Raw genomic sequence first — 71845 nt, forward strand, 5'->3', positions numbered from 1 at the left:
TTGACTGAAACACAGAATAAAAGGTGCGCTGCAAATGAAAAAAATGTTGCAAAATCATTGCTGCTAAAAATCTGTTGCAGAGATAAGATCAATGTTCTTCTTTTTCAGGTGCCAATGATTTTTGCAATTAATCATATCTTTGTTTTTGCTCTATTTTATTTTTTATTTTGCTGTTTTTAAGTTTTGTTTGCAAAAAATATTATTTTTCTCCCTCTATACTTTTTATTCTCTTTTGCAGTAAATTATATGTTTGTTTGCAAAACGTATTTTTTTTCTCAATCCTTTATTTTTATTTTGCAATTCAATTCAATTTATTTATTTTGCTCAATACCTTATTTTTATTTTGCAAACCTTGACTTTCTTTTGCAATACTTTTACTGTGTTGCAAATATGTGTGGCAGGAATGTGACTCCACATTGCACCAGCAGTTACGGGGTTAATACGGGGAGAACAGGAAGTGTCGTATGAGAAAATATACATGCTGCGTAGGCTGTCGTGCCTGTTGATATTGTTCTGCGTTCGGCATTAACGCTTCAACAAAGAGCTCATTTGTTTGCCTATCTTAAGACATTACAGTGTGTATACCTTGGTGTCGTTTGATTTATTTATTAATATATATATATAAAAAAAAAACCTGTAGCTTAATAGACATAACACATCACATTGACCTAAATTATTGTCCCTGATTTTTTCTATGAAATAGTGTCGTTGTTTTGCATGTTTTTTTCTTTATTTAAAGTGTCTAAATATACTGCATCACAGGCACAGCTTCACATGAGTGTCAGGTTGCCCCTCCTCTGAGTTGCTGTAGTATAAAATCAAACTGCTGTCAGTGCGCCACTGAGACTGACTCACTCATACCACATTGCAGGTACGCAGTGAGAGGACAAGTGTTCATCAAACTATTTTCCCGGCGAAAAATAAAACCCCAAATCTAAAGCAAAATGGTGAGTACAACTACAACATTATTTTTAATTGTTAGATCTACTGTGAAAGTCTCTTTGCCTGTAAACACATAGGCTACTGCATTTAACTTATATGCTCAAAATCGGAATATCGCTTTTAACACGTGCACGATGAAAACATAAAGCACTGTTTTCATCCAGCGAGTCGAAGATAATTAAATCGCCACTTCCCGATGAACTGGCGATAAATATTACTTTGAGAAATGCAAGCTGACGCAGTTGGATAAGCCACTGTGTATAGGATAACGTTAGGCCTATAATATTGAGCGCGCAAACGAAACGCGGCCATGTTATATATGTTTCTGATGCGGATGCTGCTGTTTGGGAACGCAGTAAGACCGTTTTAAGAGGGAATTATACCGAAACACTTTGACGACAGACTATGCTCAGACATTTCAGAACAACCTAAGCTGCATTTTAGATGCTGTGCAACGAGGTCGGTCCAGTTAATGCCGTCTCATCGCACACACACGCTCAGTCACGTGACTTTATTTAATGCGTATGGAGGAATTGTTTCCATCGTAGTTAATGCGCACGGTTTCTTATCGCATAAAATATTCATCCGAGTCAGTTGAGGCCACTTTTTTTTAATTTTTAAAAAATATATATTTTAATGCGCATTTTTTGAATTTGTGTGAATCTGGGCGTTTCCATTCAGCGTTTTTTTTTTATGATATTCCAAAATGCGCATGAAAACAGGTGGATGGAAACCTAGCGCGCTAAGGATATGCAGTTTATTAACTGCGTATTTTGAATTTTAATAACACATTAGCAAAAAATACCAATAAAAGACTATAAAAAATAAGTCGAATGCACTATATATGACTAACCGTCTCTTTAAAAGCGTCTGCTAGCCTAAAATAGAGGCTTAATCATGGTTAATTTGACTGTTTTATATGCCATATTATGTTTATAGCTAGATTTGACCATATTTTACCAGCACTTCATATGTCCAGTACTTTGGAAACGAAGAACTTTATGCCTTAAGCTCTTATGGGTGTGGTTATGGGTGTGTTTGTGATTTTACTGAACACTGTTGTGGCTCCCTGCCTCAGTATGTCCCATGATCCAGAACAAAATAGACACAAAGATGTTCATGCTGGTTGAAAATATGCATAATAATAAGCGAAAGGGACATCTTAATCGGACAGAAAACTGCGTAATAATGGTTGATGGTGAAATAATAGTTTTTCTTGATATGACTAAGACGGCATCATTCAGTAAGGTGATTCATAGTTTGTGAATCTTCTAGAATCTCAAGCTTTGGGTAATTGTGTGAAATATTGTGTGCCAACCGTAGTTTGAAATAAACACACATGCATTGCAAAATGGACTAGTGCCAACAAAGCCCCCTGTTAAGAACTAAATAAGTGTTGTAAGTCTCCAAGCCTGTTTTTACATGGAAAATATATTACAACCAAGTGTGTAGGAGTTTGTTTATGCTGAATTCCAAGGACAAATGGTTCTCGAAAACAAAAAGTCCCAGTCACACTCAGGAGGACATTCTGTTTGTCTTTTGGATGCCAGCTGAACCTTTAGAAACATGTCACACGATTTATTAGTGATCGTTCTCTGAAACCTTAATATTTTGCAAGCTGGCTCCCTAAAGCATGGAAATGAGGTTTGCGACGTGAAATTGCTCATTTATTAAAAAAAAAAAAAAAAAAAAAAGGATTCTCATGATTCTTTACAAATCATGAGATGAGGACGGTTGCCACCCGGTAAAGTTAAAAATTAACTAACTTTAGTCTCTGTCATATCTCACCTTTGTAACCATAAGTCAATTATTTGCTCTTTTTGCAATCATTAGGCTACACAGAATAAGGTTGAAGGTAAAGACAAATATCAAATTCAAGTGAATTTGTGCTTATTACATATACTTTAGGGTAGTCAATTCCTTATCGTCAACATGCAATTGACAATAGTATTTAGAAAGTAAATACTAAAACTAAATCGGGTCAATTTTGATCACATTATTCTACAGAAAAATAATTTTTTTCTATGTAATCTTTCGTCAAAAATGAAATTACCTGCTCCACCCTTTTTCTTCTGACAATACCTTGGTCATGTCGGCCATTATGTTAACAAATAGCCAAACAGCTATTAGGGCGTTGTTTAGAAAACTCATATTAATATATGGCTCTGTTATGGTCAATATAATCAATCTCCAATGGTGAAAGTCAAGGAATTGGGGAAAAAATAATGATTTCTCCAAACTGGAGAAACACCCAAACACATTTATGGCATATTTCTGTTGCAACTATTTTGAAAGATGTTAAAAAAAAAGTATATATTAAGAGAACAAGAAATGTATGAGACAGCAGAATTTGCAGAAGTTGTAAAAAAAAAAAAAAAAAACAATGCAGGAAGACAACTCATTGTGGGGTGCATGGGTTGGTGGTGGAGGGTTTGGTTGGGGAAAAAGAGCTAGTGGAGAAAGATGACCTGTAACAACCCATAAATAACTTCTAACCTGGCTGCCATGCCCAAACTAGGCAGTCCCATGTGCCTGTGTAATGTACCATCCCACTCCCCACTGACTCACCAATAGGCAGACAGGGGCAGAGGGGTAAAAATAGAGCCCCAACCCCAGGAGAATGAATTCAGAGGAAGAGTCATGCCGATAGAGGAGAATCAGAGTCTGGATATTTCTTCTCAGGCTGATGTAGGCCATCTCTCTGGAGCGCAGGCACAGATTTAGGTGCTGAATCATTACAGAGCACTTTTACTGCAACCATGCACCACTGCACCGGTGTCCTAACATTTTAATGTTTAATGGCAACACTGACATATATGCCTTTGGCAGACATTACTAAGTTTGAAATGCCTGGTACTTTTTTTTTTTTTTTCTTGATGAATAGAAAGTTCAAAATACATTTATTTTTATTTAATATTTATGTTTAATATTTAAAAAAAAAAAAAATTTGTAACAAATGTATTTACTGCCACTAAAAAAAATACTGACCCCCCATTTGAACAGTAGTAGTTCAGCACATTTCGCTGTCTCGTACATTTATTGTAACATGGCCACAGAAAACCAGAACACAACTTTCTATTTTCAGTTGTCAATTGTCAATTTTTTTTAATATACATTTTCTTTCAACCTCCCTTTATAGCACACGTACTAAAATTCCACATTAGGGTGCAGCTTGCTCTGTTGTCAGATATAAACCTGTTGGGGCTGATGTCGACACCTCAAGCCTTTTCATGCTTCTTCAGACTTGCTAGGGTGTGTGAGAGGAGCGAGGAAATGTTTGTGGAAGGTGTTTTGTGTGTATGTGCGAAGAGAAAATAACGGCTATGAGGGTTAGTAGCAGCCTGTCTGCCATCAGTGCCATAAATGTCACATCGAAACTGGTTCCCAGGTCGAGTCTTTCCGAAAACTCCCTTTCCAAACAAACAGAAGTGTTTAACATGCCATGATACGAATTCAAGGCTGGCTTAGACTTTATCTCAGGATTGTCATCTAGATAAGCACAAACCCATGGCTGACGACAAACGTGTTTTGGGGCTTTGAGTGATCCAGCCAGTACTTTTGTCCTGTCCTGTCCTGTCAGCTGCACATGTCAGTCATCTGTGACTGACATTGTGTAATAAGCCTACCTCCCACCATTAAGAGCCTTTTTTGTTTGCTTCTGCCCCCTGGTGGGCAAAACAAAAGTCTGAAAGGTGGCGACATGTAATTTTTTATTTATTTATGATTTGTGCTATTGTTAAATGCAATCAGTATATTTTTACATGCATCTTTATTGGATAGACATTGACCAGAATAGTCAGAAAAGAGTATTTTGTATAGTCTAACTGATTTTCATATTGGGTTTGGAATTCTTTATTGATTTCATATTGACTGCCAAATGTCCCATGAATGTTGTTCGTTGAACTTTAAGAGGAACACTACAGAGAGTACTGTCACCTAATATGTGATGTTTGCAATGCCATACAGCACTACTTGGTTACTAATAATCTGTTTCCTCTCCACAGCGTGAGTGTATCTCTGTCCACGTTGGCCAAGCTGGCGTCCAGATGGGTAACACCTGCTGGGAGCTGTACTGTCTGGAACACGGTATCCAGCCCGATGGCCAGATGCCCGACCACAAACCAGTGGGCTGCCATGATGACTCGTTCACCACCTTTTTCAGTGATACTGGGTCTGGCAAATACGTACCTCGTGCCATCTTTGTAGACCTTGAGCCGACGGTCATTGGTAAATATCATCATGGTGTTACATTTAAGGCAACAAGCCATTAGAGGTCATGCATTTGTAAATGCATTAAAATCATTGCAGCACTTTGCATTTATAATAGAAAGAAAAAGGGACGGCACACTGTTAAAATACAGTGTTTCAACCATTTTAGTCTTCATCGGGCAGTGAAAAACGTTGCATTTATAAGCAACTGGACGAAAGACAGTGTTCAATCAGTAATTACATTTATTATCACAAATAATTATTTTGCAAACTGATTGCGTATTAATAAACCCGATAATTGTTTTCAGAGGCATAAGGGTCAAGATCCTTATTTTAATATACTTTGTATACGGTTATATTATTAATATTTTGAAATAAAAAAAATATTTACAATTTTCATTTTAATGTTAGTTTAAGTTGTAGTAATTTGATAACCGAGCAGAACGGTCTATTGAAAATATATAGATTATTATAAAACATAATTTGTATTAAATCATTTAAATTAAATGTAACATTAATAAATAATAGTTCATAATATATTATTATAATCTAAATTATTATAATAATATAACCATGAGCAAATCTGGTATGCATCACTGATAATTAAATGTTATTTTGGGTCCAGAGGTGTAGGGGTCAGGATTAGTGCTATTTTAGTATGTATATGCTATTATTGTCACTTTCAGGTTGTGTATATAAACACATTACGAAGATGAATCACAAATCAAGTCTTGACTAGATAATCCATAAGGCAAACACAGAACTAATATACAGGGAACAAGAAAGGGAACAAATAGCTGAACAGAATAACTACATCAAATGAGTAGCCATAGAAACTGAAAACGAAACTGACAGGCAGGGAGAAAGCAAAGCCAGAAAACAAAGTCAAACTGAACATAACTGTGACAGTACGCCCCCTCCCTGAAAGGCGCGACCTCGCGCTGACAGTCCCAACGAGGACAGGAGAGGTGAAACCAGGGTGGTGCAGATGGTGGGACGAACCAGGGAGAAGCTCGGAGCAGGAGCTAGGTGGCACCCCAGCATCCAGCCAGGGTGAAACCCCACGGCGGTGTCGAAGGAGGGAGGAGCCATGGCTGGGATTTCCTTGACGTGGCCATGGGGGACGACAGATGGTGGTAGAGCCTTAGGTGCAGACGGAGAGCAGTGGGACACAAGCGACCCCTAAGGCTTAAGCAGAGGAGCTGACGAAAGGCGCTGGTCAGAGGAATCAGGTGATTCCAGAAGAGAGGCGGGAGTGGGAGGCCGGGTGGGACCAGCGCAGATGAAGGTAGGCATTCAAAGTCGGGTAGTATCAGTGGGGGCATGGAATCATCCTCTTCCCAAACCCATTGTCCAGAAACCCATGACTCGCCCTCGGTGGCTGTGTAGGCGCCAATTCATCCCCTCGAACTGCACTATAACCTCCCATGGAGGCGCACGATGAAGCCGGCTCACACACCTGGTCAGACGTGTACTCGGGCTCAGTCGCTCCTTGCGCTGGCTCTCCGTCTACGGTGGGCTCAGGCGTCGTGTCCATCTCACGGGGTAGTGTCAGGCTGGGCTCTGAGTTGGGAGTGGGGCTGGTGGTGTCCTCCTCGGGACCGATCGTGAACTCCGATTCATTGTTCACCAGCACCCACTCCCCATAGGCGGAGAAGTCCTCACAGGGACCGTTCGCTGGCAGGCGTGCCTTCGCCTGCTCGCTCAGGCTGGTGTGGAAGAAAACACAGAGCGAGTCGTCCGAATAGTGCACAAGGCATGCCAGATCTAAAAAAGTCCTGGGTATAATCCTCCAGCGACCGGTCCATCTGCTCCAGGCATAACAGTCTTACTGCCGGCAGATCCATGGGGAAAAAATAACACACACAAAAACGGCACAACAAAATATTGCCTTGGTCCGGTCTTCTGTCACTTTTGGGTTGTGTATATAAACGCACGACGGAGAAGGTGAATCACAAATCAAGTCTTTTCTAGATAATCCATAAGACAAACACAGAGGAAGGCAGGAACATAGCACAGCATGTATACACTGACGAGACCGGACAACTCACAAATTAATCAAGGGAACTTGTATACAGGGAACAACAAAGGGAACTAATTAGACAACAGCTGAACAGAATAACTACCATAGAAACTAATAACCAAATTGACAGGCAGGGAGAAAGCAAAGACAGAAAAACACTCAAAACTGTGACAATTCTAGTATTAATTAATATTAATTATCTTTTGGTTTTTATTTTCATTTTAATGTTAAAGTACTTTGTAATAGTTTTAGGTAACAACACTGTCCAGGATTTGGTGATTTGTTTGCACTAACTTTGTACGGCACTGGTATGTTATTCTTCCAGATGAGGTCCGCACAGGCACCTATCGCCAGCTGTTTCATCCTGAGCAGCTCATCTCAGGCAAAGAGGATGCAGCGAATAACTATGCCCGTGGCCACTACACCATTGGCAAGGAGATCATTGACTCTGTGCTGGACCGCATACGCAAACTGGTAATGTGAAAAAATTTGTGTTGCATGTACTTACCAACGAGATCAAAATAACAGAGACTAAAATGCAAGTTCTGTCCCCTCTTCCACACAGGCCGACCAATGCACGGGGTTGCAAGGTTTCCTGGTCTTCCACAGTTTTGGTGGAGGCACAGGCTCGGGTTTCACCTCCCTTCTGATGGAGCGTCTCTCAGTTGACTTTGGAAAGAAGTCCAAGCTAGAGTTTGCCATTTACCCAGCTCCCCAGGTGTCTACGGCTGTGGTGGAGCCATACAACTCCATCCTGACCACCCACACCACCCTCGAGCACTCCGATTGTGCATTCATGGTGGACAACGAGGCCATCTATGATATCTGCAGGAGGAACCTGGATATCGAGCGCCCGTCCTACACCAACCTCAACCGGCTCATCAGTCAGATTGTTTCCTCCATCACCGCCTCGCTCCGCTTCGACGGCGCCTTGAACGTCGATTTAACAGAGTTCCAGACCAACTTGGTGCCCTACCCTCGCATCCACTTCCCTCTTGCCACATACGCTCCGGTAATCTCCGCCGAGAAGGCCTACCACGAGCAGCTCTCTGTGGCTGAGATCACCAACTCGTGTTTCGAGCCCTGCAACCAGATGGTGAAGTGCGATCCGCGACATGGAAAATACATGGCCTGCTGCTTGCTGTACAGGGGAGACGTGGTTCCAAAAGACGTCAACGTGGCCATTGCTGCCATCAAGACCAAGAGGAGCATCCAGTTTGTGGACTGGTGTCCCACTGGCTTCAAGGTGGGCATCAACTACCAGCCCCCAACTGTAGTTCCTGGTGGAGATCTAGCCAAAGTGCAAAGAGCGGTGTGCATGCTTAGCAACACCACTGCCATTGCTGAGGCTTGGGCTCGTCTCGACCACAAATTTGACCTGATGTATGCCAAGAGGGCCTTTGTGCACTGGTACGTGGGAGAGGGAATGGAAGAAGGAGAGTTTTCTGAGGCCAGAGAAGACATGGCTGCTCTGGAGAAGGACTACGAAGAAGTGGGCCTTGATTCATTCGAGGAAGATGAGGAGGGTGAAGAGTATTAAAATGGAAAATTGTTGTTATTTTTCTACCAGAAAAATCTAATAAAATGAAGCTGAACTTATGTTGTTGTGGTGGTTCTTTTAATAATTTTGTGACATTGTCAAGTTGTAAAGTACATGCAGTTCCTTCCAATACAGAAACAATTTTAGATTTTGATTAACACTTTAGAGGCTAATAACTATTATGATCTAAATCTTATGTAAGATATTGGGTATTATCAACACTATTTAATCATAAGCTTTTATGCTAATAATTATAGTGTTTAAATTAATTTAATGGTGTAAATGTAATCCATGCAAAATGTTTATCTATGGAAAGAGCATTAATATGGCAAATACTAATAATTAAAAATTATGTTTAGATAAATTCTTTTATATCTAGTCTTAGTCACTTTTTGTTGAGCAACACATTTAAACTTGCATAATAAATGTGTGCATTATAAACAAAATCTTGATTTATAATATTAACACACATTAATTTGATATATTTATTACCCCAATTTAAATGAGGTATATTGGACTACATCATGCTAAACTGTCTTCTGGAAAGTTGTAGTTGTATTTTTTGTATTGCATAACAAAACAACAACATACACAAAGAGGATCATGGTGTATTAACTATTATATATTACATTCATAATATCATCAAAGGAATCAACAGGAAAAAAAATAAAACAAAATGTTATATATTATAAATATATATATATATATATATAGGGGATAATTTACAATAAATTCCACACAAAAATAAGGATACAACAATTCTGTTTTGCTTTCTAATTTCTTGCATCTTTTAGGGTTCAATTTTAAATAATATAATGTTAGGTTTATTATTAGCCCATTTCTGTTTGTGTATATGGTATTTTCCATACATAATTAAGTCAATCACCAAATTTTGCTCCAAACTCTTATTTTTATATTACAGAAATATATCTTTAATTTTGTGAGTTTAAATATTACATATTCAATATCAATCCAAAACAATAGTGTAACTACACATTCAAAGAATAAATGTTTTATGGATTCTAGTTTATGCCAGCACTGTATGGGTTAACCCGGCAGCCGTAATTTACGTCACGGTTACGTTTTCTTTGTACACGGAAGAAAAGAAACCGGAGAAATCAGCGGAGGAGGAGGACAAGGAGAGCGTCTCTTCAAGGTAAACAGAGTCTCACTTTAATCCTTCGATTAGATCTAGATACTGGATGACTCTAATATAGCTATGATAGCCAATAACCTAATCTAAATGTGAATATTATGGGTTTCGCTCGCTGTGAAACACAAACCAGATATTCTTGAAGAGTCATGCCACGTTTACTGCGGATCTCTATCGATGTGTTGAACATGAATCAGAATTATACATCAGAATGTACTCATGAATAACGAATTCACTGTAAATGCAACGTGTATTTTCCCAGCAACTCTATCAGGTGTCTATCAAGTCGCATGTCAACAGCGCTCGTCATAAAGAAAATATATAAAGAGCCAATCAGAAAGCTCTGTTCTAGTCGTGAATAATTTATTTTAGTGGAAAATTGGACACTGGCAGTGGCTTATGTGACCAGGCAATATTCAATTGACTTTTGATCATTTGGGCTAAATTGTCTTGCTTTTAAAATAAACAATATTTTTATTTATAGGATTTAGTGTCTTTTCTTATGTCGCTTTACAGAAATCAAGAAAAGATGATAATCTTAAAGGCCTATTTCACCTAAAAATGCTATAATAACACTCGTATAATTTATAATTTACTGACCATTTTCATTTTTTTTGTGAACTAACCCTTTAAATAACCCCAGTTACAGATGTGTGGATATTGTAAATGTTCATAGGGTCATACAGCTGTTGAATATACATTTAAATAATGCAGTATTTATTGTAAAATATGCTGTAATTACAACAGATTTTGTTAGCAACACATATTTCATGTATTTGCAGTAGACCAATTTGTACTCTAGATTGACTTTATATAGCCTTCATTGCTCCATTCTGAATATGGAATAGAATACAGAACAGATGAATATGGAATAAAGTAAATTCTGAAAAGAATATGAATGTAAGAAGTAATCAGGTCATGATTTTTTTTCAGTGCCTCTCCTCCATCTATGGTTGGTCTTAAGCAATGCTCCAAAGAACATGGGACAAGCTTTGTGTATCTGCTCACGCAGTGTCATCACAATTGACAACAAGAGATACTTCTTCATCCAGAAACTAGAAGAAGGGTAAGGCTAAAATGCTCGAAAACGTACTTGAATTGTGCGAGTCCAACAATCATCTTTGATAATTATGCATGATAATATTCATCTGCAAGTGTGCTCAGCAAATTCTCCGCTCCTTCTAGAGGTTTCAGCTATGTTGACCTGGTAGAGGGTGCGCAAGATGGACGCTTCTATGCTCTGAAGCGAATCCTTTGCCATGACCGCGAGGCCCGTAAGGAGGCTCAGACCGAGGTGGAGATGCACCGGCTCTTCAACCACCCCAACATCCTCAGCCTGACCTCACACACCTTCATGGATCGCGGCGGGAAGTGTGAGGCCTGGCTGTTGCTCCCGTACATCAGTGTAAGTGGCCAGTCTGTGTTCTGCTTTCCGTTCCAGTGAGTTCTGAGGTGTGCAGTGTTTCACTTGCTGAGTTGTTCCTGTGCAGAAGGGAAGTCTGTGGTCCGTTCTTGAGAAGCTGCGGGATAAGGGGAGCTCTATGACCGAGAGTCGCATCTTGCACATCCTGCATGGCATCTGTGAAGGCCTCAAAGCAATTCATGACAAAGGCTATGCACACAGGTACTGACAATTCATTCATCCTGAACCCAAATTTATTAAATTAACCCCCGGTTTCACAGACAAGGCTTAAAGCTACAATATGTTTAAAAAAAATTCGCCACTAGTGGTCGCTAACCTCTTACAATAACAAAGGCGTATGTTGATGACGCATAAGCGGAATTATGGAACTTGCCGTCATGCCGAAGGATCTAATAATGTTTATGGATGAGTGAATACATTGATGTTTTTAACATGACTGTGGTATGAAGCAGGGCGCGAGTGCTAATGAGATATCAGCGCCACACGCGAGTCCCGCGGATATAAAGGAATAAGGATGTTTCATTCTACCGAACTACCCGCAAATGCTGAATAATACTCACACAGGTCAGGTTATTAGACAAATTAAACTTGTGAGGTAACGCAGCGCTGTTTCACTTGGTCTACACTATCACACTAAACAGCGTTTGAGTGTGTTGAAAGTTATAATGTTATTCTATGTGTTAGTTTATCTGTATGAGACTAGCAGTAAGCTAGATCGACATTAGAATAACATACTGATCATATTCTAACATTTCATCATGTTGAGCTATATAACGTTGATTAGTTTGCTCACCTCTACTGTCAAGTCGAAGTTTGTCACGGACGTGGAGCTCTCGGCATCTCGAAAACGCCACGCTGATATTGATCCTCGTTTTAGTTCTTCTTTTGTCCCAATATGTCCCATAATGTTTGAATGAAACTACAACAGCGCGAGCGTGCCGCTAGACGTAACGCAGTTGTCCACGTCTGTCGCCATGGTTACTATGACAGTACGAGCGGAAACCAGGGATAGCGCGGATATTACGTCATTGACAGGCGACAAGTGGGACTGGGCGACAGGGATGAGCCATTATTTAAAATTGGAATTTCTCTGAAATTAAAAATCTTTGGGAACTTTTGGGATATTGTAAGTACACAACTGCAGGAAATATATCACACTGTGCAAGTGATTTTTGGAGATTTTATTACAAAAATCGTACATATCGTAGTTGTAAGCCTAATCCCAGACTGAATTGCATGTTTGAGCTGTTTTAACTGAAAGCAACTTGCACTGATATATCTTAAAATATGTCACCGCCATTCATGTTTTGTCTTAAGATTCACACCATGAAATTTTTTTTTTTCCTAAGGCACGTTAATAAAAGCTACTTAAATGTCCTAATTGAACTAAGGTCTAACCCTGGAGGATATTTTGAAGAATGTCTGTAACCAAACAGTTGATGGGCCCCATTGACTTCCATAGTATTTTCTTTTTTGTGTGTGCCATACTATGAAAGTCAGTGGGGCTTATCAATTGTTCAACTGTTACCCATATTCTTCAAAGTATCTTCTTTTCATTTTGGGGTGAACTATCCCTTTAACTACATTAATGAACATGGACTAACAATGAGCAATTCTTCTACAGCATTTAATGATGTTTTGTAATATTAATTTCAACATTTACTAATAGATAGTTACTTAATTCACCATGAACAGCATCCATGCTAAAATATGGCTAAAATAAAGAAATGTATTCATAATAATATTAATACATAAATAAACAATTCCACTTAGTAATATTCTCATAATAAGCCACTGTCAGTGTCCAATTTCCCACTAAAACAAATTATTTACAGTATATAATGGAGTTTTCTCTTTAAATGCTGCTTATATTTTTTCTATATTTCTGTACTATTATAGAATTTACTAATATTTTGAATTAGCTTGAGGTTTCACTTTAATTTTTGTTTAAATTTGGGTGGTTTTGTTATGTGCTTTTGTCATTTTTATTCTTTTTTATTATATTTTTAGCTTCAGTCATCTCAGTCATCAAATTTTTATTTCAGTTAGTTACCAAGACAACACATTTTGATCTAATTATTATATCTAATATTTAGATTTTTTGAATATTTTGAACTTAATATTTGATCTAATATTATTTTTTATTTCAGCTGTATTTAAAAAACAAAAAGATTTTTTTGTATTTTTAGTTAACGAGAACACTGCTGATTCAATCTGATTTTATTGCTGAAATGAGACATTTGTTATACTATTCATATTTGATGTAGTATTACTGATGAATCAGTTTTAGACTTAATAACCACACTGTAAAATCAGCTTGAAACGCAATATCCTGCCTGAGTAGGCTATATCCCTGAAGAAAAGATGGAGTATCCATCATCTAACATAGACTGAAGACCTGAAGTCAAATAAAAATAGATGAAGATAAATGAAAATCCCACTTAAATGAATCCAAGGCAGACTTTCAATGACGCCCGTTTCACACATAATCCGTATGCGGTGCGTATTTTTTTCCGTACCCATGTTAGTTACACCAAAAGAGATATTATATATATGTATTATATATATTAGTAAACAACAAAAACTGACCTGATGCTTAACTGCTGACAAACATCCTCTTGAGGAATATACTGTTTTCAGTCTGAAATATTTGGCTGTTTTCTCCTCTTCTTGTTACATCTCTAACATGAGTTTTATTTCTGAAAACAGAGATTTGAAACCCACCAACGTTTTACTGGATGAGAACGATCAGCCTTTTTTAATGGACTTGGGCTCCATGAACAAGGCCAGGATTGAAGTTCGAGGGTCACGTGAAGCCATGACCATCCAGGTTAGAGCTGAAATATCAGGCAGCACTTACTCGAGAGTTGTGGATTTCCTGCAGGGGTTCAGGCTGCAAGACTGCCAAATGACTAAAGAAATGTTATTAGCAAGATGGTAGAAAACTGTACATTTCTTGTTTATTCCACCCACTGCCACTTATACCAACGACGGAAATAAGCGCAGTTACAATAGCTTCATATGTGGGAGAGCGTTGCTATAGAGAGTGACAATATTGTATTGCAATAGGTAGCATTTCAAAGTCAATACCAAATCAAAACTATTTAGCACATTCGTTTTAATTGAAAAGGTTTAATGACAAAATATGGTTATGGTTACACTTAAAATAGATGATGACTATCTTACCCAGCATGTAAAATGTTACGAGAGAGAGAGAGAGAGAGAGAGAGAGAGAGAGAGAGAGAGAGAGAGAGAGCCCCAAGAAAGGGACCCAGAGAATCAGAGAGCCAGAGCACCAAAAGAGACAGAGCAAGAGTTACAATCTTCTTTTATCCTTTCCCTGACCATGTGACTTTAACCCAAATGTGAGACGTTCAAACTGACCAATCAGATAATTCCAACTTCACCCATTGTACTAAAGGTGTGACAATTCATAGACTGCCAAAGTACAAACATCTTGGCCAACAGGCCTTGATCGCTATCAGCCCCAGCATGTAACCCCTCTGTGCCTTTGGGAACTCCAGATGGTCCTTGTGGTAGAAAAAGGGGGTGGCAAACAGTAAAGCAAATGTCTTGGTTCATTTCAAATATCTTGGATTATTTTCAATCCTACACCAGTAGCTATGTTTCCATCCAAACTTGTGCGCAAAATTGGAATATTGCATAAAATATTTGCGAATAAATCGACGTTTCCATCCCATGTGTTCAAGAGATCAAAATTGTCACTTCCTGGGAAATAGGTGCAAAATATATTTTATAAAAATGGACGTTTCTGCAAACGCACAGACGAAACGCAATAAACGCCATCATGTTATCTTGTGTTCTGATTCCTGGTGTTTGAGAACGCAATCATGTGAAACACTTCTGGGAGGAAATTAAGCCAGTGCTGCGTTCCAGTCCACCTTTAGACGCGCACTTGCGAACTTCCCTAAGCACTTCCCCTCGGGGGAATCCCCGCCACCATTTTGACGTGCGTTCCACTTCGTGAAGTGGACGAGGGAAGTTTATATGGACAGACCCTCGTTCCCTCGATTTTGACTGAGGGAGCGAGTCTACTTCATATGTACATTTCAGGCGCCTATATGTCCCACAATGCAGTACGATTGTGACGTCACCATAAATCTCGTCTAATCACCACCACAACAAACAACTCTATGATATATTAATTATATATTTTTTTAATTTAAAACAACCCACACACACCTACATTTGGTTGCTGCATTAAACAAATTCTTAAAGGGAAAAAAAATTTAAATAATAAATCAACTCTTTAGCTGATTCCAAGTGATCATCAAGGGCTTAGGACGTTCCAGTTCAGCCCATTGCAGTTTCCGGCAGTAGTGGGCACTCGTGCATCGTAAGCAATGATGTACATCCGAGTGAACGAGACGGAGGGAAGTTAGCGAGTGAAGGGCATGACAATTTTGGACTGGAACGCAACCCAGATCATTCTGATGACAGACTTTCCCTGCTCCCCAGTGTGCATACTAACCCTCCTAAATAGTATGTGAGATTAATAAGTGTGTCTCAAAGCATAGTATGTTGAAAAGAGTAAGCCAAAAGGGTGGATCCGTGCCAGTGTTTCCAACTATTTTCAAAGGAAAGTAGCTAACGCCTTCCCTAAATGTCGCTAGATGACGTCATACATCAATTAGCATATTCATGACGTCATCGCTCCGTACTTGCGCTCTGTCTGCCTAATGTGTTTTCTCTCTAAATGAATGCTCACATACTGTATGTAATATAATATAATAATTTAATATAATATAGCCGAATGTCAAATAAAGCTTTTCTCATTTCCTATATTTTTGTTTGTCAGACAAAAGAATGAGTAGCTATGATATAGTGAATGACTACATTTTTTTATAGGCCTATGTGGAAAATTATCTGAACTGAGAGAGTTCGGGAACCGTGTGAACTAAAGCTCTGTGATAGTGATTATTACAAGTATCAAGCACAAGAAAAGAAAGGAAATTAAAATGGTCAAACTAAATTCTTTAAATATAAAACAAAAGAAAAGCAGATAAGTGATAAGTCCGTGGAAAAACACTACTCATTCACGTCTGTCAGCTGCCGTGCTGCTGCTCCTCTCAGCCATTCACTAAACAGGGAACGCTGATCCGTGCTCAACGGCTAATATTACCCACAACCCCTTGCGCATTGGAGGAGGATTCGGTTCGGAACTACCAACACCAATAAGAAGTGTTTAAAAAACAATTACAAACATGGCTGATGTGTGCGAGCGACAGTTAAGCAGAGAGGTTTAAATAAAGGGCTTTGAGTGAATAATAATCAACATTTAACCTGATAAAACAAACTATTTAATGTTATCTATGTTATATTTCAGTTGCACTAACAATGTGAACTTTTCTAAACATCCGTTTGGCCATTAACGTTTAAATGCATCTTTATACAAAAATATCCGCATGAAAGACCCACAATTATTTTCTCTTTAATTCGGTAGGAAATTAAATGATTTTGCAAGAAATGAAATTGCAGGATGATTGACAGGCCAGTTTACAGCGACAGGATGCACGTAACTATGCGACAGCGCGTCCATTTAAAAACTCAAATTTATGACGTGATAGTATGTCCAAAGCTTGTTTTTATATTTATATTATATCCTTTTTATATTTATATAGTATAAGTAGGCTCAGGCATTTTACAATGATCACACATTTGAGATGCTGCGAAATTAACTTTTTTTTTTTGTTGCACATCAAGGAATTTATTTGTAAATGTGTTTCCGTTGTAGTTTATGCGCATGTCTTCTTATCGGGTAAATAAATTGTATTCTCAACTGAGTGCATACGTTTTTTGTTTTTTTATGTGCATCTTTGCATTTCCATCCAAAATTTTTCTTTTTTTGCGATATTACGAAATGCGCATTAAAATAGGTGGATTGAAACATGGCTAGAAAAACAAAACAATAAATCAATCCTCTTTTGTTTATGCGTTCCCTTACAGGATTGGGCTGCTCAGAGGTGCACCATCTCATACAGAGCACCAGAGCTCTTTAATGTGGAGAGCCACTGTATCATTGATGAGAGAACAGATATTTGGGTAATTCTCTTTTTTATGTGTTTTGTATGGGTGTAATAGTTACTTTTCAGCTGTTCTTTCACAAAACAACATGACTGTGTCTGCACAGGTCTTATGTTTGTAAACTTCATCCTTCATCTTTTCATCTCTGCTCTTTCTGATCAGCATGATGTTATGTCTATGTCAGTCTGTTATGTCAATGTCATGATGTTATGTCTGTTATGTCTATGTCAGTCTGTTATGTCTATGTCAGTCTGTTATGTCTATGTCAGTCTGTTATGTCTATGTCAGTCTGTTATGTCTGCTGCAGGTATCATTTGTTTTTCTCTGCCTGTAGTCTCTAGGTTGTGTGCTGTACTGTATGATGATGCTGGAGGGACCGTATGACTTGATATTCCAGAAGGGTGACAGCGTGGCTCTCGCCGTCCAGAATCCAGTCTCCATTCCACAGCCTTGCAGGTGAGCTTGAGATTATTCAGTGCTGTTATTCTGTCAAATTCAACCGCTTTGGACTTCATTGGAAGAGCTAGCTCGTTGCAATGCCAGATCAAATATTTTGTAGATGTTCGTCAATCAAATGTAATATATATTGTAATATTATATTTTAAATAATATTATAAAATTACATTTTAAACAAATTTTCCCACATTGTGTAACTTGTGTGGAATATTATTATTTTTTAAATAATATTATAGTTTCAGCTCATTTTCAAAAATATTTTATATTTTAAATATTATTGTTATATTATATTTTAAACTGATTTTGCCTCATTAACAAAATTATACATAAGAAATTGTGTAACTTACTTAATGTCTGCATTATCTTAATTTTAATTTTAAAATTAAAATTTGTTTTATTTCAAATATAAATAATATATATATATATATATATATATATATATATATATATATATATATATATATACTAATCTGCATTTCAGTTACATAATTTGTGTGTAAAATGTGTTAAGCGAAAATGTAATATTATAATATATGTTTTAAACAAATTTTCCCTCATTAAAAAATGTACACAAACTTAAATGCAGAAAATGATATTTAAACAATATTATATTTAAAAAAAAATAGACTCTAATATTATATTTTAAATGAATATTCCCACATTTAAATATTTTAAACTTACTTAAATGTGGAATATTATATTTAAAATAATATTATATTATTTTTTTAAATATAATAAAATACATTATAATATAATTATAACACCAAATTAAATAATTAACAAATTAACAAATTATATTTTAAACAAAGTTTCCCTCCTTCTTTTTTATTTTAAATGTAGAATGTTATATTTTAAATACAATTATAAATATGTCTTTTAAACCAAATTTTCCCCCTTTTTTTTTACATAAGTTTACAAAATTTTGGAACATATGTTTAAAATGATGTACACTCACAAGAGATTATGAAGACTAAGCTGTTTCAGATCATAATTACCAGTCGAATTCATTTCAGAAAACCGTTAAAGTTTTCTAATGGTAACATATTTGAGCATGTAATCGGAGAAAAGAAACCTGCAACTGGTTACCATGTCTCTATCTTTGACACAGTTATTCTCAAGGTCTTCAAACCCTTCTCAGCTCCACTATGGTGACCAATCCTCAGGAAAGGCCCATAATCAGCTGGGTGCTTGACCAGGTCCAGAACCTTCGGGACTCAGACGGTACAGATATAGAGACCAACAGAGTATGATGCTTCTTCCACTGAGATTTCATGCCTGTTTTCTAGTGGACTCTGGACTTTTTGGACTATGCACTCTCTCTTCCGGACAAAAATCACAAGCCTTGCAAACATTTGCTCTCTCTTACCTCAGTGAGCTCAGCATGCCATGGATACACACGCATCTTTGTTGGTGAATCTCATATTTCACCTGAAAATCTATATTGAGCAATGAAATAATCTGCTGATATTGGAGAGTGAAATATGAGCTGGGCATGTTCCTGATTAAGCCACGCAAACCACACAGGAGAGGGCAAAAACTCTGTTCACTATGATGGCAGCGATATCACAGGCACCTGTTACATAGCATCAAACTGGTTGCTTTCGGATTGTAATTTGGCTTCTGTGTCTTTTCTAAGCTTGGAACCAAAAATTATTTATGAGGGTTTTATAGAGTGCTGCGGGGATGACATCAAAACCCGGAAGAATTTGGCCAGTGGTTCCCTCAAGATTTTCCTATGGGATTTTCAACATATGAGTAAAATAAGGACTGTGGTAAACATAACTTGATGATACTTGGACATTTCGCTCTACAACGTAAATTACACACACCCATATCGAAAACGTGAATTTTGAAGCTATGTTTATTTATAAAAAAAAATTAATAAAAAAGTAACTAGATAAGACCATTTGGGGTGTGAGTGAGTGTATGCGGTTTATTTTGTAGAACAAAATGTCCAAGTATAGTTTAAATATATCTCATAAATTGAAAACCCCATTATAAGGAAAATGTCGAAAAATTAATCTTCCGGGTTTTGCCGTCATCCTTGGCACCACTCAATTGATATTTTAGCTGTTCAAAATGTAATTGACATTAGTTATTTAAACAACAGTTCTCCTGGGAAAGCAAGACATGCAAGGTTTTTAAGAGCAGAGATTTAGGTACTTTGTGTTGTGAAGGTTCAAAGATAAAACTGACATTGGTCTTTATTTGTGAGAACGGATTTCTGTCTAAATCATTTGTAAAAGCATTCTTATGTATGTTGTAGCATTTAAAAAAAAAAAAAAAAAAAACTGTTCTGCTCATGTTTAATGAATGAGTATGGAAAAAATGAGTAAGTTTAACTCAGTCGGTTATAGCGCTCGGCTTTTATTCTGTATAAGACTCTGAGAGGATGCATAACAAACGGTCATGCCTGTGAATATTTAATACTAGTTCACATTACATTGCAATAATGATGTGTTCACTTTTCTCTTTTTAAAGGAATAGTTCACCCAAAAATGAAAATTCTGTCATCATTTACTCTCCCTCAAGTTTTTCCAAACATGTATGACTTTCTTTCGTCTGCTGAACACAAAAGAAGATATTTTGAAGAAAGTCGGTAACCAAACGACTGATGGACCCCATTGACTTCCATAGTAAAAAAAAAATACAATGGATGTCAATGGGGACCAGCAACTGTTTAATTACCAACCTTCTTTAAAATATCTTCTTTTGTGTTTAGCAGAAGAAAGGAAATCATACAGGTTTGGAACAACTTGAGGGAGAGTAAATGATGACAGAATTTTCATTTTTGGGTGAACTATCCCTTTAAGTGGTATAAATTACTGCATAAATACGAGTTTGTTTTGATTTAGCAAGAAGTTCCTTTCATTGCTCTTACAGTATTAGGGTGTTCTTTAAAGGAACCGTGTAATAAACAGGTTTTAATGCATTTTAATTCAGCAAGAAATCCACATGGCTATAGATCATTTCTGCATTCAGTCATTTTTTTATGTCTGATGAGGCTTGGCTAGTGTGGATGAATCTCGCGGAATAATTTCCAGGTCATATTTAATCTGCAATATCAACAGAAAGAAATCGGTATATTTTTTGCATGTTAAGGATTAAAATGAAGCCTGTTTTTAGGACTGTTTTTTTTTTTTGCATTATGTTCCAATGACCCGGACATGTTCACATGATGTCACGAATCACATGCTGTTTCATAATTCAGGACTAAATGTATTGAAGCATTCCATTTACTATATATTGTAGTTGGAATTTTATCTGTGAACAAGGACCTAAATATGTTTTTATTTTTATTTTATTATTATTTCAGAAAAAAAATACCTTGATATTCAGATTCACTGCAGATTGCTTTGCGGTGGCTCTCATCATTTTGGCTAGAATGTTGTTGCCTAATGTTTTAAAGGAACATTTTTAACTTGCACTTGCAATTCTGTCCAGGTTCGTTTCTGTTGAGGAATACTTAATTATGCAAGCCTCTTCATTTATAGGATATAAGACTGGAGACATGTCTCTTGGCATTCATTTACGTCATTTGTTCCCTTTGTTTTTTATAAATGGTGAATAAAGTGTGATTTAAACAGCGACGGATGGGATTGTTTTGGTTTTCCTGAAAGTTCCAGTGTCACCACACGAGGGAGATGTTGCTCAAGTTGTGTTGTGATCTCTGACCAGTGGAGCAAACTGAAGACGGGGTTTGGTGAGTGTTTATTGACATTCTGTAATGTTATTGTTAACATAATGTGTCTCTTTGCCTAAAAATGGCAATACCATGGTGTTTTAGAATCTAATACAGTGTAATACTTCGAAGTAGGCTACTTTGGAGTACAATACCGTGGTACTGTATGCAATTGAGCTATGTAGTAACACTTTACAATAAGGTTTTATTTGTTAACATTAGTTAATGTAGTCTATTAACTAACATGAACTGACCACGAGCAATACATTTGTTACTGTGTTTGTTCATCTTTGTTAATGTTAGTTTACTTAGTTAATAAAAATACAGCTGTTCATTGTTTGTTCGTTACATTACAGTGCATTAACTAATGTAAACATATGCAACTTTTGATTTCAATAATGTATTAAATGTTGAAATGAACATTAACAAATATTAGTATATGCTGTAGAAGTGTATTTCATTATTAGCTCATAAACTAATGTGGTTAACTGTAAAGTGTTATGTACCATGCATATGTGAAATAACCATTCCTGCTGGGGAAAAACAAAACAACAAAAAACAAGCTGAAACCAGACCAAGCTGGTTTTAGCTGGTCTCCCAGGCTGGTTTTAGAGGGGGTTTGGACACTTTAAAAAAAAAAATCTGACTGGTCTGAGCTGGTCAAGCTGGGAGACATCTAAAAGCAGCTTAAACCAGCTTGGCCAGGCTGGAAGACCATCATAAACCAGCTATTTCCAGCTTAAACCAGCTAAGACCAGCCTAGGCCTTAGGCCTTTTTTTTAGCCTTTTTTTTTTTTTTTGCAGGGATTGTATTACCATCTGATGCAGTAATTTACCACGGTACTTTACATTGTAATTCTATGCTGGATATTAGTAAAAAATAAAAATAAAAAAAAAAACATTTACATTTTGACTGTATTTTTTTCATACCCTGTATGACATTTTCCTTAAACTGATGTATGATACATTTTTAATATTAAATGGTTGCAACACTTAGGATTAGATCAAATAAAATAAAAAAAGACTATTAATGAATTGAGAATTATTAAAAAACATGAAAAAATATTTATACAAAAAGCATTTTTGGAAAACAAAGCAGTCGTTTAATTTTTTGCTTACTTCTTTTTGTATTATTTATATTAATAAAAAAAAAATGTACCTGTTCTTTTTAACAGAGCTTTTGTTTTCGACAAATTAATTAAAAATGTCTCCGCTACTGAGCTGAGGACAGCATCCAAAAATCTGTGAATGTTGGCCGCTTTGGCTCTGTAAGTGTGACATTTGAATGTTGTTCATTTAGTGGCTGAACTTCACTCGTCAAGGACCACCTACCGAAACCTCAACAAAAAGGTCTGGTCAAACCCCTATGGCTGGTATACGCTGCTACTCAAAGGTATGAAACAATTATTACAGGCTGTTTAGGCTCCTGAATTTATGATTCACGGGGGCTGTGAGGGTCAAAAGTGACGTTCTGACTCAATGTTCATCTTAATAAATCTCATCAATGACCTTACGCCACCGACGGGGGAAAGAGAAGCCATAAACTGCATATGGACACACGTTCACCTAGACATCGCCACTGCCAGACAGCCGACGTATAATGCACAGACATAGATACAGTTCCAGTGGGATGAATTACACTTTAATTAGCTTTTCCGTCCATGCAAACCATCCCACTTTAAGTCCATTCGGCCTTCTCTGGATAATCATTCATTATACAGAAACAATGTTTATGATCTGGGGAGCGCGTGGGACTGTCGGCAGTTTCTGCTTTCATGATCCCACAGGCTATGAGATGATGTCATGTTATAGTCCACATCAAGGTCAAACGAAACCTACCTTTGTTTTGTCTGAGGCTAATCTTTTTTTAGTATGTTAATCAGCATCCCTGCTGGGAAAAAAAGATCTATACCTAATATTTAAAATGGTTACGATTTGAATTTTGCAATGTTGTACCTGGATGAAGAATGAGAGTATTCTCTTGAAAACCAAAATGTATACTGTATATATATACACACATATTTATACACATATTCTGTATATATATATATATATGTGTATATATATATATATATATGTGTATATATATATATATATATATATATATATAGTGATTTAAATCAGCATTAATGAAAACAGACATGTATAAGTGATTTACAATTTAAAAAATATATCTGTATTTTTTGCATTATAATAATATTTTCTCACATTACATTTATGAGAATTGAGGGCAACAATTGCTTAATAGTATATATGTATTTAAGCAATTGAAATTAAGCAATTGTTGGCCTCAATTCTCATTAATTCTCAATTCTCATTAATACACACACACACACACACACACACACAAAATAAGGATTTTGCCCCAGACAAGTTACTGATAAGTTTCGTGACATTTTTTTATAAAAAAATGTCCTAGTCTAATGTGGTCTTATGATGTCAAAACCACATCCACCAGGTGGTAGTGCATTTTATCAACCATCTAATCCAGTTTAGACCAGACCATAAGCGGCCGACTAGAAACCATGTAAAACCAGCCTCAACCTTAGACTGGTTTTATTGGGATTTTCCAGCAGGGATGCCTTGGCCATTTGGGTAATTTGCAAGAAATGACTGTATTTTAAAAACTAGCCTTTTACATTTTCTGTCAAACTAACGAAAGCCTATAGTAATATTCATGCATCCCTTGACAAAACCACTAATAAAAATTCATCTTTCTAGTTGCAACCAATTGGTCACAGAGTGCAATACCAACACCATAAACCATCTCCTGCTTTATTGATTTGGTGATGAATCAATTAGTGAATTATTTAATTAGCCAGGGATTATGGGTCAATGTTGAGTGCCTTTGATCCTCCAGTGTTTCTCTCGTTCGGTAAATCACAGATCTGCCATAAAGGGAAGGGGTTGGGAATACAGTTTAAACGCGTCACATTTAGTAAAATCCTGTGGATGTTGTATTTATTTGCCTACAAATGTTGCATTGATTGGACCTTTTTTTCTGATTGACACTATTTCTTTGTAACATTCACAATCCGTTCTGTTTATTTCTAGGCTTAAATTTGATTTTGAATCTTGCTTTATTTGACACCGGTATAGAGGACTGGGTTGAAGTTTATGTCTTTAAAACAGTCAATCAGCTATAAATACACTGCGCTCGCTTCAAGTTTAGGTAGGCCCGAACACTGAAATTAGCCACTAGCGTATAAAAGTAAACATCGGCCGCTTTCTACGTGTGCATTCAGAAATCACATCTCAAGGATAGGCTGATTATTTATTACAGCAGGGAAAAACAAACACAGCCTTTTGCTGACTCCGAGCCAATCATAATCATCGTGACGGCTAGCTAGTCGCTTATCTTGATTATTAAGCCACATTTCGCATCTGTTTGATAGATTTCCCGCAAGCATAATAAATGCCTGTCCCGAACGCAAGCTTGCATTTAAAGAGAAAAGGCTGAGCCTTTTTCAATAAAGTTTATTACTAAAACTTGGCCTTTTTGTGTGTGTTTGAGCTGCGGTTAAAGTCGGGACAGATGTGAATTTATGGGGCCAGTCTCTCATTCTCTTACCTTCCCATTAGCTTAAGTGACACGACAAGGCCGAGGGAAATCTCGAGCAATAAGGGTGATTACTTTAAAAGATCACACAATCTGTTCATATTCCCGTAATGAGTCTGATTGATTAAACTACAGGGTATAAATGTTTTACGGGGTCATGTCGGTCAAGTTATCGTTGCTGATTTGCCGGCAGACAAATTGGTAGAGTCGCATTTACTTATTTCACTATGAAACTGACATTTTCATGCGGATAAAAGGGCCGTTGCAGAAAGCGGAGCCATGAATAAAGTCGGGATATCATCAAATCTACATGCTCATGACTTTGGGTCAATGCCGTAAAAGCTAGTCAGCATTTGTGTCCATCTTGCAGTGTGTACAAGTGGACGCTAAAACCACCTGAATAATTTCATTTATATGCAAGTGTTAAATCTAAAACATCAAAACACTCAATATAACATATAATACTGGAAATCAGTAGTTCACAAATGCCAGCATGACTGTTTTTAGATTTACTGTGGCGTTTGCTAAGGCAAGATTCACTATTACTATTTGAAATGTTTGAACAAAACCTTAATCCAGTGGTTCTCAACCTTTTTTGACTCCCACTAGAACCCATGACCTTTCCAGCTGTTCATGATTTATTGGATAAGGATTTTTAAAAATACTACAAATATTTTTTTTAAAGAATGTTTATAACTAGATCAAATGTATAAAAAATACCAGTAGGAACTGTGACAAAAAAAAAAAAAAGTTGTTGAGAGAGTGAATTAAAACCAGAAATGTCATGATTTTAGCTTATTTTAATGCTTGTTTTGTCTTATTTTAATTAATCCTAAAGGCTCCCTTTGCTGAGGCCCCCTAGTGGCCCCCGGCCCCTGATCATAAAACCACTGCCTAATTTCAATTAGGTGTGTAAAATTTGTGCCATGCCATTGTTGACTATGTGTAACCCCTCCACCCAGGTCCTTCTCGCCCTGCTCTGTGCAGGACTCGAACCCGGGTCTCCGGCATGAGAGTCAGGCGCGCCAACAAGGAGGCCAAAGACTGCAGCCTCCAGCATCTGTCGCCAGAGCGCCTATTGAGATCAGAGGAGTGAGGTTTACTCGCACAGCAACTACTAGCTGGCCTCCGTTACATTCACCCCCCTAAACCTCACTCCCATCCGGGTCACGGCACCAATGCAACCCCTCTCACCCGGGTCCTTCACACCCCGCTCCGTGCGGGTCTCCGGCGTGAGAGTCAGGCGCGCCAACAAGGAGGCCAAAGACTGCAGCCTCCAGCATCTGTCGCCAGAGCGCCTATTGAGATCAGAGGAGTGAGGTTTACTCGCACAGCAACTACTAGCTGGCCTCCGTTACATATGTACATGAATGACATCTCAAATCGAGTGACTTTAGTCTTGTTTTATTATTTTACTTTTATTTTCAGAACAAGGAGGAACATTCCCATAGGCTTACATTGTAAGGAGAACCCTATCAACCACATAGCAACAACCTGGCTGCAACGTGCAAGACCATCGTTTTGCATAGGCAAGTATCGCTCTCATTTTCTTCAGAACATTTGAATAAAACTAGTGTAAAAATAGTGTAACTCACCCGTTTATGTATAGAACCACCAACATACAGCCTAAAAATGTAGGTAAACATGAAAAGCGCTGCACTTAGCAAAACTAATCTTGGAATTCTCTCTCCTGTCCTATTTCTATGAGTGTAATACATGCAACTCCAAGGTCATGTGTTTGATTCTCAGGCATAAACTGCGTTAGCCGCTTCAGATAAAGGTGTCTTCTAAATGTGATGCAAAAGTTAACGTGCAATTTACCTAATCAGGTAGACGCTACACGGAGTCCTTTTCTTGACTTTAAAACCCATCCAATGTAAAACTTTTGAGGGTTTCATTGACAACTTTCAAGCTGTAAAACCCTATAATCTCCCGTCAGTGAGCGAAAGCTATTCGCCTTACCCAGGAAATAAACCTGTGCAGTCCAATCTCTGAAAATGAGTAAAAAACTCTCTCAGAGACTGTCCTCGATGTCCCGGTCTGGTTCAGTTTTAACAAGGCAGAGGCACCTTTCTGAGGCCAGTTAAAAATGCATTTAATCACTATATAAACACGCTGTCCTGTAGCCTCCGTGACAGAGAAGTTATGCTGTCTGTACTTGTGCGTTTAATCACCGCCCTCATACAAACGCCCTATAAACCGCCTTGTTGTAGTCGGATTGCCATCATTTTTCTTTTTTATTTCTTGCTTTTTTTTGTAAATGAAATTACCCTGATGACATCACTACCAAGGGGCTGATTACTTTACTTCCTCTTCATTAACTTAATTATTTGACTATCAGTAAACCCGCCTGAGTAATTCATATTTGAGAGGCTGGGCTGTAAATAACCTCTTTCTGCTGGTTTATTATGGGCTACAGATTTGCCATTCTCCAGCATGTTAATCAGCCTCGTTGGTTGTGTCTGAATCCGAAGTCTTGCTGCACATTCAGTCAATGACTTAAAAGATAGCGCTTTTGAATAATGGTATCTTCAATACTTCTATCTCAAATAGAATTTCGAGAAAAATCCAAGTGAGTTTTTTTATTCTATTCTATTCTATTCTATTCTATTCTATTCTATTCTATTCTATTCTATTCTATTCTATTCTATTCTATTCTATTCTATTTAGTGCTATCAAACGGATTAATATGGATATATACGTGTATATATACATACTAGGCCTGTGAAAAGATTAATCGTGATTAATCGCATCCAAAATAAAAGTTTGTGTTTACATAATATAATGTGTGTGAACTGTGTATAATTATTTTGTATATACAGTATAAATACACACACATGCATGTATTTATTTAAGAAATATTTGCATGTATATACTGTATATATTTATATATAATTATATTACATGTAAATATAAATGTTTTATATATAAATAACACATTTTTCTTAAATATATACATGCAAGTGTCTGTACTTTTATTTTTATATATATATATATATATATATACAAAATAATTATACACAGTTCACACATATATTATGTAAACACAAACTTTTATTTTGGATGCGATTAATCGCGATTATATGTATATATATGTGTATATATAGTTAAATAGTTAAAACATATATATATATATATATATATATATATATACATACACACGTGTGGGGGTGTGTGTGTGTGTGTAGGCTATGTATACACACACACACACACACACACACACACACACACACACTATGAATGTTACAAAAATAGGCCCATTATCTGAATGTGTTTTCAGGTTTTGAAGAATCATTGTCACGCTTTAGTTTTTCTTTTCGTTTATTTGCAGCAATTTACAGCAACACAGACAAATATAACATCATTATACTTTGTATCAACCTCCCTTGCATCCTTCAATGGAAATAAATTACACAGACTTAAACTTGCTTAAATAACATTGACATGAACAAACACTGAGCCACATATGAATGTAAACATGACGTTTAGAAATAAAAATGCCTCCAGCTCTCTTACATCACACAGGTAAATGCTGCATAGGTGGAGAGAAGTCAGAGAAATGCATATTCATGTATACTGCATAGTTTAATGCAAATAAATATTTCTACAGTATGCATGTTGTACCTTTAAACAAACCAAGCATGTAATTAATCAACTCTAAAACAATGAATTTCAAACTGATTTAATGTTATTTTGTTGTTTTGCTTTGACACCACATGAAACTACATACATTTCAAATATATAAATGACGTTTTGGCACATAATGAGTGTGTCTTTGCAGCCTCAGGAATTGATTGGGTCATGAAAAGTGCCCGTTTCATACCAGGATGAAGTTTGCAGTGGATTGTGAAGGACTACTGGCCGCTTCACACACTTTCTGACCTGGACATGGAAGCTGAAGGTCAAGTTCACCCTCCAGAGCATCTTAATGTTTCCCAATGGTAATGCTTCTTTTTCAAATCTGTCATTATTTGCTATTATTGCTGTTAATATTACTGGTAACCTGAATTAAATCACTGCACTAGCTGTAAGATTTTAGAAAGGCTTCTCAAAACAATATTTCTTTGGAATAATATGCATAGTTGAATCATGCACCAGGTGTTTTTTTTAAAGAAATTAAATAGGAATTCCATATTCACCAGGATTTAAATAAATAATATTTTTTTGCAGAGTTACTGTAGCCTATATTTAGTGGAGGTTTATTCGCAATCGATAATAATGAAGCAAAAGTGTTTTGCTGCAAAAACTGTACACGTGTAAGCATGACACAGAACATCTGATGCTATTTACAATGAACAAAAACAATAAATTAACATGTAAGTCTTGCTGAAACAAGACATAGCTCTCAAAAACTGTAATCAAAAGCTCTGTTCCAAAACCTGAACAACTGATTCTAATAGCCTTTAACATTAAATGCGTGTTGCGAAGCTAACAGCATGATGTTATTAGCTGTTTATTATTATGTTTCCCTATTGAATTAATAATACATTATCGTTCAAAAGATTGGGGTCTGATTTTTTTATTGTTTTTGTAAGAAGTCTCTTATTCTCATGATTTATTTTTATCGGGGGAAAAAAATCTGTAAAAATGCTAATACTGTTACATTTTATCACAATTTAAAATAACTCTGATCTATTTGAAGATATTATAAAATGTAATTTATTCCTGTGATCCAAGCTGAATTTCAGTGAAGTCTTCAGTGTCACATAATCCTTCAGAAATCATTCTAATATGCTGATTTGCTGCTCAACAAACATTTATTATTATTATCATAAATGTTGAAAACAGTTGTGCTGCGTAATATTTTTGTGGATACAATGATACATTTTTTTCAGGAATCTTTGATGAATAGAATAGCATTTATTTGAAATGGAAATCTTTTGTAACATTATAAAAACTTTTGATCAATTTAATGCATTCTTGCTAAATAAAAGTATTATTATTTTTAAATGTTTACCTCTATACTGTGATGCCTTGAAAAATGCTGTTTACAGGTTTTGGAACACAGCTTAAATGCTTGTTATTTGTTATATTAAACGTCTACTTTGTATAAGATTCTCTGACACCTCAAACACCAATGAAGTCCCTCTATACTGTACACTTGGTTGGCTTTTCGTGTGTCTTTAGGTGGCTAAATGGTTTGGCTTTTATAGTCTCAGTTTTTTTAATCTTACCATTGCCATAGTCAGACCACAGCACAGGACTGTAATGCTGCTGCGAGTTCATGCAGTCTCAGTTTCCATTTGGAAATCTTTTCACAACCCTGCCCCAATCTTTCTGTCGCCGCCTCCCACCTCCTCCATGTCGTCCTCAGAGAACGGGCTGTCGGCGTGGTATCCCAATGCAGACGTGTGGTGCAGAAAGTCTGTGGAACGTGCTACATTAAGGGTGTCGTTTATGAACCTGTGTGGCCCTTCCTCCTCATCTTCTTCATCGTCCTCGTCGAGATCGTCCTCTTCCTCGTGCTCCTCCACACTCTGAGCGAGAGCCCTGCGACCGTCCCTTCCTGGCCTCTCATTGGTCGATTTGCTTCCCCCACGCTGGCGCTCGACCTCGACCTGTGCGGCCTGTTCTTTAGCCTTACGACTGCGTTTCCACTTCATTCGCCGGTTCTGGAACCAGATCTTGACCTGTTTTACACACGAACACACAAGGATGTCAGCAACATAGCCACCTTCTGCCAGAGAAACGAGTCGAGTCGAATTTTAATAACTTTGGGTCTTTTTTTTTCATGTTTTGAAAGAAGTCTCTTACCAAGGCTGCATTTATTTGATCAAAAATACAGTAAAACTAATATTTTGAAATACAATTAAAATGATTTGTTTTCTATTTTAATATATTTTAAAATGTGATGCAAAGCTGAATTTTCAGCATCATTACTCCAGTCTTCAGTGTCACATGATCCTTCAGAAGTCATTCTGATTCGCTCCTCTAGAAACATTTCTAATTATTATCAATGTTGAAAATAGTTTTTGTGGAAACCTTGATACACTTTTTCCAGATTCTTTGAATTATAGAAATAACAGCATTTGTTTGAAACAAAATCTTTAGTAACAGTCTTTTCTGTTACTTTTGATCAGTTTAATGCACCCTTGCTGAGTAAAAGTTACTTAAACAAACTTTTGTTCAATAGTGTAAATCTGGTAATCACTGTATAATGTATATCAAAACTCCTCCACTCGCTGACTTTCACACTCCTTTACCTGTGTCTCGGTCAGCATGAGCGATGTGGCCACTTCGAAGCGTTTGGGTCTGGAAAGGTACTTGTTCAGTTTAAACTGGTTTTCCAGCTCCAGTAGCTGTTGACTGGTGAATGCTGTCCGTGGCCTTCGACATTTACCCATCAAACCGGACTGGGGGGCGGCTGTAAGACAAAACGAAAGAAAGAGGACATTAATAGATTGTATAAATTATAAACAGGTTTCCCACAAAAGACCATTAAATTGAGTTTTTGTTGTTAGTGGTCCAGGTCAAACGGACCCACATCCACGTGATATTCTTTTGTGTAGATATGAATCAGATCTTTGGGTGATGGGTTATTGCTGCGCAACGCTAATGAAATGCAAATATTCTGCTGCAGTTTAACATAACTTCATGTTGAACTTAAGGGCATAAATGTTTAGCAGCATTTTCACTTAAAAGCCTGCATAACGTCATTGCTAAAACTGTAAATCTCTTCCAAATTAATAAGAGGCCTCTTGTGCCGGTATATAAAAATTAAGCACCAGCCAAAAGGGATACAAGCTAGTGTAATCCACGTCTAGATTATTTTTATGAGATTTTTGTCTCTTTTATGTAATGTCAAGGACTTGCAGGGTTGGACACAAACACACACACACACACACACACACACACACACACACACACAAAAGAAAGCCTAGAATTTGTAGCTATCATTTACCATAATAGCTTTACTGCAGCTTATTGTTAAACACAGTTGAAGCAGGGCTGGGCGGCCATAAAATGCAAGAGCAAGCCATTAACTTAATGAAAATTCAATGAACACTTTTGGGATTTTATTGATGAACTACAGTATGTTTAAGGTGTTTGTTTATAGTTTCTCTCTCACACAAAGACAATTTCCATCCAGCTGACATTTATGGCTTTATAAAGAAGCCAAAAATAAAATTATATTATTACAGTTTGGTGTAAATCCTGGTAACACTATACGGAAACATTGTTCAGTCAGAGTGTCAAAATGACTTTATTGTTGAGTTGTTGTTTCTTTAACTATCCAAGGATAATATAATCTTTCAATCATGTCTATGAAGAGTGTAATATCTGTTAAATATGATCAAATATATTGGCTATTTGTTTCTTTACAACATATTATTATTGTTTTTTTTGTTCTTTAAAATTTCTGCTTTTAATTTTAAAAAGCTATTTTAATTGCAAATACATGTTGAAAAAACTAATATAGTCATAATTTCCTGATACTGTCTTATCATTTAGCCACCTAGATTGTTATTTATAATTCAGCAAACTAATTTCGCCACATGTGACCACCATGATTTCAGTTTAATAATCCATCAAACAGGAGTTATAAACCATCATAATTGCTTAGTGACAAATTAACTCCAGGTCTTTCAAGAGTCACAGGTGTGTAAGCACATCTCTCTCCCTCTGTTTGCTTTTCTTTACCTTTGATTATGTTGAAAAGGATTTCATGAGCTTTTACAATGTTTGCTTTCAAACCGAAAATGGCGGTAATGCAACAAAATTTTGGTGTATGGCAGTAATTATGCCATAATGATGGAGGTGCACAATTTATGTACCCTGCATGATTTGGAAAAACTTCCAGTGACAGCTTATTTTCCTATTTACATCCTTTTTTTTTTATTACGGAAAAACTGTAATTTGTGCTCATGTGAATTCTGAGTACTTTAAAACATCACTATTACGGAATAAGGAATTATTTCTTTGAAAAACAAAAGGTCAAGTTAGAACCAAAAATAGCTTCAAATGGAACTTATAATGCTTCACAGATCATCAATTTATATTTAAGCAGGTCAAGAACTTGATTTATATGTTTTAAATCATATAGGCTATTCAGATGCAATCGATTTATTTTCATATAGCAACTAAATAGATAGATACAGATCAACTAAACAGTTTAGCATTATGTTAAAAGTGTTATGGTACTCCACTGAACTTTCATCGATAAGAATAACAAACGTCAATCATTTCATGTTTAACAGATTAATAAAGCATTCAAATAGTTAGAAATGTCATAGAGCTTTCACGAAACAAGGATTGTTGAATGTTTAGTAATGATTTAACAAAGTGTTACCCACTCATCTGCATGCTACCCCACTCACAGGTGTAATCGGGCAGTCGTGGTACCATGATGCCAGCTCGTATCCAGTGCTCCAGCGGTAAAGACCCGGCCATCGCCGCCGCCTTCAGCTGCTCCGGGTACGGGTGCGTCAGCTGCGTAAAACCCGAGTACGCCAGGGCTGGGTGCTGACCTCCCAACGCTGAAATGGGGTACATGGGCGTCGTGTACATGCCTGGAATTGAAGTGAGTCCCGGGTGTGGGAGATTGAGCAGCCCTGGTTTAGGTATGATTCCGGTTTGGAGGTGTATGGCGCAGGGGGACGGAGTGTCTGTGCGCCTGCAGGACACCGGGCTACCAGTCGGGCTGTCACTACTCAGTCCAGGTGATACTTCTCGGTTCCCTCGATGTGGTTCTTCAGCCAGAAGAGCGTCGATCCTGAAATTCTTTGATTTTTCCATTGCAACGCTTCTAGGTTGTTTGGAGTTGCAGGAAAACACTTGGATAGCTGTGTTTTACGCACAGATACATGCGGTTTAAACACGATTAGTGATACTTTCTGCTCTATTTTTAACTTGTGGGATATGTAGAGTTCAGTCCAACGTATATTTGGAACTCAGCCCATGAGACGGCCAAAATACCTATAGTTAATAAAGTATCTCTAAACTTTTACGCACAAAAAAAAAAAAGAAAAGAAAGAAAATGCGCCCAGAAAGGATATACGATCGCTAAATCGTTCTTTAACACGGCGGTCTCTTGTTTAGAACAGTATCTCTGTCATCTACCCTGCTCTCTGAACCTCTCCGCGCGTTCACATCTCAGTCATAATAACGCCTTTGTGAGCGCTGATTGGCTGCTGTGGATGTCCTGCGGGAGTAGATCACTTGACAGTTTTCTAATTAACTAATCATACTGTAGTACAGACTCTTCCAGCACGTCCTTGGACTGAGACTTGTTCCTCAACAAACATCAGAGCAACGACGCTTGCGAAGTTTCCAAAGTGCCTGAAACCAAGCGTTTCTCGTGGCTTACTGTAGCTCAGTTCGCACCAACTGCACGTTTAAAGGTATCCATAAATCATCTAAATTAATTAATAAATGACATAATAATTCTTGTCGCGATAAGTTTATTTATTTTGTAAGATTATTATGCTGCTTTTACTATTTGTTAGACCTTAAAACCTGCATTTGGTGCTTTATAATTAATAATAATTATAATAATAATTCAATATCTCACATAATATCAAATAAAAAATAACGTCACTGAGCAGTTGTCCAAGATGTAGCCTACATAATGTAATCTAATATTTTTTACGACCCGCTTATTTAAAGACTCACGGCTGTATTGTCAAGATAATTTAATTGTATGACTTTACATTATACATAGTCCATATAATTATGCATTAACCTATATAATAAGTCACATGTTCGCAACATTAAATGGTCTGTTTTGTCACATAACCCAAATATGTATAGGCCTACTATGACATCCAAATTTAAACTGTTTTCTTTCAAATTCAGTATGACTAAATTAACCAGACTATATGGATTTAGACAACTAAAATATTTGTAGGCTCTGGTTGCTTCTTAAAGTTTTATTTTTTTTATTTTTTTATTATTATTATTATTATTATTATTAATAAATGCTTGTACGGCGTGAATTTATATTTTCCTATGAGAATCTCCCATCAGTTCGAAAATACAGTTTGTTGCTCATTTTCATGGACTTGAGTGTTTATTCCACTATATATGATGGGTATTAAGATACTTTTAATAAATTAATTTTAGACAAAAAATTATCGAAAAAACGCATAAATCCGACCGCATTAACATCGTGCGATAGCCTAAATAATCATCGCACATTTATGTTGTAGGCTAGTCAATATATTCTACAATCTTCTGTATAAATGCAAACACTAAGTATGCATTATATCAGAGGGGAACAAATAATAAAAATAGTTGTATACCTATAGCCTATATAAAATATTGAAAATGAAATATAGGCAATTCATTCAAAACCTTCATTCCATCATGACATGCTTGTCGTAAACACGCAATAAATCGAGACGAAATGAATTGCAATTCGCAGCTGTTGTTTTAAATATTGCCTACATGAAAAGGCAGTGGACGGTGGATTAATAACATGGAAAACAGTCCCTGCACAGGCGACGTGAGGTTGAAACTGATATTTTCGCCTTGACCCGAGAAGATTGGAGCATCCCGCCCCTCTATACAGTAAATGAGCGCCGGGCTGCGATGCTGAAACAGGCTGTGACTCAACACCTAGTGTGCTGCCTACCTAGACAACATGCAGTCTACGTCGGTCATGTCTTTGATGACAATATACTGTACATATTATTGCATTGTACATGAAAACAAAACCAAAAAATGTAAATTAAAAAAAATCCTATGTCTGGATTATTTTTATTTATTTATTTTTTCATCTAAAAACAAATGTAACCAAATATGTGGCTACCAAATATGCTGTCTAGTTAGGCAGCTCACTAGGTTTTGAGACACAGCCATTGGAGCTAATTTGCTCAAGAGAAATCTAGCGCTCTTCGCATATTCCCAGCAACCTCTACCTCTCCCTCCCCTCGGCCGGTGCGCTGCTTTTATGATTTAAAAGTAATTTAAACATCCCGGCCACTGGTAAATCCGTCTTTGGCACCCTGTGACAGAGGTGCGCAAATTAAATTGAATCAATGGCCTCGTGTCCCGTAGGCCTATTGCAGGTTTGTTGCATGCTTGCCAGTGATTCATTGCAATGACATGCATTGCAAAAATAAGACTGCTGACATATATCTGTAACAAGAATGATTGTGATTTATCTGGTATATTTCTGTATTCTTATTTTGATTGAAATATTTAGATTTATTTTAAGATGTTGCAGTGTTTTGCAGATGCATTATACTTTGTGTTCAGAAACATTTGGATACACACTGCTCATATGTTGCTTTTTTATAGCTCAGGTGTCTTGATAGAAATCTAAGTTTTATTTTTTACTTAAAGGGATAGTTCACCTAAAAATTAAAATTGTGTCATTACTCACCCTCAAGTTGTTCCAAACCTGTCTTGAGTTTTTTTCTTTTCTTTTTTTCTGTTGAACACAAAAGAAGATATTTAATAAAATGTTGGAAACCAGACAGTTGACGGGTATAGCCATTGACTTCCATAGTAGGGAAAAAATGGCCACCACTGTCTGGTTACAAACATTCTTCAAAATATCTTCTTTTGTTCCATACAGAAAAAAAAAAAAAAAATAAAAAACTCATACCGTTTTGGAATGAGGGTGAGTAAATAACTTTACATTTTTGGGTGAACTATCCCTTTAAGAATCAAATTTCTCAGAAGTTTTTTTTAAATAATGTTCAGTCTACAAGCATATGGCACACACTGCGCCTTTAGATCACATATCACAGTGCACTCTTGATGTGCCTTTCAAAGTCAAAGTTTATCATTTAATTTAAGGCCTGTAAACTTTAGTACCTGTCGCGTTTACAGAACATTAAAGGCTTTATCTCTGATTTCAGACATATTCTGCGGTCATTATCGCAGCTCAGCAGTGATCAGACAGCCTAGTGCCTCATGACCTCTGTTTGATCCTCTGCCTGAGTCAGCAGCTCAATTCTGATTAGCATGACCCCAATTCCAGTCTGGTACAAACTGGCCATGTTGTTCATCTTTATTTTGAAATATAATATGTCTGGAGCAATAATAATATCCTGGAAGTAATATTCGCGTGGACTCCTCACATCAGAAAAGGTAAAAGTCTAGTCTGTTAGTAGATGTTTTATTAAACGTGAGCCCTTTTAGTGTACCAACTTTTGAAAAATTAGTGTGAGGTTTCATCTAATGCATTATACTAATTATTCCTGCTCAGGAAAGATCTCTGAGGACGGCTCCTTTCTTGGCAGAGCTTCTGAACGCTGATAAACATCCAGCTTTTACCCAAATGACAGAAAGTAACTTAAAATCATTCTTTTTCATGTCAAAATCATGTTTTTGTCCTCGATTTGCACCTTTCAGTGTAATTTGTGCTGCTAAACGTAATATGCTTTTATCAGGACTCATAAATTCATCTAGGCTGGCATGAAATGATGTTGCTTTATTATGTTGATCAGTTTTGTCATGGCTACAATGACTCTGTGATGGGTCAGGAAGCAATCATTCGTTCAGATAAGACGACTTCAAAGATAATTATGACACCTCCTGTCCTCTCCATCTGAAAACACTCTTCATATTTACATGCAGGGTCATATACATACAGTATATGTCTTAAATGATTGAATATTTAATCAAAAATATTTAGAACAATATAATTGAAATAATTTGTAGTATATTAAATTAAGAATTTGTATATTATATTAATATTTAACAATTTTATAGATGGAAATCATATTACTGACTTCACCTTTATTACAATATCACTTTTAAAAGAACATTTAACACAAACTAAAAACAGGCAATGTATTAAGAAATATTAGATTTTACTATTTTGTTTCCTATATTTGTTATATATATATATATTATATATATTTTTTTTTATCTAAACATAATTTTTTGTTTTAATTTGTCATCAATTTATATTTTTTCTATTCTGTTAGTCTTTTGTAAAAAAAACATTTTTTTTTGGAGGGAGCAAATCCATAAATTGGAAATTTATTAAAAAATATTCCAAGTGTTTTCTTTTTTCTTTAATTCTAATATTTAAAATGTACATGTTACATTTTTTTTATTGGTCATCAGTTTATACGTTTTTTTCCCTGTGTCCCCATGCACTTTCTATTACGTTAGACTTTTGTAAAAACCAAATCTAGTTCTTTAATGACATCATCCTCCAGGAAGTCGCATCATTATTTGGAGGGAACACAAAATCACAAACATCAGTGAGTATTAGCGGACTGGATTAATTATGTGATGTTTTTGCGGTATTAGTTGTCCCACTTTAAAACATCCATCCAGAAAAAATGACAGAAATGTGTGTGTTAATCTCAAAATCTCAAAATATGGTTAAAATGAACTTTCCTCGTGTAAGATAACAGAAGTCTGAACTCCCTTCAGAGCATCTCCAAAGACACGCCTCCTCCAAAACACATGAACACACACAGCAGAGTCTGCAAAGCGTCACGAGACGAGAGACGGCGTTAAACCACCTCATGTCTCAAATTACAATAATAATGAACATAGAGCTTAGACTTGTTGGTACAAGTTGCAGTTGCAGTTTCATGTCAGCGTTGATAGTGTTGCCATTGAAACGCATAAATTCGAGTCACGAACCGCTCCGAGTATAACGTCACGGGTTTTCATCTCTTCCAAATTACAGTAGTTATGGCGTGAACGCAGCATAAGCTGGTTGTTTTGGATCAGGAGGAACTGTTAAAGGCGGCTGCTGTTTCGTTTGCGGTGCTCTGTGACTGACGTCTGTCTAACTCTGCATGAAACGCACTGATGACGTGTGTTGTATGCGCGAGCAGGTGCGCAGAGGTATGGAAATACATATGTTGACAGGCAGGTAGAACATCGCATTGATTGAACAAACATTTTATGGCCCTACGCCTTCCACAGACGATATATATATGAAGAGTTCAGATGCAAAAGCCTCTAAGTGCCATCTGAAATTTTCTTCTAAAATGATCATTTTTATCAAGCTTGTATATTTAAGTTCAGTAATTTCACGTAAACGGCAAATTGTCATTTAAGTGAAATTACTGAACTTAAATATACGAGCTTGATAAAGATGATCATTCTAGAGGAAAATTTCAGATGGCCTTTGCATCTGAACTCTTACTATGCACATGTAAATATATTTAGACCACTTAACTTAGTGATTGCTATCAGGATGTGTGAAGAGACTTTTAACCATGCAGCATAACAAAAAATGTTTCTGGTGGAACAAATCACCTTTGATTAAAAAATACTTAAATTAAACCACAAGCGCATTCATTGATTTAAAAGAGTTCAATCAGCCACCTGTTAGTTTTTTCCACACAGGTAACAAACGCACCTTACGCTTCCAGAGATGGTGTGAGGTTTATGGCGGTTTAATGGGCCGCCTTTAACAAGCAGGTTTTTTATGGCCCCGCACAAGGGCCTCATTGTGTGCTTGTAGATAAACAACCCATATTGTACCAATCACACACAAGAAGACATAATTACTTTCACCCTGATATCCCTGCTATCTCAACGCACCATTATCTCTTCCTTTAAGAGCGAAGACTGAGAGCTTTGAAGTTTCCTTTCTCCCAGTGTATCCTCCTGCCAGTTTCCCGCTCTCCATAATCTTTCATTATCTCCACTTACCTACAGCATATGTGCTAATTGATGTTGGTTTTGCGATGGATTACAGTGAATCTCCTTTGAAGCTGGCCGGCATAGTGACATATAAAGTCAATGAGGAAGTTAAAGTCATTAGCACACAGTAAGTGTGGCCTTTATTGGCTAATTTGTCTGAGAATGGCAACCTTTGGTTGATATGGAGTCGGGACGCTTTCAACTTGTTACAGGCAAGATGAAACGTCAAATAAGTTCAAGGCAATTTTTACGGTTATTTAACAAATTAACCTACACCATACACAGATTTACTGCCAAATGTTGCCTTTGGTGACCTTGCATTATAAATGGCCTTAATATAAAATATTATTTTTTTATTGTTTAACATCGCATGCAAATCACTACATAATCACTGAATGATGTGGCCTTTGGTCTTTCGATTACAAGTCACCATGATGCTTTGCTCTTTTAAATTGTTTGTCTAATTGTAAGTGGTGCTTTCTTCTGGCTCATAGAGAATTGAACAAACCCTTCACTATAAGTAATAATATTCGGCACGTTATTGGTCCCACCGTTTGTGCTACGGACATGAATAATACTTCAAATCATGTGACTTGTGTAGCGATGACCTTGTAATCAATTAACAACCCACTAGAAGATATATTTATATAGCAGATTATTATTTATATACTGTTATTGTATTTATTACTATTTTTTATAGTTTCAGACTATAAGTTTTAGTAATTTATGTGCTTTTGTCAATTTTTTTTCAGTTTAAGTTTTTTTATATATTTGTTTATTATCAGAATAATATAGGAGGCTGTTATTTTAAGTATTTATTATAGTATTCATTAATATTTTTAATTTTATATTTAAAATACTATTATAGTATTGAGCTTTTCTTTTTGTATTTTCAATTTTCATTTTAATGTGGGTTTAAGTTTTAGTCATTTTGTTAAAAGGCCACATTTCTAATTTTCCTTTTCAAGTTTTTTTCATCAAATTTTTTTGTTGTATGTTTTGTTTTTTTTGTACCAAAAATGATTTTTATTAATGCACACTAGCAACCACCTAGCATAGTTTTGCACAAACAAGGAACACATTTTCTTCAGAAGATTTTTTTCATGCAGAAGTTTTCATACTCAAGCATATTTTAATATTTTTTTATCGCACGAGTTCATACTTCATCATATGGAGAAGAATTCTGACACTCTCCAGTAAGATACACTAACATGTTTGTTCCTGTATTAGTTGAATCCTCGACACAGTGGACTTGTTTGACTGAATAACGCAGCTTCATGTCCTTCTCAGAGAAGGGTGAGAAACATCTCCTGCTTAGACATTGACCTCTCTTTGACTCCCTAGTCTGAAAGCTTTATCTCCACATCCTACAAGAGGACAACCCTCAGAGAACAATACCCCACCAGCTCTCTCCATTCTTCCATTGTCTCACTCACACGTTCCCTCTAATGACCTGTGAGAATTGAAGACTTCCCAGACAACAATTGTGACAGCTCTCACAGTGCCTAAATGGCTTGATTAATGATATAGACATGTTATGTTAAAATGTGAGTGTGTGTGTGGGCAGCAGATGTTGACACCATCTATTAACCACTTCAATTTGTCCTTGGTAAAAATTTGCATGGATATGCACGAACAGGACATCTATTTATCCGTGCAGAAAAGTGGACATCTGACTGTCTGGTTATGATAAAGAGTGAAAGAACAAACATCTGTTGAACCAAAATGGACATTTTGAGGACATGTGTTGAGTTGAAATACTCATGAAGAAAATTACGTTAATGACGCAATTATGCATGCTTCAGTAATTTATTTGCACTACAAAAAATGAACGTGTTAAGGATTTTAAAATGAATGCATGCGTTAACGTTGACATCCCATGTGGCAACATGGTTCAATTCGAGACAAAAACTATTTATAATATTACTGAATCAACAACAGTTAACAACAACTAAAGTCATTTTTATCAGTCAGATCAGAAATGACTCCTTTAACGGGATACTCCACTTTTTTTGGAAATAGGCTCATTTTACAACTCCCCCAGAGTTAAACAGTTGAGTTTTACCGTTTTCGAATCCATTCAGCCAATCTCCGGGTCTGGGCGGTACCACTTTTAGCATAGCTTAGCATAATGAATTGAACCGGACAAGACCATTAGCATCTCTCTCAAAAAAATGACCAAAGAGTTTCGATATTTTTCCTATTTAAAACTTGACTCTTCTGTAGTTACATCGTGTACTAAGACCGACGGAAAATGTAAAGTTGCGATTTTCATAGGCTGATATGGCTAGGAACTATACTCTCATTCCTGCGTAATAATCAAGAAACTTTGCTGCCGTAGCATGAGTCCAGCAGGCGTAATGATATGACGCAGCGCCTGAAAATAGGTCTAATAGGTTAGACAAACTTAGTCCCGGTCACGTTGGAAGTTACCGAGCTGGGGACTATTTTCAGGCGCTGCGTCATATCATTACGTTTTCCGTCGGCCTACACGATGCAACTACAGAAGAGTCAAGTTTTAAATAGGAAAAATATCGAAACTCTTTGGTCATTTTTTTTGAGAGAGATGCTAATGGTCTTGTCCGATTCAATGATCTATGCTAAGCTATGCTAAAAGTGGTACCGCCAGACCCGGAGTTCGGCTGAATGGATTCGACTCAACTGTTTAACTCTGGGGGAGTTGTAAAATGAGCCTATTTCCAAAAAAAGTGGAGTATCCCTTTAAGGGTCAATTTATTGTTATCCTGTGGGCTGTGTGTATGTCTGGGCTGGGTCTTTGAACAAAAACAATGACTTATAATCAAGTGAATGCAGTCATGAAATATTTCTAATATAGTAACTATTTGTTATGGCAAATTTTAATTTTAATCTTATCAGGAAATTGTCATACATAAATGTGGACTTCTAAGAGAGACAGAAAATCTTTCTGTGCTATGTAAATCTGATTTACAATGTCTGGGTAGAAGTCTGTTTGAGTAGCTTTATGCCTAAATTATTGACCTGATAGATTGAGGTTATTGAGGTAAACAGGTCTAACTGTTTTGCCAATATAGGAACCCTGTTGAAATTGCTACGTGCCAGTTTTGCACTTCACCGCCGACTGTCGAGCTTCGACCACTATCGGATTGCGAAATGAAAAAATCAATTACTCAGTCAAGCTGTCGAATTTTATTCAATTCCTCATAAATTGTCTGAACAACAAATGGCTTTTTGGTGTCAGTATTTCGATTGAGTGTCTGTGTCACCTTAGCTGTGATCAAATCGAGTCCAACATCTCTCTCAAGCTCTTATTGGATGACATTTATTCATCAACAGATGCTAAGTAAAGGCCACAGCATAAGTAAGTGGCTGCATTAGAATATAAGAGTATGGAAAAGCAATGAACCTAATGCTGACTTCTGACTGAATCATTACATTATTTATGAACACAGGTTGCAACGGCTCTGTATGTTAGTAGCAAAACAACTGTTCCTTTTTTGCTTTTTGCTTTATCACTGGCAAACATACTATGTAGCCTATTCCTAATTTTATTTGTGACTCTCTATTGGGTGCATCTTTAAAGAATGTATTCGGTTTCATTTTCAGGTCATTCTCCGTAAACGGTACTATATATCTCCCCATGACTTATACTGATAGAATTAACGGATACAGAATGTAGTCACATTATGTGATAGATTTAACAGATGTGTTTGATATGTGCAATGAAAGTGAAAAAATAAACAATAAAAAATGTTCACAGAGTGCATGTCCCCATTTACAGCTACTACACTGTAGTTTTATATACAAGAATCCATTTAGCTTCTTTTGGAATTAAAATGTTTTTTTTTTTTTTTTGAAATACTTAATGTATTTTCTGTGAAAATTCAGTTAATTTGTCCCTGCACTTATAACCTCCTTACATTTTTCAGTTTATCATTTAATTATTTAAAAAATAATCAGAGTACCTTTAACCGAATAGCATCATAACTTGACTATAGTTCAAACTGAGGTTTTCAGAAGTTTTCTTTAAATCTTCCAAACGTATTGGCCTTGTTCAACTGTTACAAAAAATCATCTTAAAAGTCTCAATCAATAAATAAGAGAGAAAATAAATTTAAATAAATCAAATGTAAAAATATGATCCTCAAAGAATTTTCTTTCGATCTTCTAGATTTCAATTTGTTTAAGCATATTGGCCTTGTTAATATATATATATATATATATATATATTTGATATATATGTTTTAACTATTGTCAAGTTATGATGTTATATCAGTTATGATATCATTTAATTATTTTTTAAAAACTGAAAAATGTAATGAGGTTATAAGTGCAGGGACAAATTAACTGAATTTTCTCAGAAAATACATGAAGTATTTCAGAAAGCTAAATGGATTCTACATGTATATAAATCTATTTGTAAATGGGGACATGCACTCTGTGAACATTTTTTTTATTGTTTATATATATATATATATATAATAAATTCAAAATATTTTCCCCTTGAATTTCTAGCACGACTGACACCATTTGCTCAGAATGACCCATCAACTAGTTCCCAGTCCTCTCATGAAGATGAGGCAGTCAGCGATGTCATTGATAGATGCTGTGGGGGGGGGTATAATACTCAGTTCATTTCATCAGTAGGGTTAATTAACTGGCGCTCGATTGGACCTGAGGTTAATCTGTGTGCCGAACTGACACATTGCCGTTCATCACTCTCATCACTCCATCCCCCTCTCCTCCTCCTGTCCTCCTCTTTCGTGCACTCGTCCAGAGGAAGACGGGTCAGTTCATGTCTTTTTACACAGATGGCCCGCTGGCCCTGCTGCCGGCAGCTAATTGACTGAAATGAGCAACCACGCCCCCTTATAAAACACATTCAACATGTTTAATCAAGGACTGGAGGCAGTGTACACTGCAGACTTAAACATAAAGGATTAGTCAATCCACGCGCTAATATAAAATAAAGGGGGAAAATTAGTTTTGAGTGCCTCCCAAAATCCATATAATACCATTTTAAAGCAATTTTAATTTTATTTATGGTATTGCCACTTGACACATGAAATCTAACATCTATATATCAAGTGTGTGAGATGATTTTTATTTTATTTTTGTTACGATTATTTTTCATACGATTTCTCATGTGTTTGACATTAATGTTATCTCAAATTATGTGGCTTGTTGATGAAAGGTGTGAAATTTGTTAAATTACATTATTCCTCATTCAGAAGAGACGCTTTTCCATCGTTGGGCCAAACCGTTCTCTTTGGTTAAACATGCCGATCCGGCCCAGCCGATGCGGATATGGTTTCTTAGCAGAGCAACTGGGGCAAATGACCACCAAACCTGAGTTGCGACGTCACTTCACGTATTTTACCAGCACAGTTCAACACGGTTATCCAACCGTGCGGAGAATTCCAGGCCAAGAATTCTCCGCACGGTTGTAATCGTGCCGTGCCGTACCAGCTCAAGTGGAAACCGTTCCTTACCATTCTGAAAACTGTTCGGTCCAACGGTGGAGAAGTGGCTTATAATGATTGAGTTCACACATAAAGACAGTCACTTGTTTTCGTTCCTGAATGATTGATTGTTATTGAACAAATGGGTTGAATGAACGATTCAATGACTCATTCATAAAGACAACAGCGCTGCCTTCCGAAATCGAAACGTTTCTACTATATAATATGCGAAAAACAGTACGCCAACAGAGTAGTGTGTCCGAATGCATACGAAAAATAGATAAATCCAAAATGTTTAAGAGCCAAATGTTGAAGATTAGGCGATGGGCTGTCGATTCATTAAATGTTTAAAGTAAAAGCAGTTTATTCAGCGTAGTGAAGCCTCTCCTCTATTGACATCCATTAAAAAATGACCTCTAGTCTCCTTCCCTGCGTACCACAGCATTAGCAGGCGTTAAGCTTTTTTTGCTAACCTTGCAGGCTTGCCTTCAAGTGGCTTTGGGTTTATGAATGGCAGCGAAGCACTGGTAGGTCACATGACAGTAACAACATGGAGGATGTAGTATGTCCAAATTTAATTCATACTACCCATATTCATACTATATAGAATAGTAATAATTTGTATTATTATTAATATATATTTTTTAAATATATGAAGTTAGTATAAAGGCGTGGTGTGTTTAACTTTTAATTGTCTGACAAAGAGCCTACGTGCTCGAAACGTTACCACCTGTCATTAAACTTTTCACATTTTTGGAGCCGTGGTGAGCCGACTTTTTTCCTTTTTTATTAATTTTCTTGTTGATCACCCAATTTGAGCAACATATTGCTTTGCTGTGGATGTGCATGATTTGGATCTGATTTTACTATATAGAACAGAAAATACAGTCACTAAGTACGTTCAAATTCAAATGTAGTATACCTACTCTGACAGTATGCGATTTCAGCGGCACCATGGGTGTGTTCGACTTGACGCTGCACAGACTGATCAGTGTATTACATCAAAGTACCGCCAGAACGATGTGAAAAAATACGAAACACACCTAGGCTTTGTCTGAAATCTGCTCCTGTAAGCTTAAATAGGGCAATATTTGAGGGGACAGCCATTTGTAGGGCATTCATTCAATCCCACAATGCACCGCAATAACAAGTGTACAACTGATGTACACTCACCAGCTAGAGAATACCCATAATGCAACGTGAGGGTCGTGTCTAATGAATTTCCACTTCTCGCCAGAAGATGGCGCTGGTCCAAAATGGGTACCGCATAATATTATACAGGCACAATACTGCTGGAGCTGCCAGTTTGCTAAGTTTCAAATGATTAATAAACAGCAAGCACTACCTATGCAAAAGCTCCAACCATTCCAGTGCAAACACAGCTCCAGTCACTTTTTGTTCTTGCACAATTCGGTTGAATAAATGTTTCAGTTCCTCAGTGATTGAGATGAATAAACGATTTAGTGTATTTTCCACAGTGCACATCCGTGACTTCCCACAAACACCTAGATGCAAAACATAAATGACATCAAGATTTCTGCAGTGCTTAATACATCTCACCAGACAGGTAAACTACTCTTGTGCAAAGCTTCAAGGAGATGAATGTTTGTGCATATGTGTACATGTATATGTGTAAACCTGTGTATTTGTGTGTATTGAGAGATTACACACCTCATTTATCAGAGCACTTCACCTTGTGGCAGAAGGTTGTAATCCAGAGTGGAACCATCCACTTGGTATAATTACACCCATTAAAGGTGCCGCCGTCCTGAGTTCCATCACCTCATTCAACGTCTTCCCCTCATCGCTGCATGTTCGTCTAAAAAATTGATAGCCTGTACCAAAACTAGCAATAAAGATCATTCAAGCAATAGTAACAGTGATGTTTGCATTTTCAGTTTTTCAGCATTGTGAGACATTCTAGAAATCAAATAGACAGCGTCATAAACACAACTGCATGAAAAGCATAGACATACAGTCATTTATAAACTTGATATAGGCCTTGCAGCAAAGAGGTGACAAAACACTCTCTTAACAGTTCATTTTGATCATTAATATCCTTATCAACTAATATCAACTGTTTGTGTCAACATTCCAGCATGACGTTTAATGCAAATGGTTACCGCTTTCTCACTGTAATCATGATAAGTGATACTAAAAAGTAACTGGATGAATGTGTGTGTTTGTGTATATGCAATGAGATGAGAGGATGAACAGCGTCCAGAGACAGATAACAGCGTGTCACTCCATCTTTGCATTTGTCTCCGCGCACTCCATCAATATGAAGCGGCTGTCAGCTGCCTATTTCAGGAAAATTAAAAGGGCTTACGGTAAAGATGCTCTGCGAGGGAGGGGCGTGCATGAATTTATGTGTGTGTGTTTATAACCTCTGCTTAAACACAAACACAAAAGTCCAATGAGTGCTTAAAAAAAGACGTTTAAGTGTTTGAAAGTTGAGCATTTGGGAGACCGGGGCTAGTTGTCACACTTTTACCGCAGTGAAAGTCTGATTTCTGTATGGGCATAAACCTTAAATTCTTTCTATTTAACATTTCCACAGTTCTGTCATGACAACTCTCGGGAGATTTGTATGGTAATAGAGATTGGCATGGTAACAGATATGGCAATGTTAATGTATTTGGTCTTGGTGGAATAGATCTGCTACGCCGCTGCTTCTGCAGAGCTAGTACCGATACTTGCTACTGCCAATACATTCACAGACATTGCTGTGAGCATGTAAGACATGTTGCTGCTGCTGCATATGTACATACATGAATTAACCCCCATAGCAGATCTATACAGGTGGAGCTGGGGAAGATGGAGGGTTTCTGAAAGCACGCTCCAGACTGATAACAGCAACACTACCGGTACTTTTTTGAATGTTGAGCCGCAGCTCATTGGCCGCTGATGCAACAACAACCAATCAGCTGTGCTATGTAGATGATGACTTGAACTCTACCAAATAAGTTAGACCTATCAGCCTGCGCCATCTAGAGTTTCATGCCAGAACTAGGTAATTATTTCCCAGCGAATAAAAGGGACCCATGTGACAACATGCCCCACTATACACTAAAGATAAATTATAAATATATGTTTGTAATGTCTTTTGGTTAAGTCTACCTTAATTTATATTGGCTTCTGTTTGAATGTAGTGCTGTTTTATCGATTTTTATCAATAATAAAATTTTACAGGTTTAAAATCACAAAAACGTTGACGTTGATGATGATGATGAAGACAATTGACAATGTTTGTGTGAATCAAAACCTATATAATAAAATTCCAACTTTGTTTTTAAGACATACAACGACAAAAAACAGCTCGAAAATGGGACTTTTGACTTAAAACCTCAAAAAGTCCTGTCCCTGTGTGTCAACTAGCCCCGGCATCCTCCATTTGAATGCATTTGTGTGCATACATAGTAATTTTGCATACAAACGCACACACTTTTCCCGTAAGAGATTGATTGCTTGCAAAGCAGTCTCATGCAGATGGCATCTCTCCTTTTGACATGATAATGGCTCTAAATTGATGAAGACATCTCACTCATTCTCTACCAGCTCGCTGACAGGCCTTACCCAAACACTTCAACCTGCTACAACTACCCATCAATCACCCGCAGCCCCTCCCACCTTATGTCCCAACGCTTGTCCATTTTAATCAGCTAATTCTCTCCTTCACCGTCACCCCGTTCACCGATACAACACTGTGTTTTGCCCATCTTCTCTCACACTTAATCTGCTTTAATGAAGTCCTGATCTGCCAATTAGAAACAATCACAGTGGAGCAGAAGATAAATATAACCATCACACTGGCCAAGGTGGAGGGGGGTAAAAAAAACACACTAAAAGACATACAGATACAGTAAGCAAGGACAGTTCAAGGACTTCTGAGGTTTAGTGGGAAGCTGTTTTCTAGATTTGGTGTCAAGGTTGCAAGATTTGTTCTAGGAGGTGACTTTATTATCAATGAATCAATGAATTTCCTAATGAAATGTTGGAAACCAATTGAGCATGGCATTTGAAACCCTAAGTATCAAATTGTGTCCTGCACTGTTTCAGACATAAATAACACCCCAAATCATGCAGTTTTTTGAAGAGAAGTGTGCTTTTCTAAGAGACCAAACTTATACTTATATAAGGAAAAATACTATACTTTGAAGAAACCATATCAAGAGCCGAATATCATAGAGGCTTACTCTTTTGACCACCGAGCCACCCCTGGCAACACCTTAGCAACCATCCTGAAAATCCTAGGTTTTTATTAACACAAGCCAGGATATTCGACTGTTATGTTGCATATTGTGTGTAAGTGGGTTTTAAAGCATTTGTTTTCCCCGGTCTAGGCCACTTTCTCGCCTACCTCAGCGTTTTGCACTCCTTGACTAAAGAGAGTTGTGATGCATTTAAGAGCATCAATAACATCCAACCTGTTCTGACCCTGAGGCAAATAAAAAGTTATTGATTCCGCCAACCTCACGGCACCCTTAGCAAAAGGGACTTTTTGTTGCCCCTGATGAAACACTTTCATCTAATCACTTGGCAAAATCTAAAGAGGTGGACGCCTAAAGAAATAAATAAACAAGTAATGCCTCTGGAGATAGAGTGCACACCTTTGGAGATGAAATTAGCCTGAAGTTGTTGCAAATCAATGAAATCGATGCAATCAGCTTAACTGACATAGGTGGCGCAAATCGTCCAGTTGGGGTTCGCTCGCTCACAATTCCGTCTTAATTGCCCTCCAGGGCCAAGTTTGCGCATGCCATTTGCTCACTTTAATTAAATTACAAAGACAGGTTTCCAAAAGTCGTAAGAGCGCTGGCTTGGCACAAGCCCAGTAATTAAAACGACACCCTTTTTGATTACTGGAATGTGCCCTAATGAACTCATCATGTATTTTAACCCAAACACACCAATTACTGAGCTGGCAGAAGACATGCAGCTTACTGTAAAAACTCAAGGCTTTTGCAGAAGCGAATCATTTAAGCGAGAGGTTTCTGATTTTAATGTCCACCCTGAAGATGGAGTGGTAATTGGAGCGGTGGCATATTTGTTTGCACACATGCTGAGCTGCGGTGCTCATGTGTCCGACTTGAGTTTGAATCTGGCTCGTGATCTGGCTGATTTCCTCCACCAACTCATTGTGATGACAAGGCCCGGTTTCATTAGGCTTTAGTTTAATTAGGACATTTATAAACATGCCTTTGGGGAAAAAATACCGCTGTGCATCTTGAGACAAAACAATGGCAGTGACATATTTTAAGATATACTGTATCCGTGCAAGTTGCTTTCAGTTAAAACGGCTCAAACATGCATTTTAGTCTGGGACTTGTCTGTGAAACCGGGGGCAAATGTCTTAAAATATCAAATACATTTGCAGCTGTTTATGCATAATTATGTTTATGGTTTTGTCACTTTAATGGTATTACCTTGGCTATATGTTAAGAGTATTATTCATGCTCAAAACTGATATGATTTCATCTATAAAAAAAAAAAAAAAAAACTCTTTATATACAATCTTTAATAAATACAAGTAGCAGGGGCTGTGATTAATTTTAATAAATGTTTTTTGATGAGTGGAAAACTGTGTTTACAGCATTGGTCATTTAAAATTATAATTTATATTATTTAAAAATAGGCTGATACGATGTATAACAATGTATGTATTTTTATATGAGTCTGAATGTCCTGCCCTGAAACATAGTTTATGTTGTTGTTTTTTATGACGTATGCATGTATTGTTCAACCAGTCGTTTGCCTTTGATGTTCGCATCTTCTAACATTCTCCTGTCATAAAAATATGTGAAATTCTTCACAGGATGTAAAAAAAAATCCTATATACTGAGATTACAACCCAAGTGTTGTACAACCAAATCATAAATTCTTTGACTTTCACTCCTGACTGTTTTTCAACACATTTAATGACCTGCTTCAAAGAAACACTCTTTACTTTTCCATGCCCGAACATTAGCATAAAGTATTCGATTACTAAGTACAATGCAGTAGCTATATTGTACACTTTTATATTTTCTAATGCAATATGTTTTACTGTCAGGCTAATCATTGCTCAAATGTTCAAATACAATTTGTCTTCATTAGGAACAGCATTTTATACTGTTTTTTTTTTTAATACTATATATATATATATATTTTTTTTTTTTTACTGTTTATCATTTCAAACATAATTTAGTGAAATGCTTTTTGTTAAAAGTGTGATTGTGTTATTTTTACTTTACATGGCTTTTATCAGATATTTGGTGATTAATGCTACTGTAACAACGCTTGATGTTGTGGGAATTTGGCTCCGTTTACTGAGATGAAATCATCATGTCAATCTCTTTGAGCTGTTCGTGCTCTGCTGGATCTCAAGAGGACACATTTGAAAGGGAGGAGGACAAAACGAAGAGCCTCTAAAGGTATTGAATGCTAACAAATGATGAGACGTGCTGTCAAAGCGCAAGGTGTGCAAGAGGCGCCATCTATTGGTGTGTTTGCAAAGGTAAACGCCATGATTTTTCATTCAAGTTCAAGCCCGTATCACACCCTTTTCTTCTTCTTCTCTTCCTTGTTTTTCTGCGTTTCTGTTTGTGCTTGACTGTGTGTTTTGTGAACTGTATATTTACAATAAAATGTGCTAATGCGTTAGCATTTCTATTAAATTCTTTATTTATAATACATATTTTTTAATAAAACACAAACAAACACTTCCTTGAGTTTCGTTAAAGCGGGAGTGTAATTTGATATAAAAATAAACTACATTTCGCATCAGCATTTCTATTACACACATTGTTTATAATAAAACATTTGAAACAAAACAAACAAACACTTCCTTGAGTGTCGTTAAAGTGGGAGTGTCATTTGATATACATATTAAAAAAAAACTACATTTCCCATCATGCGTCTATGCGGATAAAACTATTGCAGCCACGTGTTTTCATTAACAGCGCGCGGTGCACGAGACATTACAGCACAACTCTCAAATTTACTCTGCTTTACCTTCAGCATGGCATCTGAACTAGGTAATCCTATGTCATTTTTACTTTCTGCACTCTTCTGCTTACAAATCAAATACTTTTCGTGGTGTTTTGTTTTGTTGGATGATGTAGCACGTAATGCTATTTTGATCCGTCACAGCCTTTTTTTCTTTTCTTTTTATATTAACTTCAATATCAGGTTTAGAAAAGAGTAATTAGTTCCCATTCTGACAAGATACCATGGTATTCTTCGAATTGTGTTTCTTTTTTGCATGAAATTTTGTGTCATGTGTCAGTACAATGTTTTTGCCGCCAGAAACCATGTTACTGCCACAGTAATTATTTACCATACTTATTTACTGCAGTGCTATGGTATTGCCATCATATTCCAATATTTTTTTTTTTTTTTTTTTTTTTTTTTTTTTGCTTTATTGAGAAATCTGGTTTTGTGCAAAAGTGATTTGTCAGGTGCAATTGAAGTACAATCCTGGTGCAGTTGATTTGTGTATTTTCTACTGCATACTCCGTTTATGATTGTCTGTCTAATTGATTTGACTAAATGGCCCTCTCTTTCAGCTTTGCTGAGTGTGTCGGATAAGACCGGACTGGTGGAGTTCGCCAAGCGACTGGTATCAGTGGGTCTGTCATTAGTGGCATCAGGAGGCACCGCCAAAACTCTCCGAGATGCTGGACTCACTGTCAGGTCAGACATCTTTTACCACATGCCTTAATTCAAACTTACTTCTAGTTGCTGTGAATACTAAATCTTACAGATATAGTAAATAATTATAATAAAGGGCTTGTTCATGTAAACACTTTTTTTTTTTTCATTTTTTTTTTTCATGCAGGGATGTATCCGAGCTCACTGGATTTCCTGAGATGCTTGGAGGAAGAGTCAAGACCCTTCATCCCGCTGTCCATGCTGGCATTTTGGCTAGACAAACTCACCCTGATAAGGCTGACATGGAAAAACTTGGGTTTAGTCTTGTCAGGTAATACTTTTTTTTTTAATAAGAATATGATTTTAATGCTAACTGTTTTATAGTAATAATAACATGGTACTTGTTCAGCAAGTTCTGCTTAATAGATTTTAAATTCAGGTCATGGTATTTCATGAATGATTGTCATGTGCCACCAGTACAAGATATAATCCGGTTAAGTGGTGCTAACGTGCTTTCCATTGGTTTTTTGTTAGAAGTAGAGACTCAGCATTGCTAATCTAATCACTGATAATTCAAACAGTGCTCCTGTGGTGTGACCAAAAGTCTTGATCTCACTTAGACAGGGTCATATGAGCAGCACTGTGTATGGGTAGGAATGATACAATCAAGGCAGGTCAAACTTGTAGTCTGGATGTTTTTGTATACTGTAGCCAGTAAATGATTTTTAATCATAGTACAGACAGTAGTACCAGAGAACGTCTAATATGAAGAGAATTGGCACTCTCTGGTTACTTCCGGTTTCTGGACTGGCTGCAGTAACACGTCTCTGTCCATGCGGGGGCGCTCGCATGCGAGTGCAGAATGAATGGGGTTTAACCCCCAGAATCCACTTTTCTCAGGATGTAATTTTTTGTCAAGTAATTTGAAAGTTGCATTCAAAAGGGAGGGCTAAGATAATACACTCAGCTGAACATTGCATTTTTAAGTTCACTTATCTGTTCTAAAAATCCGTTCAATAAATGTGATGATGTCACATGTTTTCATTCTGCCAGAGGTGCTGCTTTACGGCAATTTCTGAGTCACTTCGGCAGCCTATGACCATTTATACAGGAGCAAGAAAGAACATTACCTTTTTTTTGTCCTTGGGGAATGAAAAAAAGGACAATCCATTCCCACTGTTGGAACAATGTATTGCTGCACACCTACGAGGCATTTTCAGTCTTTATTTCTAATTTATGCTATGATCAATGAAATGTTATTGAGCGGGGTATTGACTTGATTATTTAAGGTTGTCATACCGTACCATGTATATAAACACATTGAACATTGAACACAAGAATAGAAAAAACACTCAAATTCCATTTATACCCATGTACTTTTTACAATACATATATAACGATATGAAAATAAAAGTGCCCGCAGGAAAATATAAATACAGTACACAAAAATTAACTTCGACAGAAAGTCCTCCTTAAGATAATGTTTCTGATTCTGCTTTAGCTTCAGGTGCCATCAAACGGGGTCTCTGGTCGTAGTCAGTCGCAAGTCCGTCACTGACCAATCAGCATTCATTAGCAGAATGCTAGCGTGTTCCGGCCAACAACGGCCCAACCTGTAAGAAATCGAAAGGACATAAGTACTCATTCATTCGACTTTTGGACTATAATCTATATTGAAATTGCTGAATCAACAATAAAATCTACGTTGATTCAACGACATAAAAGAGATACATTTAGCCGTCTAGCTCCATAGACTCCCATTCAGTCTGCGCTCGCCCGCGATCACCTCCAGTGGAATTCTAATGGAACTGCAACCAAGATCGATACAATGGGGCTAATAGGAAGTGCCAAGGCTCTCCATAGACGGGTTCTGGTAGTACCTAATGTTGATGTAAACTTGTGTTCTTCAAGAGTGGCTGTGTGCAACCTTTACCCGTTTGTGAAGACTGTCGCATCCCCCAGTGTGACTGTGGAAGACGCTGTTGAGCAGATCGACATTGGTCAGTACCGTGTTAATTGTTCACAGGGTTTTAATTTAGGGGTTAAAAATTTACCCTTTATTTTGTATTTCTCTTGACTTGAATTCAACAATGCTTTTGTATGTTTAAGAATGTTAAGAAATTTGATCATTTCCTACTTTTATATGTTTGGTAGAGTGACGATTATAAGAGTGTAATGGTAAATTATGAAATGATGTCTCAGAAAGCCTGTCCAGCACAATAAAAAAAAAATTAAAGGAAAAAATAAAGGATAAAAGTAAATAAAGCCTTTTTACATAACAATTAACCACATGTAACCACATATAAACTTTTATTTATATATATATATAATATAATATAATTCTTATTTTAAGCTCTTATTTCGATTTTTTTTATTATTATTATTTTTTATTTTTTTATTTTTATTTTTTTTGTTTAGGTTAAATTTATTATTTCAAATGTAGTAATTTTAGTACTTCAACTTTTTATTTCAGTTATTTGCCAAGGCCACATTTCAAATTTTCTAGTTTGTTTTTCATCTAATATTTATACTTTACTCTATATAAGATTTATTTCATTGAACGAAAACAATTTTAATAATTTTAGTTAACAATGCTGCTTTTATGGTAGCATTTATTGTATTTCATATTGTATTTATTATTTGTAACGTATTGGGAATTGTGGTTGATTTTCATGAAGATGTCATATAAAAAAAAAAAGGTTGGGGGGTGTTTGGGGTAAAATGTTACACGGACATCTTTATGTTGGCAGCCTGTGTCAGATTCACCATGTTGTCTCTAATTTCACCATTAATCTCAATCATATTTAGGTGGAGTTACTCTTCTTCGTGCGGCAGCTAAGAATCACGCCAGAGTCACTGTCGTCTGTGATCCTTCCGACTACAATGTCGTTGCCAAGGAAATGGAATCTTCCGACAACCAAGATACCACAATGGAAACACGCAAAACTCTTGCACTGAAGGTAACGGTGACGATCCTATCTGAGAGGAGATTTGATTAAGCTTTGACGACCCACTGAACTTTGTCCACATCCAAAACTCAGTGAATCCCACCTGACATGACCTGAACCCAGTGAAATCTGGTGGAAAGTTAAAAATGAATGGATGCAGAACATATCATTTTAATATAATACTGACCTTGATTATAGACAAATAGCCAGGCTTTAATTTTGTTCTCCTTTCATTCCAGTTCTAAATTAAATGTGTACAGATGCTATGTTACTGATACTGATTAGCTAATGCTCTGATTTGTATGGTAAATCATGTTTAGAAATGAATTTAGTTTTGTTGCTACCATTGAGCAATAGACTTGCTCATGATCCCTTTTACCTCAAATAAACAGTCAGCATGGTCTATTAATCATTATCTAACTTAATCAAATCTAATATTTTAGGTCAATGTTTCTCAACTCCTAGAGTCCCACCTACCAGAATGTTTTAGATGTCTCGCTAATTAAAACATCTGATTAAACTCATCGACTTCTTGGTGTGGTGAATAGGAAAACCTCTAAAACATTCTGGGAGGTGGATCTTGAGGACTGCAATTTTAGATGATAAAGGGTTTCAGAACTGGCAATTTTGGTCAAACATTTTAAATAGCTGATGCATTTGTCTATTGTATGTGTGTAATTGTACGTCTCCTCTGCTGCTGTTAAATTATCGTACAGTGTTCATTTGTATAATATTAGCCACCCTTTTCTCTAGACATCTCTCTGGATCTGTTCTTGATTAACCCAGCAATCTGATTAAGGGTTACTATTTTGATAGACAATTACTCAATTTCAGTTGTTGAAATGACTTTGTGTGTGAATTTGTATTTGTAATATCTCAGGCCTTCACACACACCGCTCAGTACGACGAGGCCATCTCTGATTACTTCAGACGTGAATATAGTCGAGGAATTTCCCAGCTGCCTTTGCGATACGGCATGAATCCCCATCAAGCTCCTGCTCAGCTCTACACTATACGCCCAGCACTTCCACTCTCTGGTATACATGATCACATATGCTTCTACCAGACAAATATTCAACCACGAAAGTTATGATATTAATGTTCCTCTCCATTTCTGACTGTGTCTCAGTGCTGAATGGATCTCCAGGCTTCATTAACCTGTGTGACGCTCTGAACGCCTGGCAGCTGGTGAGAGAGTTGAAGAGAGCTCTTGGTTTGCCAGCCGCCACTTCATTTAAACACGTCAGCCCTGCAGGTATGAACACAAACTTGTTTCCCAGATGGCAGGAAAGCTTTGGCCCTGTTTACACCTGGTATTAAAGGAACACGCCGACTTTTTGGGACTTAAGCTTAGTCACCGTATCCCCCAGAGTTAGATAAGTCCATACATACACTTTTCATCTCCGTGCATGCCATAACTCTGTCTGACGCACCCACCGCTAGCCTAGCTTAGCACAAAGACTGGAAGTAAACGGCTCCAGCTAGCATACTGTTCCCAATAAGTGACAAAATAACGCCAACATTTTCCTATTTACATGTTGTTATTTGTATAGTCACAGTGTGTACGAATAACAAGGTCACATGAGACACAGCCATCTTCTAACCGTATACAAGACGAAGCACTGCTACTTCTGCGGAGTGATTTACTCCAACTCTGAACGAACTCTGCTCCTCACCATGGGGCGCTTTCTCAGGCGCTGCGAGCAAATCACTCCGCCCAAGTAGCAGAGCTTCGCCTTCTGAGAATATAGTTCTCAGTATGTATACGGTTAGATGGCTGTGTCTCATGTGACCTTGTTATTTGTACATGCTGTGACTATACAAATCACAACATGTAAATAGAAAAATGTTGGCGTCATTTTCACTCATTGGGAGCAGTATGCTAGCTGGAGCTGTTTACCTTCAGTCTTTGTGCTAAGCTAGGCTAGCGGTGGGTGTGTCAGACAGTTACGGCACGCACAGAGATGAAAAGGGTATGTATGGACTTATCTAACTCTGGGGGATACGGTGAATAAGCTAAAGTCCCAAAAAGTCGGCGTGTTCCTTTAAGATGCGTTTTGGTCGATCGGATCACAAGTAGGTGAGGCAGACAGATTCCCATTTACATCTTCTGTCTCTTTTGTCCATTTTTAACCACTTCTGTCCTGATTTCTTCCAGGGGAGGGTCTATGGGCGGGTAAATGTATAGGCTTTTTCAGGTCTTTCGATCTATGGACAAAAGTAAGCTCACACAAACATATGAATGCAAAAGGAGATGACTTAGTTTCTGCTCTGACAGCCACAAGACCAACCGAACGCTGTGAGAGTGTGTTAGAAATCAGGAATGGTGAGAGTACATTGTGCTTGGTACATTTTTCATCTTCGAACCAAACTTGGGTCTTCAGCCGACAAAGTTTAAATCCTGTTTGACTAGTGCGCTTCCCATGATGTTGTTTACGCAGTATAGGCGGTCCTTTTAATGTCTGTTCGAACACATTTGACCGCATGAGGGTCTACGCCACAAAAGCAATCTGGTTGAATGCGTTTACTTCTGGAAGTGGACAAGGTCAGAACGTTTTAGACCCCTTTTAGACCTGTATTTAGCGTCGTCCACTTATGAACCGATCGACCAAAACGCATCTTAACGGCAGGTGTAAACAGGGCCTTTGTTGTAGAGTTTCAGAAAAGATCTCAAACAAATGTTCACATTCAGGAGCTGCAGTTGGCGTCCCATTGAGTGAAGACGAGGCCAAGGTGTGTATGGTGAATGACATGCTCAAGGATCTCACCCCTCTTTCCACCGCATACGCCAGAGCCAGAGGTGAAACATCTCTCCATGTCTCTCCACACTTCATTTTCAAACCAGGAGCATTAACCTTCTGTGTAGTTTGGCATGTTTAAGCCTAAAAAAAGTATGGATAAATCTGAAAAATGTCTTTTGTAGGTTCTGACAGGATGTCCTCCTTTGGAGATTTCATTGCTTTGTCTGACGTATGTGACGTCCCGACTGCCAAGATCATCTCCAGAGAGGTGTGTGTGAGAGAAACGAAGAATAACTTTGTCATTCATCACTAAGAGTTCATATTCTCTCAAAGCATTAGCCTCTTATTTAACAAATACTTGATGCATTTATTTATAAATTTTTATACTCACCTTTGACCATTTATTTTTAAGGTGTCAGATGGTATCGTTGCTCCTGGTTATGATGAGGAAGCACTGCGAATTCTATCCAAAAAGAAGAATGGAAACTATTGTGTCCTTCGGGTAAATCACGCTTATTGATTGATTAAAGAGACATAAGAATAGTCTTCAGACTATTATTGGACTATGTTATCCAAGTTTGCTCCACGGTTTCACATTGCATTGTCTTTTTGGTCAAAACAGCCCTTACAAAAAAGAAGGGGGGGTAGTGAATAGTGATTGTGTACCTTGGTACTTTAATATATGTAATAATACAGATAATCCTGAGTGAATAGTGAATTTAGTATGGAAGTAATGCTCTCCAAGGCTGCATTTATTTGATTTAAAAATACTGTAAAAGCAAAATATTATTACAATTTAAAATAAGTTTTTTATATTCATATATTTTAAAATGTAATTTATACAAGGATGGTGAAGCTGAATTTTCAGCATCATTACTTCAGTGTTGCATGATCCTTCAGAAATCATTTTAATATGCTGATTTGCTGCTCAAACATATTATCAGTGTTAAGAACAGGTGTGCTGATTGGTCGAAACCATGCATTGTTTTCAGGATTCAAAAGACTAGCATTTATAGATTAAGTACTTCAGGGTTACTGAAAAGAATGGCCCATGTGCTTCAACACAGCTCTGTCACTCTCTAAGCCTTCATAATGTATGTCTTGTTCAATTAGATGGATCCTGACTATGAACCGGATGAAGAGGAGGTGAGAGTGCTGTTTGGTTTGAACCTCAAACAAAAGAGGAATGGAGCCATCATTGATAAAAAGCTTTTCAGCAACATTGTGTCAAAGGGCAAGGTGAGAAACTCCATTAATGCTGTTATGTTTGTTTAGAAAGTTCTGGTTGCATTTTGGTTGCACGTTATTTTACAGTACATGTGTACTTATGTGTACTTGCCCCCCCAAAAAATAAACCCTAGGTAATACAAGGTAACTACATGGGTTAAGGTTAGGTTTTGAGGAATAACTACATCGTATGTACATGGGGGGGGGGGGGGGGGACAGAACTGTAAATTGTTCAGGTTTTTTTTCAGTATTTAATTGATTTGTTTAACACCTTTAGCTTAGGTAAGGGTTTTTAAAGGAACACTCCACCGTATTTTTGAAATAGGGCTTATTCACCTTCTTTCCTATATTTAGATAGGTGGGCAAATGCATTTTTGTCTCAGTGCATGCATTGTTTTAGTTTGACAGGGTCGGCGCTAGCTTAGCTTAGCATAATGAATGGAATCCTTTGTTGCCAGCTAGCATGTCCTGAGTAAAAGTGATATAAAAAAAAGAAAACTCACCTAATTACTTCTTGTGGCCTGCGTATTCACAACAGGGACAAATAGCTATGCAGATCAACACTAGGTGATTTCCTATGCAGATATTGACTTGGGATTATATTAGGGGGAAGCACAGCCGAAGCACTGCTACTTAGGCGCAGAGATATCACGCCCCGGGTAGCAGTGCTTCGCTTGTGCTTCCCCCTAATATAGTCCTTAATATATAAGTCAATATCTGCATACGAAATCGCCTAGTGTTAATCTGCATCGCTATTTGTACCTGTTGTGAATACGCAGGCCACAAGAAGTAATCAGGCGAGGTTTTTTTTTTTTTTTATCACTTTTACTCAGGACATGCTAGCTGGCAACAAAGGATTCCATTCATTATGCTAAGCTAAGCTAGCGCCGACCCTGTCAAACTAAAACAATGCATGCACTGAGACAAAAATGCATTTGCCCACCTATCTAAATGTAGGAAAGAAGGTGAATAAGCCCTATTAAAAAAAACGGTGGAGTGTTCCTTTAATGTTACGTTTTGGTGGTGTGAAACAATATTCTGTAGTAAATGTTGGTCATGGTTTTATCAATTATGATTTGATTGGACTGTGGAAGGAAGATGAGTTATGATATTAGCATATTATTTTCAACACAGAAAATGTGATTTTGATCTCATTGCAGCTCGCTGAGGGTGCTCTTCGAGACCTCATTGTAGCCAGTATCGCAGTGAAGTACACTCAGTCCAACTCTGTGTGTTATGCAAAGGATGGTCAGGTAACCAAGAAAAAAAAATGCAAATGCCATTTTAAACCATGTAAATGTATGAAGATTAATTGTAAACATTATTATGGTTTGTGTTTGTTAGGTGATTGGCATTGGCGCTGGGCAGCAGTCTCGTATCCACTGCACTCGGCTGGCCGGAGACAAGGCTGATAACTGGTGGCTCAGGCACCATCCCAGAGTGCTCAATATGAAATTCCGCAGCGGCGTTAAGCGTGCAGAGATGGCTAATGCCGTCGATCAGTACGTCAGTGGAACAATTGGAGAGGTATTGTATCCAAAAATTGGTCATTTGTGACCCTGGACCACACAACCAGTCACATGGGTCAATTTTTTCTGAAATTGAGATTTATACATAATCTGAAAACTGAGTAAATAAGCTTTCCATTGATGTATGGCTTGTTAGGATATGACAATATTTGGCCGATATACAACTATTTGAACATCTGGAATCTGAGGGTGCAAAAAAATCTAAACATTGAGAAAATCGCCTTTAAAGTTGTCCATTTATGTTCGTGATTGTGCTGCATTCACTCACAAAAAGAAATGTTTTATATCTTTACGGTAGGAAATTTACAAAATATCTTCATGGCACATGATCTTTACTTAATATCCTAATGATTTTTGCCATAAAAGAAAAATCGATAATTTTGACCCACACAATGTATTGTTTGCTATTGCCACAAATATACCCGTGCTTTTGTGATCCAGGGTCACATTTGTGCTATGCATATATTAGCCAGCCTAATTAATCAGATGATATTTGGCCGTTTTGAGATTATCTACATCCGCCACCAACCATGCTTAATTGACCAAATCTTTCAGAGAATGCAAATTTTCTTTTTCAAATCATTGTTACTGTGTTCATTTGTTCTCAGTTTTTTTTATGATAATTTGGGATTGTGAAATTGTTATATATTTGGATGAATTTGACGAAAACTGCTAAGAAATGTCTGGTTCATTTCACCCCAAAATCCAAAAGACATATCTAATATAAAGATAATGATGCTTGAAATTATAGAATTTGGTAGGAAAATGTGCTTAATTGTGCAAATGTCACTTTTTTTTTTATTTCATATAATGTTTTGAGTGAAATGACATTGCATTTTGATGATTACATTATTACACCTGGTCCCTCAACCTATAAAGGGCATCAGAAACAAAAACTGGAAATACGAATCTTTAAAGTTGCGGTCAGTAATAGAAATAATTGTATTGCCCAGTTTCACAGACTAGGCTTAAGCTAGTCCCTGACTAAAATGCATGTTTGAGCCGTTTTAACTAAAAGCTACTTGCATTGACATATCTTAAAATATGTTAGTGCTATTGTTTTGTCTGATGATGATGAATTTTTTTTTTTCTTTTTTTTTCTTTTTTTTCTAAGGCATGTTTATAAAATCTACTTAAATGTCATAGTTTTTAACTAAGACTTACTCCTGGCTTAATCTAAGCCCTAACTGTAAAACCAGGCCTGTGTGTCAGTATTTCTGCAGATTGCTGTGAGAGGAGGTTTTCTGATGACATTTAATTTTTTGTGTGTACGTCAGGGTCCAGATCTGGAGGCTTGGAAGGCTCTATTTGAGGAGATTCCTGAGCCTCTGTCAGAGGTAGAGAAGAGGAACTGGATCAGTTCTCTGCAGGCTGTGGCCCTCAGCTCTGATGCTTTCTTTCCCTTCCGGGACAATGTTGACCGTGCCAAACGGGTAAACACCCTCTCCTAGTTACCAAGCTTAAATCATTGTTTCCTTATTCATGCACCTCATTTATCCATGCACACTTGTGTACTTGTCACCAAAGTGATTTGTTGCTATATTATACATTCTAAATGTCTATAAGATGGCAAATGAAAGGCATATAAAAGTGACAATTTTCTATCTGTGTATGGTTTTAGAGTGGTGTGGAGTATATTGCCGCCCCCTCTGGCTCTACTGCTGATGAGGTGGTCATAAATGCCTGCAATGAGCTGGGCATCACCCTGGTGCACACCAACATCCGTCTCTTCCATCACTGAAAAACCCTATACAACATCCAGTTGAATACAAATATCCAACTATTTTCACTGTTACAAAGGTTTAGGGTTTCGTTCTTTTTAGATGTCAATCTTTTACTGTAATTCCTGGTTTCTACCAATATATCATAACTTAGTCTGTCCACTCAATAGTTTAGGAATTTGAATTTTGTTGGTTTTTTTGCTGCTAAATAGTTAGGAACATCCTTCATGCATTGCTTTAATACTGATACATTAATAAGATGATCCACTCCAGTTCATTTTATTATAATAATGGTTTCTTTGCATAATTTCTGCCATGATGTCCTTATTTTTTCTGCTACATTTGCAATATGAAATTGCCTCCATACTCTTTCTGATGCATTCCATTGTGCTGCCTTTAATGTCTCATGAGTGTTACAAAATAAAAAGAACAAATCGAGTATAATAGTTTCTCAAAGATTCCATCAAGGGTTTATTTGCATTTATTGACATGTTTTGTTTTTTGTGAGGTTTACTTTAGAATCTCGTTCCAAAATAATTTGGTTTGAGTGAAATTTTATAAATACAATTTATGAGTTTTGCAATATCAAAAACGTGTATTTAACAGTAGTGGATACTGTTGACAGTATAACATTGACAGTCAAATGCAACAAATAACATTCTATACAAGCAGACACTTCTGAATGAAGGGATATTCAAAAAATTTTTTGCAAATTAACATACAGTATCAATCTAAAAACAGTGCTGACTCTAAATAATGAGCCATGTGGGGAAAAAATTATTGTCGAATTTAGACTTGGAATTTGCTACCCCAGTGCTCTAACATTCTTATAAAACAGTGCTTTTCTCCCCTACTACCGTATGTCTCACATTTGCCTATTTCAATTAATAAAGGTTAAAAATACTAGGAAGGTCGTTTTTTGTAAATTTGCCCTATCAATTCATAAAGGCTAAAATCCTTTAAAAATAATGTTTTAGTCTTTTATCAATTTAATTGAACTAGAAATCTGTATAAAAAAAACTCTTCACGTAAAAACAGGGAAAGTGTTCTTTCCCGTTGCAATTTTGGTATAAAGTAGACTATTAAGCAGAATTTGTATTAATTATTAACCACACTAGCAAACACAAGTAAAGCCAATCAAATTCCTCAACATAACAGCAGCCAAAGGCTGTGAATGATGCATCACAACAGACATTATGTAAAGCAGCAGCTGAACAGATGTGGTAACAAACAGGGAGGCTTTAAGGCAGTATGTGTTTAGTATGTTCTCTTATGTCCTATGTGAAATATTGCGTAATGGGGGCAGGAGGTAAGGGGTCATGGGCAGTTCTGTCAGAAAAGTTTCACTCTCGGGTTTTGGGATTGGCTACAGCATCTGCAAGAAGCTCAGGTCGGAGACATTCGATGGGGCATTGAATGTTCTGGAAGAACAAAGGGAAATATATTATACAATGAAAACCAGAACTATTTATATGCATAAATTCAAATGTGTACTATGAACCTTGGCAATGCATTGCAGTGTTCACTACACATTTACCAAAAATATAACGGGTACATTCCCTGCTTGAAAAACTAAAGATATTTTGTGTGGCCATTTGAAATGTTTGAATGAATGAAGGCAGATACCCACCACTCGTTGGCCGGTGTTTAAGCGGACAGGTTTCAGCAGCTGGGAGGTTATCTCAGCACCAGGCTTTCTGCAATTCTCACAGCGCCACCCCTAAGAGCAACATGTACACAATGCATTTCACCAGACTCAAGCATATAAATGTGAACCACCCTCTTTGAAGTCTTATTTCTCTTTGAAGGACCTTTTCTACTTGTTTTTAAATGTACTTTCTATAAGTTGTCCATGCATATGGATGTGAATTAAATAGTTCATACCTGCTGTCCTCCATAGCATGTGCAAGTGCAGATTGCCCCCAAGTATTCCTTCTGCCACTGGTTTCCGACCTGGTACATCTTTCCGTCATCGTAACATATGGACTCATCTATAACGAAATGTAAGAAATTTTTATTGCACTGCTTGGAACTGAAGAAGCTTGACTATACAGAAGAAGAAGGACTTACGTGGTTCACACTTGAATTCTCCTTTACCATTGCCAAGGCAACTGCAGCTCATCAAGTGACCGTTCTCTGCCCGTCGCTCCCACTTTTCACCAATGCGGTAGTTGTTTCCACTGTCGTGACACCATTCTGTGTAAAAACAGGCATTCAGAGTGCATATGCTCTTGATAGACAGGATTGCCTTAAGGATAAAATCCACCATTTGACCTTCAGGTGTGAAGTTACTCACTGGAAGAGTCGCATCTGAAATGTCCACTTCCCAGGCCAAGACATCTGCACCAGAGTTTGAAGCCAGTTTCGGACATACGCTCCCATTCCTCTCCAACATCATGGTAAGTGGCCGTGAAGGTGTCGTAACATGAGTCCTTGCTGGATGAAACATCTCCTGTTACTGCTGATTTTATAGGGAGCAAAATAAAGAAACATGTAAGGCATAAGCATCATAAGCATGTGCATTTTTAAACTTTCATCAATGTTCATAGATCCTTTCTCGACCTGTGTTTCCAGCGGTGACAATTTCCTCCAAAATCTTGTGTTTGAGGGCTCCTTTCAAGGCCTCCACTATGACATTATAAGAGGCACCAGAGGTGAGACCAATCAGGGTGGCACTTGTGGACGTTCCTGGGACACGCATCTGCAAAACAAGAAAAGGTCAACCTTAAGAGCAAAGGTAAGGTGATAAAGAAATTCGGTAACTTATCCTGTACATCCTTTCTTTACCTGGAACTTCTTCTCATCTTGATGGGTAATGGGGTGACAAGACACCAGATAACCAGAACTCTGCTGGTAGGGTTGCCATGAGATGGTGGTCTGGGTCTGGGCCTCTTGCGGTCTTCCTGTCTCGTCCTCTGAAAAACCAAAAGGATGGCCATCGCCTGGCTTCTCACTAACTTGAATAATCTGAGGTACACGAACCCCATCGGGTCCCACCTTAGGGATGTATACTAGGGTCTCCCCAACTTGAGGCACATAAGGCTGGGGTCGGGGTTGGTTAGGTTGAGAGACTGGTTGACGATGTTGAGGCTGGTTGCCTCTTTTGGGTTGATTGGGCTGATTATCGAATTCTGTGTACTCCAAGTGCTGCCCGTGTGCATCAGGTGATTCATGCCCAGTGGGACCCACTACATAAACTCTGTTGTCAGGTTCAGGCACATCCAGCTTGTCAGGGCCGCCATGGTGAGGCAGGCTAGGCAGATCAGAAGTCAGCTCTGGGCGGGAAAAAGGTGTTAAAAGCAAAGCAGCAGGTAAAGAGGCAGCCAGAGTTGCATCTACAGTCCAGTAAGGCATTGAAAGTCGAGTCAAGTAATGACAGTACTTGCTGACATAACTTTAAAGGGGGGGGTGGGTCCAAGTATTTTCTCAAACCAATGTTTTGCAATTAAACAGTGAGGAGGAAGTGCATGATATGATTATACCAACCAGTTGAGAGTCTAAATATCAAAACAAAGATACTTTGCATCACATTTGGATTGGATATATGGTGTAAGGCTAAGAAAATTCAGTCAAAAGAATACACTTCTCCTCAGAGTGAAAATATTGGCGAAAGTGAGATAAAATATTCAGTATGGACCAGCCCTTTAAACACTGATCAAGGTTTTTGATCATAGTAGTCCACTGAGAGAACATTTTGCTTGAATCAACAAGGTAGTGATAAGCTAGCAAGTGTGTCAATTAAGCAACATTAAATGCAATTTTTCCTTCATTTTGCATTTCAGTTCTAAATGGCATTTCACCATTAAAAAGCTAAGCACTGCAACTAAGAAAAACTATGGCTTGGCAAAGTATATTTCACTAGTAAAAGGCAAGCGAGCTAGTTGGCTAGTTAAACAAAATGTCAGCAACAAAATTCAGCAACAAAGCATAATGGAGTACACCTCATGTATCAATATGTGGATTAACAATTTACATTTATTCATTAAGCAGATGTTTTTATCCTTACAAATGAGGAAAATCAATGTTTTTATATGAGCAAACACTTACGAGTTGTGGCTGTGCCAACCAGTGGTGCACTTCTCTGGGTATTCATTAGGGCAATGATCTTAATGATGTATTCGGTGCCTGGTTTCAGACCTGTATTTAAAATATCACAATATGGTCACATTTTGACATTTGTTTTCTAACATCTATGTATACCACTTGTGGGTGTAACGTGATGCAGTCTGGGTCTTACCAGTGATGGTGGCATAGTTCTGACCAGCGGTAGGACGTGGTTTAAGCTCACGAGGCGGACCACCTGATTCTTCATAAGTGATGTAATATCCTGTAATTTGTGTTGGAGGGGCTTGCCAAGTAAACGAGATGGAATTGGGGGTCAGAGAGGTGAACTGAAGGTTGGTAGGAGACTGAACAGGTGACTGAACAGCTGGCCGAGCTGTGATGATATAAAGGTCATTATGGGAAATGTCAATCAATTTATTTTGAGACCTTATGCATTAGCATTAATACAGTGTATTACTCTTCCCACATGGGCAAATTTGCTTAGTTGTACCTGTGGTTACAGTCGTTGTGAATGGAGGGCTTCGATTATTTCCGTTCAGTGTGTACATGTTGACCACATACGTGACACTTGGCTGCAAACCTGAAGTATGGATTAAAATTATTTCATTAAACAGCAATTCTCCAAAACATGGTAAAAGAAGTTCTGAAACCATTCTTCATTTATTCTAAACCAATCAGGATGCAACATTAAAAAATTGACCATGTTAACGCTATAGATTTTGAACAATACCATAATGGTAATATCATGGTATTCTTTGAAGTAATTTACCAAAGAAGTTCATAATTCCAGGTTTAGTTTACTCGTTGAGCTGACAGTGGTTAACCATCAATGTTGAAACTGATGGCCTATAAGGTGTTACTTGGATTATGTACATTAGCTTACCAGTGACAATGTAGGTTAGTGTGTCAGCAGGAATAGTTTGTCTGAAGGTGGGGTATCCTCCATTTTTGGGTGTGGCTTCAATATAGAAACCTGTCATTGGCTCATTGACGATGCGCCATGTAAGAGTGAATGAGGTGTCTTTCACATCAGTGATGCGGACTCGGCGAGGAGGGGTTATATCTGTGGAGCCAAAGAGATTATAGCTTCCATTTAATACATGATACTAATACTAAAAATCACTCATATTATGGAAAACCCACTTACTGTCTGAAGTGGTGCATTCTCCAGTGAGAGGAGGACTACTGTCTGAATCCCTCAGTGCATAGACATATACATCATAAGCGGTGGCCACCTGGAAGTAAACAGCAGATATTTAAGACTAAGATGGATTAGTCATCATGATTGGTTAAACATAGCAAATGCTTTGACTCATTTTCTTATGACTTCTTTGGAACAAAAACATTGAAATGCAACAACCAAATGTGTCAAACATCCTATATTTATTACCTGTTTATTGGAATAATTGATTCTTTTTTATTTGAACATTGTCCCTGGCAATAAATCACTCTGCTGCTTTTACTTGTGACTTTACTTGTTACTTGTGTGTTACCAAAAGATTAATGTATTTGTAAAGTGTGAGAAGGTAGACATATTACCATAAGCCCGGGCACTAAGACTTGTGTAGAGTCAGGTGAAACATTCATTTCTTTGGGTGTGGGATACTGGTTTTTGGGGGAGACCACCACACGGTAGCCAGAAAGTCTGACACTGGGTGCCTGCCATGCCACAATAAAGGAAGATGGACTGATGTCGAGGAACTGGATATTGGTCGGAGCAGGAACAGCTGAGAAAGGTGAAAGGACAAAAATCAGGAAAGATCCCCCATAACACTCAACCCCATTAACTTACTAGCTTACAAATCTAAGCTGAATTACAATATGCAATACCAGTGGGCTGAGTCTCCTCATGGGTAGTGTGCTGAATACCCTCAAGGGTACTGCCTGGGTAACGTCCTTTCATGGGAATGACTTTAACATTGTACTTGGTTCCTGGGCGCAGACCCTGGAGAACCACACTGTTATCACGACCACTTAGGGCTGGTTGGTACTCTCGTTCTCCCTCCTCTGGACTAGAGTACAGAACCCTGTAGGAGGTCACTCCTGGAACCCGTGTAACATCCCATGTCACAAGCATGGAGGTGGAGTCCACATCAGAGAAGGTCAGGTCTCTTGGATGCTGCGAAGTGGCTAGAGATTTGGAAGGGAAGCGTTAAGGGAGTATGCATAGGGTGGTTTAGCATAGTTGCTAGAGCTCAGCACTATTAACTGAAAGTATGCTGGTTTAAATCCCACAAGAAACAAGCCATGACCCATTGACCCCTTGAACAAGACACTTATCTTCAGGTTGTTCCAGTAGACAAGTTAGACCTGAACTATGATTTCAAATGTTACAAAGTTCAATAAGTTAAAAGATATAAAAAAACACTAACGTGTTGTAGTTTTCTGGACCACTGGGGTGCTCTCTCCTTCCCGGCTGAGAGCAATCACATTAATTGTATACTCCAATGTGGGTACCAAGCCACTGATGGTCATTTCAGTACGCTCTAAAAAGGCAGAAACAGAATAGTTATTATACCAATTTCAAGTACTGAACTAATTCTTCTAAGTCAGCTTCAAGGCCATGAGAAGGAATAAAAATTGATAAAAGGTTAAAGAGCGAGAGATGTCTCACCAGGGCCGACCAGCTCTGAGAATGTAGGACCTTGCCCACCCTTGGGCGTCCCTGTTACTCTATACCCTGTGATGGGACCTGTAGCTGGGCTCCAGCGGACAGTCAAGGTATTGTCTTGAATATCAGTAACATCTAAATCTGTTGGGGATGGAACACCTGAGAATGGAGAAAAGTAAAGACAATACAGTCACAAGAAAGTTGTGGTAAGCTAATGGTCAGAAACCGTAATAGATACAAATGACTTGTGCATGAGCACTTACTTCCACCTGCACCTGCAGTCCTGTGTGTGATGATGACTGGTGTGCTGGAGGCTGGGCTGTCACCTCTGCCTGTCACGGCATACAGCGTGATGGTGTAATCTGTGTCCGGCTTCAGGCCCTGGATGGTAGCAGTGGACTGTGTTCCTGGAACAGTGAACTCTCTGGGTGCATCTCTTTCCCCTGGGAGTCAATGAGAAGGAATCAACTGCATTTACAAGTTCAAGTAAACTTGCAGCAACAGAACACAACACCACAAACACACTTTAAACCATTTGTCACACCTGTTTCTCCATGTGTGATCTTATAGTAGCGTACAGTGACTGCAGGGGCATCCCAGGAGATGGTGATGCTACTGGGAGTGGAGGACGTCACAGCCAGGTCAGTGGGAGCGTCAGAGACTACAGGAAGAAACAAGAGTCACATCAATCTACCTCACAAAGATTAACCAAAAAAATTATTAATTTCTAACTTCTCACCAGTTGATTGCGTTCCAGTAAGTGGTAGACTCTCTGTATTGCCGCTGACAGCATAAATATAGACATTGTACTCTGTCTCGGGGGCCAGGTTCCCCAGTGTGAAGTAATTTCTTGTCGGGGAAAGTCTCTCATCTTTAGGGCGCCCATCCCTTGTTGGCTGATAGCGCAGGCGGTAACCCGTAATGACGGCACGTGGGGCTATCCAGTGCACGGTAAATGAGTTGGTGGAGACTTCAGAGAAGTCCAGATTTGTCGGGGAGTCCAGTTCTGTGTGAATGAGGAGAAAGAAATTAAGTGGAAGAACTGACGGACTTGAAGTGGTAAGAAACCTAATCACTGAATACCATTTCTTATTTCCAAATACTTACTTGTTTTCTGAATACCAGTTACAGGTTCACTCTCTTTGTCACCATAGACGCACACTACTTTCACCAGATACTCTGTATTTGGCAGCAAGTCTGAATCGAGAAAAAAATCAGAATCAGCAGGTGAAACGTGTTTGGACTGTGAGATGCACATGGAATCTTGTGATTTGTTTCCTAAAGGGTGATATAAAGAAAGCATTAGTAAACTCTTACTCTGAAGGATGAATCTATTGGTGCCACCTCCTACGTTGACTTCCTGGGTGTCATCGTTGTTTGTGGGATGGTAGCGGATGACAAAACGACTAATTTCGGATGGCTGAACAGAAGGTGCGGTCCATGACACATGCATGGAGTCTGAGCCCACCTCAGGAAAGTACAGGTTTGTGGGGGCTAGGACAGCTAATCAAGAGGACATTGAGAGAGAATAAAGTCATAAACTAAGTAAAAAGTTTGTCAGCATAGATTGAAATGTGTATGCTAAAAAAACATTTAAATTAATATTATATTTGCTAAAAAACCTTTTCTTATTAACATGAAACAGGAATACAATGAAGACAAACAAAAAGATTCCCCACCTAGTGAATGCAAATGCAAAGATATACCTAGAAATTCATCAGTATATTCTGATGTAAGCATATTATTGATTCAAAAAGGTACATTGAGTTTGGGAAATAGCAAATTGCTAACAATCTTGGTTAGCAAGGAAATAATGAAGTGGTCTGTGCGAATTATGTTTGGTGGAAGAGGGTCTCGGCCTCTCTTTTACGTCCATATTCTCCATTTCTTTCCTACTTCTTTTACTCCCACCCTCCGAAATGTAATAAACCTATGTGGGATAATTCACCAGTTTGGGTTTGCTGTTTGATCACTGAGGGCACGCTCTCCGCTTCATCTGTAATGGTGGACACACTGATTTCATAATTGATGCCTGGCTCCAGTCCATGAATAGTGTAATAGTTGACGGAGGAGTTCACCATGTCCTCTAAAATAGGAAAACTCTGGCCGGCTGTAACAACTGTTATATGGTATCCAGTAACCGCTGGGTAATTTAGTGGGGTCCATCTAATTCCGATTGTGGTATCCGTGAAATCAACAAAACTGAGATCACCCACCTTGGGCACATCTTTAATCGGTTTAGAAAGTTGCATTCATTGGGAAGGGAGAGAGAAGACAAGACACACAGAAGCAATGACATTGAATAATTAAGACAAGTAGCAAATTATTGT

The 71845-nt window shown here is 37.4% G+C and overlaps 6 protein-coding genes across 9 annotated transcripts in view; 4 read left to right on the forward strand and 2 right to left on the reverse strand.

Annotated features, from left to right (window-relative positions):
- Positions 1-443: 443 nt before the first annotated feature.
- On the forward strand, positions 444-8773 carry tuba8l2 (tubulin, alpha 8 like 2). The gene is made up of 5 exons (XM_084389945.1): positions 444-575; positions 763-947; positions 4947-5169; positions 7500-7648; positions 7740-8773. Exons 2-5 carry the CDS (start codon positions 945-947, stop codon positions 8712-8714), a joined length of 1350 nt encoding a protein of 449 aa, XP_084246071.1. The 5' UTR covers positions 444-575; positions 763-944; the 3' UTR covers positions 8715-8773.
- Positions 8774-9793: 1020 nt separating this feature from the next.
- Positions 9794-21381, forward strand: stk16 (serine/threonine kinase 16). The gene is made up of 8 exons (XM_084395318.1): positions 9794-9870; positions 10801-10933; positions 11053-11272; positions 11358-11491; positions 14000-14120; positions 17258-17353; positions 17670-17791; positions 18900-21381. Exons 2-8 carry the CDS (start codon positions 10848-10850, stop codon positions 19039-19041), a joined length of 921 nt encoding a protein of 306 aa, XP_084251444.1. The 5' UTR covers positions 9794-9870; positions 10801-10847; the 3' UTR covers positions 19042-21381.
- LOC311286554 (uncharacterized protein) lies at positions 19742-33984 on the forward strand (the record flags this gene model as incomplete). Its single annotated transcript, XM_084402759.1, has 6 exons — positions 19742-19749; positions 21379-21494; positions 22774-22866; positions 25995-26561; positions 28814-28973; positions 33353-33984. 4 exons carry the CDS (start codon positions 19742-19744, stop codon positions 26126-26128), a joined length of 351 nt encoding a protein of 116 aa, XP_084258885.1. The 3' UTR covers positions 26129-26561; positions 28814-28973; positions 33353-33984.
- On the reverse strand, positions 30194-33768 carry mnx2b (motor neuron and pancreas homeobox 2b; the record flags this gene model as incomplete). The annotated part of the gene is made up of 3 exons (XM_084395297.1): positions 30194-30662; positions 31236-31396; positions 33327-33768. The coding sequence occupies 3 exons, from the start codon at positions 33766-33768 to the stop codon at positions 30288-30290; spliced, it is 978 nt and encodes a 325-aa protein (XP_084251423.1). The 3' UTR covers positions 30194-30287.
- Positions 33985-51933: 17949 nt separating the features above from the next.
- Positions 51934-63283, forward strand: atic (5-aminoimidazole-4-carboxamide ribonucleotide formyltransferase/IMP cyclohydrolase). Its single transcript, XM_084403121.1, has 15 exons — positions 51934-52057; positions 52589-52715; positions 52861-53004; positions 54585-54673; positions 55482-55633; positions 56502-56658; positions 56751-56876; positions 58314-58421; positions 58545-58630; positions 58775-58864; positions 59476-59601; positions 60750-60842; positions 60934-61116; positions 62396-62551; positions 62740-63283. Exons 1-15 carry the CDS (start codon positions 52042-52044, stop codon positions 62857-62859), a joined length of 1773 nt encoding a protein of 590 aa, XP_084259247.1. The 5' UTR covers positions 51934-52041; the 3' UTR covers positions 62860-63283.
- Positions 63284-71845, reverse strand: part of fn1b (fibronectin 1b) — a 22600-nt gene continuing 14038 nt past the window's right edge. The window contains exons 25-45 of one of the 4 annotated variants that reach the window (XM_084403118.1): positions 70833-71018; positions 70623-70712; positions 70255-70521; positions 70060-70176; positions 69779-69958; positions 69519-69674; positions 69277-69390; positions 68735-69034; positions 68444-68631; positions 68052-68139; positions 67788-67967; positions 67395-67484; positions 67077-67277; positions 66887-66976; positions 65627-65754; positions 65402-65540; positions 65136-65297; positions 64910-65035; positions 64724-64830; positions 64470-64559; positions 63284-64260 (exon numbers count right to left, since the gene is read on the reverse strand). In XM_084403118.1, coding sequence (XP_084259244.1) covers positions 64183-64260; positions 64470-64559; positions 64724-64830; positions 64910-65035; positions 65136-65297; positions 65402-65540; positions 65627-65754; positions 66887-66976; positions 67077-67277; positions 67395-67484; positions 67788-67967; positions 68052-68139; positions 68444-68631; positions 68735-69034; positions 69277-69390; positions 69519-69674; positions 69779-69958; positions 70060-70176; positions 70255-70521; positions 70623-70712; positions 70833-71018 — 3077 coding nt within the window. In that variant the 3' untranslated portion in view covers positions 63284-64182. Of the gene's footprint in view, positions 64261-64469; positions 64560-64723; positions 64831-64909; positions 65036-65135; positions 65301-65401; positions 65541-65626; positions 66115-66886; positions 66977-67076; positions 67278-67394; positions 67485-67787; positions 67968-68051; positions 68140-68443; positions 68632-68734; positions 69035-69276; positions 69391-69518; positions 69675-69778; positions 69959-70059; positions 70177-70254; positions 70522-70622; positions 70713-70832; positions 71019-71845 lie in introns of all 4 variants that reach the window. The other 3 variants (XM_084403117.1, XM_084403116.1, XM_084403115.1) reach the window with 3 other exon arrangements.

The sequence above is a fragment of the Rutilus rutilus genome (genome assembly GCF_951802725.1).
Source record: "Rutilus rutilus genome assembly, chromosome: 2".
Taxonomy (NCBI): domain Eukaryota; kingdom Metazoa; phylum Chordata; class Actinopteri; order Cypriniformes; family Leuciscidae; genus Rutilus; species Rutilus rutilus.

What these genes read in the sequence shown, in the direction of transcription:
- atic (XM_084403121.1), top strand. An exon ending in GATGCTGGACTCACTGTCAG is followed by an intron (nt 52,716 to 52,860) that starts GTCAGACATCTT and finishes TTTTTCATGCAG; the next exon opens with GGATGTATCCGAGCTCACTG. An exon ending in TAAACACGTCAGCCCTGCAG is followed by an intron (nt 56,877 to 58,313) that starts GTATGAACACAA and finishes GTTCACATTCAG; the next exon opens with GAGCTGCAGTTGGCGTCCCA.
- stk16 (XM_084395318.1), top strand. Translation starts at nt 10,848, where the DNA reads ATGGGACAAGCTTTGTGTATCTGCTCACGCAGTGTCATCACAATTGAC. An exon ending in TGTTGCTCCCGTACATCAGT is followed by an intron (nt 11,273 to 11,357) that starts GTAAGTGGCCAG and finishes GTTCCTGTGCAG; the next exon opens with AAGGGAAGTCTGTGGTCCGT. An exon ending in TCCATTCCACAGCCTTGCAG is followed by an intron (nt 17,792 to 18,899) that starts GTGAGCTTGAGA and finishes TCTTTGACACAG; the next exon opens with TTATTCTCAAGGTCTTCAAA.
- tuba8l2 (XM_084389945.1), top strand. An exon ending in CCTTGAGCCGACGGTCATTG is followed by an intron (nt 5,170 to 7,499) that starts GTAAATATCATC and finishes TTATTCTTCCAG; the next exon opens with ATGAGGTCCGCACAGGCACC. An exon ending in TGGACCGCATACGCAAACTG is followed by an intron (nt 7,649 to 7,739) that starts GTAATGTGAAAA and finishes TCTTCCACACAG; the next exon opens with GCCGACCAATGCACGGGGTT.